The sequence below is a fragment of the Dipodomys merriami genome, unplaced genomic scaffold, assembly GCF_024711535.1.
Source record: "Dipodomys merriami isolate MVZ:Mamm:240054 unplaced genomic scaffold, mDipMer1.0.p SCAF_118, whole genome shotgun sequence".
NCBI lineage: Eukaryota > Metazoa > Chordata > Mammalia > Rodentia > Heteromyidae > Dipodomys > Dipodomys merriami.
The window spans coordinates 3,310,159-3,376,402 of record NW_027202471.1 but is presented as its reverse complement, the minus strand read 5'-3'; positions in this window follow the sequence as shown (position 1 = coordinate 3,376,402).

Sequence of the window (66,244 nt, the reverse complement as noted above, 5' to 3'; positions counted from 1 at the left end):
GTGTTAGGGTTAGGGTGAGGGTTAGAGTTAGGGTAAAGGTGAGGGTTAGTCTGAGAGGTAGGGTTAGGGTTAGGGTGAGAGTTAGGCTCAGTGTGAGGGTTAGGGTTAGGGTGAGGGTAAGGGTTAGGTTTAGGGTTAGGGTGAGGGTGAGTGTGAGGGTGAGGGTTAGGGTTATGGTGAGGGTTAGTGTTAGGGGGTGGGCTAGGTTGAGGGTTAGGTTGAGGGTGAGAGTGAGTGTGAGTTTTTCGGTTAGATAAGGTTTAGTGTTAGGGTTAGGGTGAGGATTAGGGTGAGGTTGTGGGTTAGGGTTAGGGTGAGGGTGAGGATGAGGGTGAGGGTTAATGTTAGGATGAGGGTTAGGGATAGGGTTAGTTTGAGGGTGTGGGTGAGGGTGAGGGTTAGGCTTAGGGTTAGTGTGAGGTTTAGGTTTACGGTGAGGGTAATGGTTAGGGTGAGGGTTAGGGTTAAGGTCAGGTTGAGGGTTAGTGTTAGGTTGATGTTTATTGTGAGAGTGAGTGTTAGGGTGTGGGTGAGTGTTCGGGTAGAGTTAGGATTCGGGTTAGGGTTAGGGATAGGGTTAGGGTTTGGGTAAAGTTCAGGGTGAGGGTGATGATTAGGGTTACTGTGAGGGTTAGGGTTAGGTTTAGGGTTAAGATGAGGTTTAGGCTGAGGGTTAGGTTTAGGTTTAGGGTAAGTGTGAAGTTTCAGGTTAGGGTGAGGGTTGGATTTAGGTTTAGGGTTAGTATAAGGGATAGGGTGAGGGTTAGGGTTACGGTTAATATGAGTGTTAGGTAAGGGTTAGGGTGAGGCTCAGGGATAGGTTTAGGGTGAGGGTTAGGTTGAGTGTTAGGATTATGGTTATGGATAGGGTAAGGCTGAGGGGGAAGGAGAGGTTGAGGGTGAGCGTTAGGATTAAGGTTACTGATAGGGTGAGCATTTGGGTTAAGGTTAGATTTAGGGTGAGGGTTAGGCTCAGGGGTAGGGTTAGGGTTAGGTTGAGGGTTAGGTTTAGTGTGAGGTTTAGGGTTAGGGTTAGAGTGAGGGTTAGGTTTAGTGTGTTGGTGAGGGTTAGGCTTAGGTTGAGGGTAAGGGTTAGGCTGAGGGTTAGGGTGAGGGTGATGTTTAGGGTTAGCATTAGGTTTAAGGTTAGGGTTAGGATGAGGTTAGGGTGAGGGAGAGAGTGAGGGTGAGGGTAAGGGTTATGATGAGGGTCAGGTTTAGTGTGAGGGTGAGGGTTAGGTTTAGTGTGAGGTTGAGGGTTAGGTTTAGGGTGAGTATTAGGTTTAGGGTAAGGGTGAGGGTTAGGGTTAGGGTTAGGGTGAGGGTGAGGGTCAGGGTGAGGGATAGGTTTATGTTGAGGATTAGATTTAGGGTGAGGTTTAGAGTTTGGGTTAGGGTGAGATTTAGTGTTAGGGTGATGTTTATTGTGAGGGTGAGTGTTAGGGTGAGTGTGAGTGTTCGGGTGAGGGTGACTGTTCGGGTGAGGGTGACGATTAGGGTGTGGTTGAGGGTTAGGGTTAGTATGAGAGTCAGGGTGAAGTGTAGGGATAGGGTTAGGGTGAGGGTTAGGGTTAGTGTGAAGGTTAGAGTTAGGGTTACGGTTAGGGTTAGCGTTAGTGTGAGGATAAGAGTTAGGGTGTGGGATAGTGTGAGGGTGAGGGTTACGGTTAGCGTTAGGGTTAGGGTGTGGGTTACTGTGAGGGTGAGGGTTATGGTGAGGTTTAGGCTTAGGATGAGGGTTAGTATTAGGGTTAGTGTGAGGGTTAGTGTTAGGGTGATGTTTAGGGTGAGGTTGAGGGTTAGTGTGAGGGTGAGAGTGAGGGTGAGGGTTAGGGTTAGGTTTAGGGTGAGGGTGTGGGTTAGGGTTAGGATTAGTGTTAGGTTTAGGCTGAGGGTGAGGATGAAAGTGAGTGTGAGGTTTAGGGATTGGGTTAGTATTAGGTTAAAGTTACTTTTAGGGTGAGGGTTAGGGTTAGATATATTGTTAGGGTTAGGGTTTGGGTTAGTTAGGGTGAGGGTGAGGGTTAGCGTTAGGGTTAGGGTTAGGGTTAGGGTGAGGGTGGGGTTCAGGGTTAGGGTTAGGATTATGTTTAGGGTAAGCCTGAGGGGGAAGTGGAGGTTGAGTGTGAGGTTTTGGTTTATGGTTACGGTTAGCGTGAGCGTTACAGTTAGGTTTAGGGTTAGTATAAGGGCTAGGCTGAGGGTAAGGGTTAGGGTTAGTGTGAGTGTTAGGTTTAGGGATAGGGTTTGGGTTAGGTTGAAGGTAAAGTTTAGAGTGAGAGTTATGGAGAGGATGAGGGTTAGGGTTACCGTGAAGGTTCGGGTGAGGGTTAGGGTTAGGGTTATGGTTAGGGGTAGCGTGAGGGTTAGGGTGAAGGTTAGGTTTAGGGTTAGGGTTCGGGTGTGTGTTAGGTTGTGGGTAAGTGTTAGGGTGAGGATTAGGTGAGGGTGAGGGTTAATAGGAGGGTGAGGGTTAATGTTAGCATTAGGGTTAGGGTGAGGGTGAGGGTTAGGGTTAGGTTGAGGGTTAAGTTGAGGGTTAGGGTTAAGGTTAGGGATAGGGTGAGGATTAGGGTTAGAGTTAGGAATAGGGTGAGGGTTAGGCTGAGGGGTAGTGTTAGGTTTAAGGTGAGTGTTAGGTTTAGTGTGAGGATTAGATTTAGGTTTAGGGTGAGGTTTAGGTTTATTGCAAGGGTTAGGGTTAGTGTTAGGGTGAAGGTAAGGGTTAGGTTGAGGTTTACGGTGAGGGTGAGGTTTAGGGTTAGCATTAGGTTTAGGTTTAAGGTTAGGATGAGGGTTAGGGTTAGGGTGAGGGTGAGGGTGAGGGTGAGGCTTATGTTTAGGATGAGGGTTAGGGTTAAGGTGAGGGTTCGGGTTAGGTTTAGGGTGAGGGTTAGGGTCAGGGTAAGGGTTAGGGTGAGGGTTAGGGTTATGGTTAGGTTTAGTGTGAGGGTCAGGGTGAGGGTTAGGGTTAGGTTGAGGGTTAGGGTTAGGGTTAGTGTTAGGGTGAGGGTGAGGGTTATGGTCAGGGTTAGGTGGAGGATAATGGTGAGGGTTAGGGTTAGGATAAGTGTTAGGGTTAAGGTTAGGCTGAGGGTGAGGGTGAAAGTGAGGGTGAGGGTTAGGTTTAGGGTGATGTTTAGGGTGAGGGTGAGGGTTAGGGTGAGGGTGAGGGTGAGGGTGAAGGTTAGGGTTAGGGTTATGTTTAGGGTGAGGCAGAGTGTTAGTGTTAGGAATAGGATTAGGGTTAGGGTTAAGCTGAGCCTGAGGGTAAGGGTGAGGGTGAAGGTTAGGGTCAGGGTTAGGATTAGGGTTAGAGTGAGGGTTATGGTTAGTGTGAGGGTTATGTTGAGGGTTAGGGTGAGGGTAAGGGTTAGGGTGAGAGTAAAGTTTAGGGTGAGGGTTAGGGTGAGTGTGAGGGTTTGGATTAGGGTTTGTGTTAGGGTTAGGGTGAGGGTTAGGTTTTGGTTGATGTTTAGAGTGAGAGTGAGGGTTAGGTTGTAGGTGAGGATTAGGTTTAAGATGCGGGTTAGCGTTAGGGGTAGGTTTAGGGTTAGGTTGAGGGTTAGGGTTAGGGTTAGGGTGAGGACTAGGGACAGGGGTAGGGTAAGGTTTAGGGTGAGATTTAGGGTGAGTGTGAGGGTTAGGTTGAGGGTGAGGGTGAGGGTTAGGGTTAGGGTTTGCGTTAGACTTAGGGTGAGTTTGAGGGTGAGGGTTACATTTAGGATTAGGGTGAGGGTTAGGGTTAGGTTGAGGCTTAGGGATGGTGTTAGGGTTAGGGTAAGGGTGAGGTTGAGTGTTAGATTTAGATTTAGGGTTAGAGTTAGGGTGAGGGTGAGAGTGAGGGTTAGGATTATGTTATTATTAGGGTTAGGCTAAGGGTGATGGAGAGAGTGAGGGTGAGGGTTAGGGTTAGGGTGAGTTTGAGGGTGAGGGTTAGGTTTAGGATTAGGATTAGGTTTAGGGTTAGGGGGAGTGTTATAGTGTGGGTGAGGGTTCAGGTTCGGGTGAGGGTTAGTGTGTGGGTGAGGGTTAGGGTTAGGGTGAGGATTAGGTTTAGGCTTAGGGTTAAGGCTATGGTGAGGGTATAGGTTAGGGTTAGGTTTAGTGTGAGGATGAGGGTTAGGTTTAGTTTTAGGGTTAGGGTGAGGGTTAGGGTTAGGGTTACGGTTAGGGTTAGGGTGAGGGTGAGGTATAGGTAGAGGGTTAGGGTTAGGGTGAAGGTTAGGGCTAGTGTTAGGTCAGTGTGAGGGTGATTGTGAGTGTTAGGTTTAGGTTTAGAGTTAGGGTGAAGGTGAGGGTGAGGGTTAGGATTAGGGTTAAGGTTATGGTTAGGATGAGGGTTAGGCTGAGGGTTAGGGTTAGGGTTAGTGTCACCGTTAGGGTTAGGGTTAGGTTTAGGGTTAGTGTGAGGTTTAGTGTTAGATTTAGGGTTCGCATAAGGTTTAGACTGAGGGTAAGGGTTAGGGTTAGTGTGAGGGTTAGGTTTAGGGTTAGGGTAAGGGTTAGTGTGAGGGTAAAGGTTAGGATGAGTGTTACGTTGAGGTTGAGGGTTAGGGTTAGTGTGAGCGTTATGGTGAAAGTTAGGTTTAGGTTTAGGGTGAGGGTGAGGGTGTGGGTAAGTGTTAGGGTGAGGGTTAGGTTTAGGGTGAGGTTGAGTTTTAGGGTGAGTGTCAGGGTTAGGGTGAGTGTACTGGTGAGGGTGAGGGTTAGGGTTAGCGTTAGGGTTAGGGTTAGGGTGAGGTTTTGCCTTAAGCTTAAGGATAGGGTGAGAATTAGGGTTAAGGTTAGGTTTACGGTGAGGTTTAGGCTGAGGGGAACAATTAGGGTTAGGGTGAGGGTGAGGTTTAGTGTTAGGTTTAGGGTTAGGTTTAGTGTGACGGTAAGGGTTAGGGTGAAGGTTAGGGTGATTGTGTGGTTTATGGTTAGCATTAGGTTTAGAGTTAGGGTTAGGATGAATGTTAGGTTTATGTTTAGGGTTAGGGTTAAGGTGAGGGTGAGGGTTAGGGTTAGGTTTAGAGTTATGGTTAGTTTTAGGGTGAGGGCAAGGGTGAGGGTGAGGTTTAGGGTGAGGGTGAGGGGGAAGGGGAGGTTTTCATTTAAGTAAGTTTTAGGGTTAGGGTTAGGGTGAAGTGTAGGGTGAGGATGTGGGTTGGGGTTAGGGTTAGGGTTAGGGTTAGGGTGAGGCTGAGGGTGAAGGTTAGTGTTAGGATGAGGATTAGGGTTAGGGTTAGGGTGAGGGTGAGGGTAAGGGTTAGGGTTAGGGTTAGTGTGAGAGTTAGGGTTACGGTGAGGGTTAGGGTTAGGGTGAGGAGTAGGGTTAGGGTTACTGGGAGGGTTATGGTTGGGTGATGTTTAGAGGAAGGGTGACGGTTAGGGTGAGGGTGAGTGTTCTTTTGAGAATTAGGGTTAGGGTTAGGGATTGGCTTAGTGTGAGGGTAAGTGTTAGGGTGAGGGTTAGGGTGAGGGTGAGGTTTATTGTTAGGGTGAGTGTTAGGTTTAGGGTTATGATGAGGGTGAGGGTTAGGGTGAGCCGTAGGTTTAGGGTTAGGGTTAGTTTGCGGGTTAGGGTGAGTGTTAGGGTGAGGTTAAGGTTGAGGGTGAGTTTTAGGGTTAGGGTGAGGGTAAGGTTTAGGGTGAGGGTTAGGGTGAGGGTTAGGGTTAGGGTTAGTGATAGGGTAAGGATTAGTGTTAGTGTAAGAGTTAGGGTGAGGGTAAGGTTTAGGGTTAGTGTGAGGATAAGGGTTATGGTGAGGATAAGGGTGAGGGTGAGGGTTAGGGTTAGGGTTATGGTTAAGGTGAGGGTTAGGGTGAGATGTAGGTTTACGGTTAGGGTTATTTTGCGGGTTAGGGTGAGGGTAAGGATTAGCGTGAATTTTAAGTTTAGGGTGAGGGTAATGGTTAGGGTGAGGGTAAGGGTTAGGTTGAGGGTTAGGGTGAGGTTTCGGGTTAGGGTTAGGGATATGATGAGGATTAGGGTTAGTGTGAGGGTTAGGATTAAGTTTATTGTGAGGATAAGGGTTAGGGTGAGGGTTAGAGTGAGGGTGTGGTGTTGGGTTAGTGTTAGGGATAGGGTGAGCGTAAGGGTGAGGGTTAGGTTTAAGGTGAGGTTTATGGTGAGGTTTAGGGTGAGGGTGAGGGTCGGTTGAGGGTTAGGGTTAGGATTAGTGTTAGGGTTAGGGTGAGGGCTAGGGTGAGTGTGAGGTTTGGGTGAGGGTGAGGGTGAGTGTTTCAGTTATGTAACTGTTAGGGTTAGTGTGAGGATTAGGGTGAGGGTGAGGGTTAACATGAGGTTAGGTTTAGCCTGATTGTTAGGGTTAGGGTTAGGGTGAGGGTTAGGGTTAGGGTGATGGTTAGGGTGAGGGTGAGGCTGAGAGTTAGGATTAGGAATAGGGTTAGTGTTAGGGTCAGGCTGAGGTGAGGGTCAGGGTGAAGGTGAAGGTTCGGTTTAGGGTTATAGTTAGGGTGAGGGTTAAGCTAAGTGTGTGGGTTAGGGTTAGGTTTATGTTTAGTGTGAGCGTTAGGATTATATTTAGGGTTAGCATAAGGGTTAGGCTGAGGGTTAAGGTTAGGGTTAGTCTGAGGGTTAGGTGTAGGGTTAGGGTAAGTGTAAAGTTTAGGGTGAGGGTTAGGGTGAATGTGAGGGTTAGGATTAGGGTGAGGGTTAGGGTGAAGGTTAGGTTTACGGTTAGGGTAGGGTGAAGGTTAGGGTGTGGGTTAGTGTAAGGGTGAGGGTTAGGGTGAGGGTTAGGGTGAGGGTTAGAATTAGGGTTAGCATTAAGTTTAGGGTGAGGGTGAGGGTTAGGGTGAGGGTTTGGGTTAAGGTTAAAGATAGGGTGAGGATTAGGTTTAGGGTTAGGTTTAGGGTGAGGGTTAGGAGGAGGGGTAGGCTTAGGGTTAGGGTGAAGGTTAGGTTTAGTGTGAGAGTTAGTGTTAGGGTTAGGGTGATGGTAAGGGTTAGTGTGAGGGTTAGGGTGAGTGTGAGGTTAAGGGTTAGCATTAGGTTTAGCCTTAGGTTTAGGATGAGTGTTAGGGTTAGGTTTAGGGTTAGGGTGAGGGTGAGGGCGAAGGTTAGAGTTAGGATGAGGGTAGGGGTTAGGGGTAGAGTGAGGGTTAGGGTTAGGGTTACTGTGAGGGTTAGGATTATGGTGAGGTTTAGGGTGAGGGTGAGGGTTAGGTTTAGCATTAGGGTGAGGGTTATCTTTAGGGTCATGATTAGTGTCCGGGTGAGGGTTAGGATGAGGGTGAGTGTTCTGCTGAGAGTTAGGATTAGGGTTAGGATCAGGGATAAGTTTAGTGTGAGGGTAAGGGTTAGGGTGAGTGTTAGGGTGAGGGTCAAGTTTAGGGTTAGGGTGAGCGTTAGGGTTAGGGTTAGGGTTATATTTAGGGTGAGGGTTAGGGTGAGTGGTAGGTTTAGGGTTAGGGTTAGTTTGTGGGTTATGGTGAGGGTAAGGGTTAGGGTGAGGTTTAGGTTTAGGATGAGGGTTAGGGTTAGGGTAAGGGTAAGGGTTAGGTTGAGAGTGAGTGTGAATGTGAGGGTTAGGGTTAGCATTAGAGTTAGGTGAGGGTGAGGGATAAGGTGAGGTTTAGTTTGAAGATGAGGATTAGGGTTAGTGTGAGGTTTAGGGTGAGGGTTAGTGTTAGGGTTTGGGTTAGGGTGAGGGTGAGGTATAGGGTGAGGGTTAGTGTTAGGGTGAGGGTTAGGGATAGGGTTAGAGTTAGGGTGAGGATGAGGGTGAGTGTTAGGTTTAGGTTTAGGGTGAGTGTGAGGGTGAGAGTTAGGATTAGGAATAGGGTTAGGGTTAGGGTTAGGGTTAGGCTGAGAGTGAGGGTCAGGGTTACGGTGAGGGTTAGGGTTTGGGTGATGTTTAGGGTGAGGATGAGGGTTAGGGTGAGGATGCGGGTTTGGGTGAGGGTGAGGTATCAGGTTAGGGTGTGGGTGGGATTAGGGTTATGGTGAGGGTTAGCATTAGGTTTAGGGTTAGTGTGACAGTGAGGGTGAGGGGTAGGGTTAGGGTTAGGTTGAGTGTTAGGGTTAGGATAAGGGTGATGGTTAGGGAGAGGGGTAATGTTAGGGTTAGGGTGAGGTTTAGGATGAGTTTGAGGGTTAGGGTTAGGTTGAGAGTTAGGTTTAGGGTTAGGGTTAGGGTGAGGGTTAGGTTTAGAGTTAGGGGTAAGGTGAGTTTGAGGGTGAGGGTTAGGTTTAGGTTTAGACTTAGAGTTAAGGTTATGGTGAGGGTAAGTGTTAGCGTGAGGTTTAGTGTGTGGATGAGGATTAGGGTTATTATTACGGCTAGGGTGAGGGTTAGGGTTAGGGTTAGCATTAGGGTGAGGGTGAGGTATAGGGTGAGGTTTTCGGTTAGGGTGAGGGTTAAGGATAATGTTAGGTTAGGGTGAGGGTGAGGGTGAGTGTTAGGTTTAGGTTTAGGTTTAGAGTTAGGGTGAGGATGAGAGTGAGGGTTAGGATTAGTGTTAGGGTTAGGGTTAGGATGAGGGTTAGGCCGAGGGTTAGGGTTAGGGTTAGGGGTAGCATAATGTTTAGGTTGAGGGTTAGGGTTAAGCTTAGGGATAGGGTTAGGGTGAGGGTTAGGCTGACGGTAAGTGTTAGGGTGAGGTTTAGGGTGAGGTTGAGTATTAGGCTTAGCATCATTCTTAGGGTGAGGTTTAGGCTTAAGTATAGCATTAGGGTTAGGGTTAGGGTTATGGTGAGGGTTAAGATTAAGGCTAAGGTTAGGGTGAGGTTTAGTTTTAGCATTAGGTTTAGCGTTAGGGTGAGGGTTTGGGTTACGGTGAGGGTTACCTTTCATGTGAGGGTTAGGGTAAGGGTTAGGTTTAGGATGAGGGTTAGGGTTGGTGAGAGGTTTAGGGTGTTAGGGTTAGCGTCAGCGTTAGGGTGAGGGTGAGGTTTTGAGTTAGGTTAGACTGACGGTGAGGGTGAGGGTTAGGTTTGGTGTTAGTGTTAGTGTTAGGGTTAGGTTTAGGGTTAGGTTTAGGGTTAGGGTGAGGGTTAGGTTGTTGGTAAGTGTTAGAGTGAGGGTTAAAATGAGGGTGAGGGTTAGGGTAAGGATGAGGGTAAGGGTTAGTTAGAGGGTTAAGGTGAGGGTGAGGGATAGGGTTAGCATTAGGGTTAGGGTTAGGGTTAGGGTGAGCGATCGGGATAGGGTTAGGGTTAGGGTTAGGGTGAGGGTGAGGGTTATGTTGAGGCTGAGGGTGACGTTGAGGGTTAGGGATAGGGTTAGGGTGAGGGTGAGGGTGTGGGTGAGGGTTAGGGTTAGGATTAGTGTTAGGGTTAGGGTTTCGCTGAGGGAGAGCTTGAGGGTGAGTGATAGGGTTAGGTTTGGGTTTAGGGTGAGGGTTAGGTTTAGTGTGAGTGTTAGGATTAGGGTGAGGGTTAGGTTTACGGTTAGGGTGCGTGTTAGTGTGAGGTTTAGGGTTAGGGTTAGGTTTAGGTGAGGGTTAGGGTGAGGGTTAGGGTTAATGTTAGGGTTAGGTTGAGGGTGAGGGTAAGGGTGACGTTGAGAGTTAGGGTTAGGATTTAGGGTTAGGTTTAGTTATAGGGTGAGGCTTAGGGTGAGGGGTAAGGCTAGGGTTAGGAAGAGGGTTAGGGTTAGTGTGAGGGTTAGAGTTATGGTTAGGGTTAGGGTGAGGCTATGGATTAGGGTGAGGTTTAGTGTGAGGGTGAGGGTTAGTGTGAGCGTTTTTGTTAGGTTTAGCGTAAGGTTTATGGTGAGGTCTAATGTGAGGTTGCGGGTTAGGGAGAGGGAGAGGGTGAGGGAGAGCGTGTCAGTTAGGTAAGGGTTAGGATTCAGGTCAGGGTGAGGATTAAGGTGAGGGTTAGTGATAGGATGAAGTTTAGGGTTAGGCTGATGGTTAGGGTTATTGTGTGGTTTAGGGTTAGGGTTAGGGTTAGAGTGAGGTTTAGGGTTCGGGTTTGCATTGGGGTTAGGATGAGGGTTAGGGTGATTTTAAGGGTTAGGGATAGGGTTAGGGTTAGTGTTAGGGTGAGGGTTAGGGTTAGGATTAGGTTTAGTATGATGGTTAGGGTAAGGGGTAGGGTTAGGGTTAGGGTGAATGTTAGGATTAGGGAGAGGGTTAGGGTTAGGGTTAGGGTGAGGTTAAGGATTAGGGTGAGGTTGAGGGTTAGTGTTAGGTTTAGGGTGATGGTGAGGGTGTGGGTTAGGGTTAGGTTTAGGCTTAGTTTGAGGGATAGGATGAGGGTTTTTTTTAGTGTTAGTGTTAGGGTTAGGGTGAGGTTTAATATTAGTGTGAGGGTTAGGGTGAGGTTGAGGGTGAGAGTAAGGGTTTGGGTGAGGGTTAGAGTGAGTTTTTGAAGTTCTGGTTAGGGCTAGGGTGAGGCTTATGGTGAGGGTCAGGGTTAATGTTATGTTTAAGTTGAGGTTTAGGGTTAGGGTTAGGGTTTGGGTGAGGATTAGGGTGAGGGTGGGATTAGGATGAAGGTTAGGGTTAGAGTGAGTATTAGGGTTAGGGTTAGGGTTAGATTAAGGTTTAGGGTGAGGGTTAAGATAAGGATTAGGGTTAGGGTAAGGGTGGGTGTGAGGGTTAAAGTTAGGGTTAGGGTGAGGGTTAGGGTTTGGGTGAGTGTTAGGGTTAGGGTTAGGCTGAGCGTGAGGGAAAGGGTTTGGATGAGTGTGAGTGTTAGGGTGTTGGTGACGGTTAGGGTTAGAATGAGGGTTAAGTTGACGTTGAGGTTTAGGGTGAGGGTTAGGGTTAGGGTTAGGGTGAGCGATAGCATGAGGGTTAGGGTTAGGGTGAGTGTGAGGATTAGGATTAGGGTTACCCTTAGGGTTATGGTGAGAGTATGGGTTAGGGTGAGATTTAGGGTGAGGGTGAGGGTTAGGGATAGCATTAGGGTTAAGGTGAGGGTTAGGGTTATGGTTAGGGTGACGGTGAGGGTTAGGGTGATGTTTAGGGTGAGGGTAAGGGTGAGGGTGTGGGTGAGGGTTAGGGTATAGTTGAGGGTTAGTTTTAGATTGAGGGTTAGGGTGACGGTGAGGGTTAGGGTGAGAGTGTGGAAAAGGGGTAGGTTAGGTTCAGGGTGTGGGTTAGGGTTAGGTTTAGGGTGAGGGTTTGAGTTAGTGTACGGGTTAGTGTTTAGGTTAGTGTGAGGAAAAGGGTTAGGGTGAGGATTAGGATGAGAGTAAGATTTAGGGTTAGGTTTAGCTTTAGGGTTAGGGTTCGGTTTAGGGTTAGGGTTCGGGTTAGGGTTAAGTTGAGGGTGAGGGTTAGAGTTAGGGTTCGGGTGAGGGTTAGGTTTGGGGTGAGTGTTAGGGTTACGTTTAGGGTGAGGGTGAGGTTGAGGGTTGGGTTTCAGGTGAGGGTTAGGGTGTGGGTGACGGTTAGTGTTAGGGTGAGGTTCAAGGTGACAGTGAGGGTTAGGATGAGGGTGATGGTTAGAGTTAGTGTGAGTATTAGGTTTAGGGTTAGGGTTAAGGTTATGGAGAGGGTAAGGCTCAGGGTGAGGTTTAGAGTGAGGCTGAGAGTTAGGGTTAGCGTTAGGGTTACGGTGAGGGATAGGGTTAGCGTTAGTGTTAGGGTGAAGTTGAGGGTTAGGATTAGGGTTAGGATGAGGTTTAAGGTTAGGGTGAGGGTTAGGGATAGGGTTTGGGTTATGGTGAGGGTTAGGGTTAGGGTTACGTTTTGAGTTGGGTGAGTATTAGGGTGAGCTTTAGGGTTAGGATTAGGGTTATGGTTAGTGTTAGGCAGAGGGTGAGGGTGAGGATGAGGGTTAGGGTTAGTGTCAGGTTTAGGGTTAGGGTTAGTGTGAGGGGTAGGGTTAGGGTTAGGGAGAGGGATAGGGTTAGGGTGAGGGATAGGGTGAAGGTTAGGGTCACTGGTAGGTTTAGGGTTAGGTTGAGATTTAGTGTTAGTGTGAGGGTTAGGGTTAGTGTTAGGGTGATGGTAAGGGTTACTGTGAGATTTAGGGTGAGGGTGAGAGTTAGGGTTAGCTTAGGTTTAGGGTGAGGTGAGGTTTCGGGTTTGCACTAGGGTTAGGGTGAGGGTTATGGTGAGGGATAAGGTTAGGGCTAGGGTGAGGGTGAGGGTTAGGTTTAGGGTTATGTTGAGTGTTAGGTTTAGGGTGAGGGTTAGGGTTAGGGTGAGGTTTAGGGTGAGGGTGAGGGTCAGGGTTAGGGTTAGGTTTAGGGTGAGGGTGAGGGTGAGGGTGAGGTTTAGGTTTAGGGTTAGAGTTAGGGTTAGATTTAGGGTGAGGCTGAGGGTTAGGGTTAGTGTGAGGGTGAGAGTGAGGGTTAGGGTTAGGGTTAGGGTGAGTGTGAGTATTAGGGTTAGGGTTACCATTAGGGTTATGGTAAGGATATGGATTAGGGTGAGGGTGAGGGTTAGGGTTAGCGTTAGGGTTAAGGTGAGGTTTAGGGTTAGGGTTAGGCTGAGTGTTACGGTTAGGTTGATGTTTAGGGTGAGGTTAAGGGTGAGGCTGAGGGTGAGGGTTAGGTTATAGGTGAGGGTTAGGTTTAGGGTGAGGGTTAGGGTGATGGTGAGGGTTAGGGTGAGGGTGTGGAAAAGGGTTAGGTTTCGTTTCAGGGTGAGGGTTAGGGTTAAGTTTAGGGTGAGGGTTAGGTTGAGGGTTTGAGTTAGTGTAAGGGTTAAGGTGTAGGGTTAGTGTGACGAAACGGGTTAGGGTGAGGATTAGGATGAGAGTAAGATTTAGGGTTAGGTTTAGCTTTAGGGTTAGGGTGAGGTTTAGGGTTAGGGTTCATGTTAGGGTTAAATTGAGGGTGAGGGTTAGAGTTAGGGTTCGGGTTCGGGTTAGGTTTGGGGTGAGTGTTAGGGTTACGGTTAGGGTGAGGGTGAGGGTGAGGGTTGGGTTTCGGGTGAGGGTTAGGGTGTGGGTGACGGTGAGTGTTAGGGTGAGTTTTAAGGTGACATTGAGGGGTAGGGTGAGGGTGATGGTTATAGTTAGTGTGAGTATTAGGTTCAGGGTTAGGGTTAAGGTTATGGAGAGTGTAAGGGTCAGGGTGGGGTTTAAGGTGAGGGTGAGGGTTAGGGTTAGGTTTAGGGTTAGGGTGTAGTTGAGGGTTAGGATTAGGGTTAGGATGAGGTTTAGGGTTAGGGTGAGGGTTAGGGATAGTGTTAGGGTTATGGTGAGGGTTAGGGTTAGGGTTACGTTTTGAGTTAGGGTGAGTATGAGGGTGAACTTTAGGGTTAGGATTAGGGTTAGGGTTAGTTTTAGGCAGAGGGTGAGTGTGAGAGTGAGGGTTAGGGTTAGGGTGAGTTTTAGGGGTAGGGTTAGGGTGAGGGGTAGGGTTAGGGTTATGGAGAGGGATTGGCTTAGGGTAGGGATAGGGTGAGGCTTAGGGTCACAGTTAGGTTTAGGGTTAGGTTGAGGATTAGGGTTAGTGTGAGGGTTAGAGTTAGTGTTAGGGTGAAGATAAGGCTTATTGTGAGGTTTAGGGTGAGGGTGACAGTTAGGGTTAGCTTTAGGTTTAGGGTGAGGTGTGGTTTCGGGTTTGCATTAGGGTTAGAGTGAGGGTTATGGTGAGGGTTAGGGTTAGGGTTAGGGTGAGGGTGACGGTGAGGGTTAGGGTTAGGGTGAGGGTTAGGGTGAGGGTGAGGTTTAGCGTGAGGGTGAGGGTGAGGTTTAGGTTTAGGTTTTGGGTTAGGGTTAGGGGTAAATTTAGGGTGAGGGTGAGGGTGAGAGTTAGGATTAGGGTGAGGGTGAGTGTGAGGTTTAGGGTTAGGGTTAGTATCAGTTTGAGGGTTAGGGTTAATGTGAGGTTTAGGGTGAGGGAGAGGGTAAGGGTTAGTGTGAGGGTTAGGGTGAGGGTTAAAGTTAGAGTGAGGGGTAGAGGTAGGGTTAGGGTTAGGTTTAGCGTTAGGATTAGGCTAAGGGTGAGGGTGAGGGTGAGGGTGAAGGTGAGGTTTAGAGTTAGGGTTAGGGTGAGGGTGAGGGTGAGGATTAGGTTTAGGGTTATGGTGAGTGTTAGGTTTAGGTTGAGTGTTAGGGTTAGGGTTAGGTTTAGGGTGAGGGTGAGGGTCAGGGTTAAGGTGAGGGTAAGGGTGAGGGTGAGGGTTAGGTTTAGGGTGAGGGTGAGGGTGAGGGTGAAGGTAAGGGTTAGGGTGAGGGTGAGGGTTAGGGTTAGGGTTAGTGTTAGTTTGAGGGTTAGGGTTAATGTGAGGTTTAGGGTGAGGGTGTGGGTAAGGGTTAGTGTGAGGGTTAGGGTGAGGGTGAGGGTTAGGGTTAGGGTCATGGTTAGCGTTAGGGTTAGTTTGAGGATTAGGGTGAGGTTTTGGGTTAGGGTGGCTGTTAGGTATAGGCTGAGTGTTAGGTTTAGGGTTAGGGTGAGGGTTAGGATTAGTGTGGTATTTAGGCTGAGGGTGAGGCTGAGTGTGAGAGTTCGGGTTCTCATGAGGGTTAGCTTTTGGATGATGGTTAGGATTAGGATTAGGGTTAGGGTGAGGTTGAAGTCTAGGGTGAGTGTGAGGGGTAGGGTTAGGTTTAGTGTGATTTTTAGGTTTAGGGTTAGTGTTAGGTTAGGCTTATGGGGAGGGTTAGGGTGAGGGTTAGGTTTAGGATTAGGGTTAAATTTAGGGTGAGGGTTACGGTGAGGTTTAGGGTTAGGGTTATGATGAGGGTTAGGTTTAGAATGAGGGTTAGATTGAGCTTGAGGGTTAGGTTAGGGTTTGGGTAAGGGAAAGGGTGAGAGTTAGGGTTAGGTTGATGGTGAGGGTTAGGGTGAGAATTTTGGTTAGTGTTAGGTTTAGTGTTATTGTTAGTGTTAGTGTGAGGGTGATGGTTATGGTTAGGGTTAGTATTAGGGTGAGGTCTAGGGTGAGGGTGAGGGTTAGTGTTAGTGTTAGGGTTAGGTATAGGGTGAGTGTTAGTGTTATGATTTGGGTGAGGGTTAGGTTGAGCAGTAGGGTTAGGTTTAGGTTTAGTGTGAGAATTCGGATTAGGGTTAGGATTAGGGTTAAGGTGAGGGTCAGGGTTAGGTTGAGGGTTAGGGTTCGGGTGAAGTTTAGGGTTAGCATTAGGGATAGGGTGAGTGTTAGGGTGTGGGTAAGGGTCTGGGTAAGGGTTAGGGTGAGGGTGAGTGGTAGGGTTAGGTTTAGGGAGAAGGTTAGTGTTAGGGTGAGGATTTGGGTTAGTTTGAGGGGTAGGGTGAAGTTGATTTTGAGGTTGAGAGTTAGGGTGAGGGTGATGGTGACGGTAAGTTTTAGGGATAGTATACGGGTTAGGGTTAGGGTGAGGGTTAGGGTTAGGTTGAGGGTTAGGGTGAGGGTGAGGGTGAGGGTGAGGGTTAGGGTTAGGGTCAGGTTTAGGATTAAGGTGAGATTTAGGGTAAGGGATAGCGTTAGGGTGAGGGTTAGGTTTAGGGTTACGGTGAAGGTTAGGGTTAGATTTAGGTTTAGGGTGAGGGTTAGTGTTAGGATTAGGGTGAGGATGAGGGTTAGGTTGAGGGACAGGGTTAGGGATAGGATAAGGGTTAGGGTTAGGGTGAGGGTTAGGGTAAAGGTTAGGCTTAGAGTGAGGGTGAGGGTGAGGGTTAGGGAGAGGGGTAATGTTAGGGTTTGGGTGAGGTTTAGGTTGAGTGTGAGGGTTAGGGTTAGGTTGAGGGTTAGGGTTAGGGTGAGGGTTAGGGTTAGAGTTAGGGGTGGGTTGAGTTTGACGGTGAGGGTTAGGTTTAGGATTAGGATTAGGGTTAGGGTTAGGGTGAGCTTTAGTGTGTGGGTGAGGGTTAGGTTTAGGGTCAGGATTAGGTTTAGGCTTAGGGTTAAGTTTATGTTGAGGGTAAGTGTTAGGGTGAGGTTTAGTGTGTGGATGAGTGTTAGGGTTATTATTAGGGTTAGAGTGAGGGTTAGGGTGAGGGATAGAGTTAGGGTTAGCGTTAGGGTGAGTGTGAGGTATAGGGTGAGTTTTAAGGTTAGGGTGAGGGTTATGGATAGTTTTAGGTTAGGGTGAGGGTGAAGGTGAGGGTTAGGGTTAGAATTAGGGTTAGGGTTAGGGTTAGGATGAGGGTTAGGATTAGGGTTAGGATGAGGTTTAGGGTTAGGGTGAGGTTTAGCGATAGGGTTAGAGTTATTGTGAGGGTTAGGGATAGGGTTACGATTTGAGTTAGCGTGAGTATGAGGGTGAGCTTTAGGGTTAGGATTAGGGTTAGGGTTAGTGATAGGCAGAGAGTGAGCATGAGGGTTAGGGTTAGGGTGAGGTTTAGGGTTAGGGTTGGGGTGAGGGTTAGGGTTAGGGTTAGGGAGAGGGTGAGGATTAGGGTGAGGGTTAGAGTTTAGGTTAGCATTAGCGTGAGTGTGAGGTATACGGTGAGCTTTAAGGTTAGGGTGAGGGTTAGGATAAGTTTTAGGTTAGGGTGAGGGTGAGGGTGAGTGTTAGATTTAGGTTTAGGTTTAGAGTTAGGGTGAGGGTGAGGGTGAGGGTTAGGGTTAGGATTAGTGTTAGGGTTAGGGTTAGGATGAGGGATATGATTAGGGTTGGATGAGGTTTAGGGTTAGGGTGAGGGTTAGGGATAGGGTTAGGGTTATTGTGAGGGTTAGGATTACGGTTACGGTTTGAGTTAGGGTGAGTATGAGGGTGAGATTTAGGGTTAGGATTAGGGTTATGGTTAGTGTTAGGCAGATGGTGAGTGTGAGGGTTAGGGTTAGGGTGAGGTTTAGGGTTAGGGTTAGGGTGAGGGTAAGGGTTAGGGTTAGGGAGAGGGATAGGGTTAGGGTGAGGGATAGGGTGAGGGTTATGGTCACAGGTAGGTTTAGGGTTAGGTTGAGGGTTAGCGTTAGTGTGAGGGTTAGGGTTAGAATTAGGGTGAGGTTAAGGTTTACTGTGAGGTTTAGGGTGAGGGAGACAGGGTTAGCTTTAGGTTTAGGGTGAGGTGAGATTTCGGGTTTGCATTAGGGTTAGGGTGAGGGTTATGGTGAGGGTTAGGGTTAGGGTTAGGGTGAGGGTGAAGGTGATTGTTAGGTTTAGGGTTCTGTTGAATGTTAGGTTTAGGGTGAGGGTTAGGGTTAGGTTTAGGGTGAGGGTGAGAGTGAGGTTTAGGTTTAGGTTTAGGTTTAGGGTTAGGGTTAGGGTAAGGGTTAGGTTTAGGGTGAGGGTGAGGGTGATGGTTAGGGTTAGGTTTAGGGTGAGGGTGAGGGTTAGGGTTAGCATTAGAGTTAGGGTTAGGGTAAGGTTGAGTGTTACGATTAGGGTTAGGGTTAGGTTTAGGGTGCAGGTTAGGTTTCGGGTTACACTGAGAGTGAGGTTCAGAGTTAGGGATAGGATTAGGTTTAGGGTTAGGGTGAGGCTGAGGGTGAGGGTGAGAGTGAGGATTAAGTTTAGGGTTAGGTTTATGGTGAGGGCTAGGATGAGGGTGAAATTTTTGGTTAGGAAAGTTTTAGGGTTAGGTTTAGGGTGAGGATTTGGGTGAGGGTGAGGTTTAAGGTGAAGTTTATGGTTAGGGTGAGGGTTACGGTGAGGGTTGGGTTGTGGGTAAGTGTTAGCGTAAGGGTTAGAATGAGGGTGAGGGTTAGGGTTAGGGTGAGGGTAAGGGTTATTGTGAGGGTTAGGGTGAGGGTGACGTTTATGGTTAGCATTTGGGTTAGGGTGAGGTTTAGGATGAGCGATAGGGATAGGGTTAGGGTTAGGGTTAGGGTTAGAGTGAGGGTTAGGGTGAGGATGAGGGTGAGATTGAGGGTTAGGGTTAGAGGGAGGGTGAGGGTGTGGATGAGGCTTAGGGTTAGGATTAATGTTAGGGTTAGCTTTTGGCTGAGGATGAGCTTGAGGGTGAGGGTGAGTTTTAGGTTTAGATTTAGGGTGAGGGTTACGGTTAGTGTGAAGGTTAGGGTTACCGTTAGGGTGAGTGTTAGTGTGAGGTTTAGGGTTAGGGTTAGGTTTAGGTGAGGGTTAGTGGTAATGTTAATGTTAGGTTGAGGGTGAGGTTTAAGGTGACAGTGAGAGTTAGTGTTCGGTTTAGGTTAGGGTTAGTTATTGGGTGAGGCTTAGGTTGAGGGGTAGGGTTAGTGTTAGGATGAGGGTTAGGGTTAGTATGAGGGTTAGAGTTAGGGTTAGGCTTAGAGTGAGGGTAAGGATTAGGGTGAGGTTTAGAGTGAGGGTGAGGGTTAAGGTTAGCTTTCGGGTTAAGTTGAGGGTGAGGTTTACGGTTTGCATTCGGGTTTGGTTGAGGGTTAGTGTGAGGTTTAGGTTTAGGTTTAGGGTGAGTGTGAGGGTGAGAATTCGGGTTAGGGTTATGGTGAGGGTTAAAATTAGGGTGAGGGTTAGGTTTAGGGTTAGGGGGAGAGTGAGGGTGAGGGTTAGGGTTCGGGTGATGGTGAGGGTTAGGGTGAGGCTTAGGGTTAGGTTTAGTGTGAGGGTTAGGTTTAGAGTGAGGGTTATTGTTAGGTTTAGCGTAAGGTTTATGGTGAGGTCTAATGTGAGATTGCTGGTTAGGGAGAGGGAATGGGTGTGGGAGAGCGTTTCAGTTAGGTAAGGGTTAGGATTAGGGTTAGGGTGAGGGTCAGGGATAGGATGAAGTTTATGGTTGGGGTGATGGTTAGGGTTAGTTTGAGGTTTAGGGTTAGGGTTAGGGTTTGGTTGAGGTTTAGGGTTCGGGTTTGCATTACGGTTAGGGTGAGGGTTAGGGTGTATTTGAGGGTTAGGGATAGGTTTAGGGTTAGTGTTAGGGTGAAGGTTAGTGTTAGGGTTAGGGTTAGGGTGAGGGTTAGGGTAAGGGGTAGGGGTAGGGGTAGGGTGAATATTAGGATTAGGGTGAGGTTTCGGGTAAGGGTAAGTTTTAGGGTTAGAGTGAGGTTAAGGATTAAGGTGAGGGTGAGGGTCAGTGTTACATTTGGGGTGATGGTGAGGGTGAGGGTTAGGGTAAGGTTTAGCCTTAGTTTGAGGGATAGGATGAGAGTTTTGTTTAGTGTTAGTGTTAGGGTTAGGGTTAGGTTTAGGTTTAGTCTGAGGTTTTGGGTGAGGGTGAGGGTGAGTGTATGGGTTTTGGTGAGGGTTAGGCTGAGGGTTAAATTTCGGGTTGGGGCTAGGGTGAGGGTTATGTTGAGGGTTAAAGTTAATGTTATGTTTAGGGAGAGGGTTAGGTTTAGGGTTATGGTGAGGGCGATGGTGAGGTTGAGGAATAGGGTGAGGATGAGTGTGAGGATGAGGGTTTCGGTTAGGTAAGTATTAGGGTTAGGGTTAGTGTGAGGATTAGGGTGAGGGCGAGGGTTAGGATGAAGTTTAGGGTTAGGGTGAGTATTAGGGTTAGGGTTAGGTATAGGGTGAGCCTTAGGGTGAGGGGTAGGTTTAGATTTAGGGTGAGGGTTATGGTTAGTATGAGGGTTAGGGTTAGAGTTAGGGTGAGTGTAAGGGTTAGGGTGAGCTTTAGGGTGAGGGTGTCTATTAGGGTTAGCTTTAGGTTTAGGGTGAGGGTGAGGATTTCGTTTTGCATTAGGGTTAGGGTGAGGGTTATGGAGAGGGTTAGGGTTTGGTTTAGCGTGAGGGTGAGGGTGAGGGTTAGGGTTAGTGTGAGTGTGAGTGTGAGGGTGAGGTTGAGGGTTAGGTTTAGGTGTAGGGTGAGGGTGAGGGTGAGGTTTAGGGTGAGGGTGAGGGTTGGACTTAATGTGAGGTTTAGGGTGAGGGTGAGGGTAAGGGTTAGGGTGAGGGTGAAGGTGAGGGTTAGGGTTAGGGGTAGGGGTAGATGTAGGTTTAGTGTTAGGTTTAGGGTTAGTATTAAGGTTAGGGTTAGGATTAGGCTGAGGGTGAGGGTGAGGGTGAGGGTGAAGGTGAGGTTTAGAGTTAGGGTTAGGGTTAGAGTTCGGGTTAGGTTGAGCGCTAGGATGAGGGTTAGGGTTAGGGTGAGGCTGAGTTTGAGGATATGATTGAGACTCACCCTAGCTTTCATGGCTATGGTTAGGGTGAGGTTTAGGGGGACGGGTAGATTTAGTGTTAGATTTAATGTGAGGGTTAGGTTTAGTGTGAGAGTTAGGGTTAGGGTTAGGGTTAGGGTGATGTTAAGTGTTAGAGTGAGGGTTAGGGTGAGAGTGAGGGTTAGGGTGATGTTTCAGGTGAAGGTGAAAGTTAGGGAGAGTGAGAGGTTTCGGGTGACGGTGAAGGTTAGGGTGTGTGTGAGGGTGAGAGTTAGGGTGAGGGTAAGGATTAGGGTGATGTTTAGGGTGAGGGTGAGGTTTAGGGTGAGAGTTAGGGTTCAGGGTAGAGGAATAGTTAGGGTGTAGGTGAGGGTTAGGGTAAGGGTGAGGCTTAGGGTGACCGTGAGTGTTAGGGTTCAGGTGAGGATTCGGGTTAGGGTTAGGGTTTGGGTTGGGGTTACGGTTAGGGTTAGGGTGAGTGTTAGGCTTAGGGTGAGGGTTTCGGCTTAGGGTTAGGGTTAGTGTGAGGATAAGGCTTAGGGTGAGGGTTAGGGTGAGACTGAGGGTTAGGGTTACCCTTAGGGTTAGGGTGAAGTTTAGGGTGGGGGTTAGCGTGAGGGTTAGGGTTAGGGTTAGGGTTGGGTGAGGGTTAGGGTGAGCGAAAGGTTTAGGGTGAGGGTTAGGTTGAGGTTAAAGGATAGGTTTATGTTGAGGGATAGGGTTAGGGAAACGGTTAGGGTGAGGTTGAGGATTAGGGTTAGCATTAGTGTTAGCGTGAGGGTGAGGGTTAGGGTGAGGGTGAGGGGTAGGCTGAGGGGTAGGGTTAGAGTTAGTGTCAGGGTTAGGGTGAGGGTGAGGGTTAGGGTTAGCATTAGGGTTAGGGTTAGGTTTAGGGTGAGTGTTAGGGTTAAGGTTAGGGTAAGTTTGAGGGTAAGGTTTAGCATAAGGGTTAGGGTTAGGTTGCAGGTTAGGGTTAGGTTTAGGGTGAGGGTGGGGTTGAAGGTTAGGGTTAGTCTTATGGTTATGGTTAGGGTAAGGCTGATGGGGAAGGGGAGGTTGAGGGTGAGTGTTAGGGTTAAGTTTAGGGTTAAGGTGAGGGATTGGGTGAGGGTGAGGGTTAGGCTGATGGTGAGGGTGAGGGTTTTGGTTAGGTAAAGGTTAGGGTTAGGGTGAGGATTAGGCTGAGGATGAGGATTAAGCTGAGGTTAGGTTCAGGGTGAGGGTTAGTGTTAGGGTTAGTTTGAGGGTTAGGGTTAGGGAGATGTTTAGGGTGAGGTTGAGGGTTAGGGTGAGGGTTAGGGTTAGGGTTAGGTTTAGGGTGAGGTTGAGGGTTAGGATTAGAGTGAGGGTGAGGGTGAGGGTTAGGGTTAGGATTAGTTTTAGGGTTAGGGTGAGGGCTAGGGTGAGGGTGAAGGTTAGGGTGAGGGTGCGGTTTTCTGTTAGGAAAGGGTTAGGGTTAGGTTTAGGGTGAGGATTAGGCTGAGGGTGAGGTTGAAGGTGAGGTTTAGGGTTAAGGTGAGGGTTAGGGTTAGCATTAGACTGAACGTTAGGGTTTGGGTGATGTTTAGGGTGATGTTTAGGGTGAGGGTGAAGGTGAAGGTGAGGGTTAGGGTGTAGGTGAGGGTTACGGTGAGGGGGAGGGTTAGGGTGATGGTGAGGGTTAGGTTTAGGGTTAGTGTGAGGAAAAGGCTTAGGGTGAGGATTAGGATGAGAGTTAGTGTTAGGGTTAGGTTTAGAGTTTGGGTTAGGGTGAGGTATAGGGTTAGAGTTCGGGTTAGGGTTCAGTTGAGTGTGAGGGTTAGAGTTAGGGTTAAGGTGAGGGTTATGGTTGGGGTGAGGTTTAGGGTTACGGTTAGGGTGAGGGTGAGGGTGAGGGTTCAGGTGAGGGTTAGGGTGTGGGTTAGGGTTAAGGTTATGGTGAGAGTAAGGGTTAGGGTGAGGTTTAGGGTGAGGGTTAGGGTTAGGGTTAGGGTTAGGGTTAGGATGAGCGTTAGGCTGAGGGTTCGGTTTAGGGTTAGTGTGAGGGTTAGGGTTAAGGTTAATGTTAGGTTTAGGATTTGGTTAGGGTGAAGGTTAGTTTTAGGTTTAGGATAAGGTTTAGGCTGATGGTAAGATTTAGGGTTAGTGTGAGGGTTATGTTTAGCGTTAGGGTTAGGGTGTGGGCTAGGGTAAGGGTGAGGGTTAGGTTGAGGGTTTAGTTTAGGTAAGGGTTAAGGTAAGGTTAGGGTGAGGATTAGGGTTTGATTGAGGGTTAAGTTGAGGGTTAGGGTTAGGGTGAGCCTTAGGGTTACGATTAGGGTGAGGGTTAATGTTAGGGTGATGTTTAGGGTGAGGGTGAGGGTGAAGGTTCGGTGAGGGGGAGGGGTAGGTTTAGGGTTAGCGTGAACGTTAGGGTTAGGTTTAGGGTTAGAGTTAGGGTGAGGGTGAGGGTTAGGGTGAGGGGTAGGGTTAGGGTTACGATGAGGGTGAGGGTTAGGTTTAGTGTGAGAGTTACGGTTAGGGTTAGGGTTACGGTGAGGATTAGGTTGAGGGTTAGGGTTAGGTTAAGGGTGAGGATGAGGATGAAGGTGATGGTTAGGGCTACGTTTAGGATGAGGGTGAGGCTTAGGTTTAGGATGAGGGTGAGGATGATGGTTACTCTTAGGATTAAGTTTAGGATGAGGGTGAGGGTTAGGTTTAGGATTAGGGTTAGGGTCAGGGTGAGGGTGAGGGTTAGGGATAGGGTGAGGGTTAGGATTATGGTTAGGGTTAGGGTGACGGTTAGGGTTAGGGTTAGGTTTAGGATGAACGTTAGGCTGAGGATTAGGGTTAGGGTTAGTATGAGGTTAGGTTTAGGGTTGGGTTAGGGTGAGGGTGAGGGTTTACTTTAGGTAAGGGTTTGGGTAAGTTTAGGGTGAGGATTAGGATGAGGTTGAGGGCTGAGGTGAGGGTTAGGGTTAGGATGAGTGTTAGGGTTAGGTGAGGGTTATTGTTAAGGTGATGTTTAAGGTGAGGGTGAGGGTGAAGTTTCAGGTGAGGGGAGGGGTTAGGTTTAGGGTTATCGTGAGGTTTATGGTTAGGGTTAGGGTTTGGGTGATGGTGAGGGTTAAGGTGAGTGTGAGGTTGATGGTGAGTGTGAGATTTAAGGTTAGGGTGAGGGTTAGGGACAGTGTTAGGGTTAGGGTGAGGTTGAGTATTAGGGTGAGAGTGAGCATTCAGGTGAGGGGGAAGGGGAGAGGGAGGGTTATGGTTAGTGTTCGGGTTAGAGTTAAGGTGAGTGTGTGTGTGAGGGTTAGGTTTAGGATTAGGGTTAGGGTTAGGTTTAGGCTGAGGGTGAGTGTGAGGGTGAGGGTGAGGGTTAGGGTTAGGGTGAGGGTTAGGCTTAATGTTAGGGTTAGGGTTAGGGTGAGGGATAGGGTTAGGATTAGTTTTAGGATGAGGGTTAGGCTGTGGGTTAGGGTTAGTGTTAGGGTGAGGGTTAGGGTTAGTGTGAGATTTAGGGTTAAGATTAGGGTCAGGGTTAGTATTAGGGTGAGGGTAAGGGTTAGTGTGAGGGTTAGGATGAGGGTGAGGTTTAGGGTTAGGGATAGGGTTAGGCTGAGGTTAGGGTGAGGGCTAGGGTTAGTTTGACGGTTAAAATTAGGGTTAGGAATAGGGTGAGGGTTATGTTTAGGTTTAGGGTGAGTCTTAGGCTGAGGTGTAGGGTTAGTGTTATGGTTAGGGAGAGGGTTCGGGTTAGTGTGAGGGTTAGGTTTAGGTTTAGGTGAAGTTGAGGGTAAGGGGTAGGGTGAGGCTTAGGGTGAGGATGAGGGTTAGGATTAGAGTTACGGTTAGGATTAGGGTTAGGGTGAGGTTGAGGTTTAGTATTAGGGTGAGGGTTAGGGTTATTGTTAGGTTAGGGTGCAGGTAAGGTTGAGGGTTAGGGTTAGGGTAAGGTTAGGTTTAGGCTGAGGGTGAGGGTGAGGGTGAGGTTGATGGTTAGTGTTAGGGTGAGGGTGAGGGTGAGGGCTAGGGTGAGGGTGCAGGTTAGAGTGAGGGTGAGGGTTAGGGTTTCTTTTACATCAGGGTTAGGGTTAGGGTGAGGATTAGGGTGAGAGTGAGGGTGAGGATTTCGTTTACATCTGGGTTAGTGTTAAGCTGAAGTTAGGGTTAGGGTGAGGGTTAGGGTTAGAGTTAGGGTGTGGGTTAAGCTTAGGTTGATGTTTAGGGTGAGGCTGAGGGTTAGGGTGAGAGTTAGGGTGAAGCTTATGGTTAGTGTTAAGATTAGTGTTAGGGTGAGGGTGAGGTTTAGGGTTAGACTTAGGGTTATGGGGAGGGTTAAATTGAGGGTCAGGGTTAGGGTTAGTGCTAGGGTTACGGTTAGGATGCGAGTTAGGTTGAGGTTTAGGGGTAGGGTTAGAGTGAAGTTTAGAGTGAGGGTGAGAGGAAGTGGGAGAGTTGGGTTTAGGGTTAGAGATAGGTTGAGGGTGAGGGTTAGGATTAGGGTTAGCACTAAGTTTGTGCTGAGGGTGAGTGTGAGGTTGAGGGTGAGGGTTAGGTTTAGGGTGAGGGTTAGGGTTAGTTTTAGGGTGAAGGTTAGGGTTAGGGTTAGGGTTAGGATGAGCATTAGGCTGAGGGTTACAGTTAGGGTTAATATGAGGGTTAGGGTTAGGGTTTGATTAGGTTGAAGGTTAGTTTTAGCTTTAGGGTTAGGATAAAGTTCAGACAGAGGGTTAGGGTTAGGGTTACTGTGAGGGTTAGGTTTAGTGTTAGGGTTAGGGGGTGGTCTAGGGTGAAGGTGAGTTTTAGGGTGAGGGTGAGGGTTTAGTTTAGGTAAGGGTTAAGGTTAGGTTAGGGTGAGGATTAGGGTGAAGTTGAGGGTTAAGGTGAGGATTAGGGTTAGGGTGAGGGGTAGGATTACTGTGAGGGTTAGGGTTAGGGTGAGGGTGAGGGTAAGTGTGAGGGTGAGGTTTAGGGTGAGGGTGAAGGTTAGGATTAGAGTTATGGTTAGGATTAGAGTGATGGTAAGGATGAATGGTTAGTGTTAGGGTGAGGATTAGGGTTGGGTTGAGGGTGAGGGTGAGGCTTAGGGTTAGGGTTATGGTTATGTTTAGGCTGAGGGTGAGGGTGAGGGTGTGGTTGATGTTTAGGATTATGGTTAGGGTGAAGGTGATGTTTAGGGTGAGGTTAGGGTTAGTATGAGGTTTAGGGTGAGGGTTTCGTTTACCTCAGGGTTAGGTTTAACCTGAGGTTAAGTTTAGAGTTAGGGTTAGGGTTAGTGTTAGGGTTAGGGTTAGGGTGAGGTTTAGGGTTAGGATGATGTTTAGGGTGAGGGTGAGGGTGAGGGTGAGGGTTAGGTTAAGGGTGAGGGTAAGGTTTAGGTTTGGGAACATGGTTAGGGTTAGGGTTAGGCTGAAGGTGAGGGTGAGAGTGAGGGTGAGGGTGAGGGTGAGAGTTTGGGTTAGGGTTAGGGTTAAGGTTAAGGTAAGAGTTACGGGTACTGTGAGGGTAATGGTTAGGTTTAGGGTTAGGGTGAGGGGAAGGGTTAGAGTGAGGTTTAGTGTGAGTGTGAGGTTTAGGGTTAGGGTTAAGATTAGGGTGAGGGCTAGGGTGAGGGTGAGGTTTAGTATGAGGGTTAGGGTGAGGGTTTCTTTTAGCCAAGGTTTAGTGTTATGGTGAGGATTAACGTGAGGGTGAGGGTTAGGTTGAGGTTTAGGGTTAGGGTGAGGTTTAGAGCAAGGGTTAGGGTGAGGGTTAGGGTTTGGGTGATGTTTAGCGTGAGGGTAAGGGTTAGAGCGAGGATGAGGGTTCGGGTGAGGGTAAGGGTTCGAGTGAGGGTGAGAGTTAGGGTGTGGGTGAGCATTAGTGTTAGGTTGAGTGTTAGCATTAGGTTTAGGGCTAGTGTGAGGGTGAGGGTAAGGTCTAGGGTTAGGATTAGGTTGACGGTTAAGATTAGGGATAGGGTTAGTATGAGGATTAGGGTGAAGGGTAGAGTTAGGGTTAGGGTGAGGGTTAGGGTGAGGGTGAGAGTGAGGGTTTAGTTTAGATAAGGGTTAAGGAAAGGTTAGGTTGAGGATTAGGGTGAGGTTGAGGGTTAAGGTGAGGTTAGGATTAGGTTGAGTGTTAGGCTTACTGTGAGGTTTAGGGTTAGCACTTAGGGTGAGGTTGAGGGTAAGGTTTAGGGTGAGGGTTATGTTGAGGGTGAGGGTTAGGATTAGAGTTATGGTTAGGATTAGGGTGAGGGTGAGGATGAGGGTTAGTGTTAGGGTGAGGGTTAGGTATGGGGTGAGGGTGAGGGTTAGGGTTAGGTTTGGGGTGAGGGTGAGAGTGAGGGTTAGGGTTAGGCTTAGGGTTAGGTTTAGGCTGAGGTTTAGGCTGAGGGTGAGGTTGAGGGTTATAGTTAGGGTTAGGGTGAGGGTGAGGGCTAGGGTGAGGGTGAGGGTTAGTGTGAGGGTGAGGGTGAGCGTTTCGTTTATGTCAGGGTTAGGGTTAAGATGAGGTTAAGGATAGGGTAAGGTTTAGCGTTAGGGTTAGGGTGAGGTTTATTGTTAGGGTGACGTTTAGGGTGAGGGTGAAAGTTAGGGTGAGGGTGAGGGTTAGGGTAAGTTTGAGGGAGAGTGTTAGATTTGAGAATAGGTTTAGGGTTAGGGTTAGGCTAAAGGTTAGAGTGAGTGTGAGGCTGAGGCTGAGGTTTAGGTTTAGGGTTAGTGTTAGGCTTAGGGTTAGGGTGAGGGTAAGGGTTAGAGTGAGGTTTAGGGTGAAGGTGAGGGTTAGGGTTAGGGTTAGGATTAGGGTGAGGGTTAGAGTGAGGGTGAGGGTTAGTGTGAGTTTCAGATTGAGAGTTTCTTTTAGCCAAGGGTTAGGGTTATGTTGAGGAATAGGGTGAGGTTGAGGATTAGGTTTTGGATTAGGGTTAGGGTGAGGGTTAGGGCTAGGGATAGGATGAGTGTTAGGGTTTGGGTGATGTTTAGAGTGAAGGTGAGGTTTAAGGTGAGGGTGAGGTTTAGGGTGTGGGTGAGGATTAGGTTTAGATTGAGTGTTAGTGTTAGGTTTACGTTTAGTGTGAGGTTGAGGGTTAGGGGTAGCTTTAGGGTTAGGTTGAGGTTTTGGATTAGGGTTAGGGTTAGTGTGAGGTTTAGGGTGAAGGGTAGGGTTATGGTTATGGTGAGGGTTAGGGTGAGGGTGAGGGTTAGGGTGAGGGTGTGGGTGAAGGTTAGGCGTAGGTGTAGGGTTAGGATGAGTTTAAGGGTTAGGTTTAGGTTGAGGAATAGTGTTAGGGTTAGGGTTAGGGTGAGTGTTAGAGTGTGGGTTAGGGTTCCGGTGGGGGTGAGGTTTAGGGTGTTGGTGAGGGTTAGGTTTAGGGTGAGGATTAGGGTTATAGTGAGGTTTATGGTGAGGGTAAGGGTTAGGGTGAGGTTTAGTGTGAGGGTTAGGGTGAGGGTGAGGTATAGGTTTTGGGTTAGGGTTAGTGTGAGGGTTAGGGATAGGTTTAGGGATAGGGTGAGAGTGAGGGTTAGGGTTAGGTTTAGGTTTAGAGTTAGGTTGAGGGTGAGGGTTAGGGTTAGTATTAGAGTTAGCCTGAGGGTGAGGGTGAGGGTTAGGGTTAGGGTGAGTTTTATGGGTAGGGTTTGGGTTAGGGTGAGGGTTAGGGTTAGGGTTAGGGTTAGGATGAGATTAGTCTGAGGGTTAGGGTTAGGGTTAGGTTGAGGGTTAGGGTTAACCTGATATTTATTGTGAGAGTATCGTTTAGGGTGAGGGTGAGGATTCGGGTGAGCGTGATGGTTAGGATGAGGGTGAGGGTTAGGGTTACAGTTAAGGTTAGGGAGAGGGGTAGCGTGAGCATTAGGGTTAGGATTAGGGTTAGGATTAGGGTTAGAGTGAGGATGAGGGTGAGGGTTAGGGTGTGGGTAAGTGTTATGGTTATGGTTAGGGTTAGGGCTAGGGTGAGGGTTAGTGTGAGGGTGAGGGTTTCGTTTACCTTAGGGTTAGGGTTATTGTGAGGATTAGGTTAAGGTTGAGGCTTAATCTGAGGTTATGGTTAGGGTGTGGGTTATGGTTAGGGTGATGTTTATGGTGAGGGTGAGTGTTCAGTGAGGGTGAGGGTGAGTGTGAGGGTTAGTGTTAGAGTTAGGTTTAGGTTGAGGGTGATTTTGAGGGTTAGGAATAGGAATAGGGTTAGGGTTATGGTTAGGGTGAGGGTTACGGTTAGTGTGAGAGATATGATTAGGTTTAGGGTTAGGGTTACTGTGAGGGTAAGGGTTAGGGTGAGGGTTAAGGTGAAGCTGAGGGTTAGGGTTCGGGTTTGGGTTAGGGTGAGGGCTAGGGTGAGGGTGAGGGTTAGTGTGAGGGTTAGGGTGAGGGTTTCTTTTAGGTCACGGTTAGGTTTATGGTGAGGATTAGCGTGAGAGTGAGGGTTAGGGTTAGGGTTAGCATGAGGGTGAGGGTTTAGGTGATGTTTAGGGTGAGGGTGAGGATTAAGGTGAGGGTGAAGGTTAGGGTGCGGTTGAGGATTAGGGTTAGGGTTTGGGTTAGGGTAATGGTGATGGTAAGGTATAGGGTGAGGTTTATTGTGAGGATGAGGTTTAGGTTTAGTGTTAGGGTTAGGGTGAGGTTTAGGGTGAGCGTTAGGGTTTGGTTTAGGGGTAGGGTGAGGGTGTGGTATAGGGTGAGTGTTAGTGTTAGGGTGAGGGATAGGGAAATGGTTAGGGTGAGTTTGAGGGTTAGGGTTAGGGTTAGGGTGAGGTTGAGCGTTAGGATTAGGGTAAGGATTAGGTTTTGGCTGAGTTTGTGGGTGACTGTAAAAGTGAGGGTTAGGTTTAGGGTGAGGGTTAGGGCTAGGGTTAGGGTTAAGTTAAGGGTGAGGGTTAGGGTTAGGGTGAGGGTGTGGGTAAATGTTAGAGTGAGGGTTAGGTTGAGAGTGAGGGTTAGGGTAAGTTTCAGGGTAAGGGTTAGGATGAGGGTAAGGGTTAGGTTGAAGGTTAAGGTGAGTGTGAGGGTTAGCATTAGTGTTAGGGTGAGGGTGAGGGTGAGGGTTAGGGTGAGGGTTAGGGTTAAGTTTAGGGATGGGGTGAGGATTAGGGTTAGGGTTAGGTTTAGGGTGAGGTTTAGGATGAGGGGTAGGGTTAGTGAAAGAGTGATAGTTAGGGTTAATTTGAAGATTAGGGATATAGTGAGGTTAATTTTACTGTGAGGTTTAGGTTTAGGTTAGGGTTTAGATGAGTGTTAGGGTTATGTTGAGAGTGAGGGTGAGGGTGAGGGCTAGGTTTAGTGTTAGTGTGAGTGTTATTGTTAGGGTCGGGGTTAGGTTTAGGGTGAGGGTTAGGGTTAAAGTAAGGGTTAGAGTGAGGGTTAGGGTTAGGGTGAGGGTCAGGGTGAGGGTTTGGATTAGGTTGAGGGTTATGTTTAGGGTGAGGGTTAGGGTTAGGGTAAGCGTTAGGGTGATGGTGAGGGTTAGGGTGAGGGTGAGGGTTAGGTTTAGAGTTAGGGTTAGACTGAGTGTTAGGATTAGGGATAGGGTTAGGGTGAGAGTTAGGGTGAGGTGTCGGGATACGGTTAGGCTGAGGGTTAGGGTTAGTGTGAAGGTTAGGGGTAGGGTTAGGGTTAGTGTTAGGATAATGTTTAGGGTGAGGGTTAGTTTAAAGGTGAGGGTTAGAGTGAGCGTTAGGGTTAGGTTCACTGTGAGGTTTAGGGTTAAGGTGATGTTTAGGGTGATGTTCAGGGTTAGTGTGACGGTGAGGGTGAGGGTGAGGCTGAGGGTGAGGGTTAGGGTGAGGGTGAGTTTAGTTTAGGATTAGGGTTAGAGTTAGGGTTAGGCTAAGGGTGAGGGGGAAAGTGAGGGTGAGGGTTAGGTTTAGGGCTAGGGTGAGGTTTAGGGTTAGTGTGAGGGTTAGTGTGATGGTGAGGGTCAGCGTGAAGGTGAGGGTTAGAATGACGGTGAGGGTGAGGGTGAGGGTTAGGGTTAGGATTAGGGTTAGGGTGAGTTTTAGGGTTATGGCTTGGGTTAGAGTTATTATTAGGGTTAAGTTTAGGATGAGGGTGAGGGTTATTGTTAGGGTTAGGGTTAGGTTTAGGTTGAGGGTGGGTTTGAGGGTTAGCGTTAGTCTTAGGGTTATGGTTAGGGTAAGGCTGATGGGGAAGGGGAGGTTGAGGATGAGTGTTGGGGTTAAGTTTAGGGTTAAGGTGAGGGCTTGGGTGAGGGTGAGGGTTAGGCTGAAGGTGAGGGTGAGGGTTTTGGTTAGGTAAAGTTTAGGGTTAGGGTGAGGATTAGGCTGAGGATGAGGATTAAGCTTAGGTTAGGTTCAGGATGAGGGTTAGTGTTAGGGTTAGGTTGAGGGTTAGGGTTAGGGAGATGTTTAGGGTGAGGTTGAGGGTTAGGGTTAGGGTGAAGGTGAGGGTTAGGGTTAGGGTTAGGTTTAGGGTGAGGGTGAGGGTTAGGATTAGAGTGAGGGTGAGAGTGAGGGTTAGGGTTAGGATTAGGTTTAGGGTTAGGGTGAGGGCTAGGGTTAGGGTGAGGGTTAGGGTGAGTGTGCGGTTTTCTGTTAGGAAACGGTTAGGGTTAGGTTTAGGGTGAGGATTAGGCTGAGGGTGAGGTTGAAGGTGAGGTTTAGGGTTAAGGTGAGGGTTCGGGTTAGCGTTAGGCTGAGCGTTAGGTTTTGGGTGATGTTTAAGGTGAGGGTGAGGGTGAAGGTGAGGGTTAGGGTGTAGGTGAGGGTTAGGGTGAGGGTGAGGGTTATGGTGATGGTGAGGTTAGGTTTAGGGTTAGTGTGAGGAAAAGGCTTAGGGTGAGGATTAGGATGAAATAAGTGTTAGGGTTCTGATTAGAGTTTGGGTTAGGGTGAGATATAGGGTTAGAGTTCGGGTTAGGTTTCAGTTGAGGGTGAGGGTTAGAGTTAGGGTTAGGGTGAGGGTTAGGCTTGGGGTGAAGGTTAGGCTTACGGTTAGGGTGAGGGTGAGGGTGAGGTTCAGGTGAGGGTTAGGGTGTGGGTTAGGGTTAAGGTTATCGTGAGAGTAAGGGTTAGGGTGTGGTTTAGCGTGAGGGGTAGGGTTAGGGTTAGGGTTAGGATTAGGTTTAGGGTGAGAGTTAGGGTGAGGTGTCGTGATACGGTTAGGCTGAGGGTTAGGGTTAGTGTGAAGGTTAGGGGTAGGGGTAGGGTTAGTGTTAGGATAATGTTTAGGGTGAGGGTTAGTTTGAGGGTAAGGGTTAGAGTGAGCGTTAGGATTAGGTTCAGTGTGAGGTTTAGGGTTAAGGTGATGTTTAGGGTGATGTTGAGGGTTAGTGTGAGGGTGAGGGTGAGGGTGAGGCTGAGGGTGAGGGTTAGTGTGAAGGTGAGTTTAGTTTAGGTTTAGGGTTAGAGTTAGGGTTAGGCTGAGGGTGAGGGTGAGGGTTAGGGTTAGGGCTAGGGTGAGGGTTAGGGTTAGTGTGAAGGTTAGTGTGATGGTGAGGGTCAGCGTGAAGGTGAGGGTTAAAATGACGGTGAGGGTGAGGTTGAGGTTTAGGGTTAGGATTAGGGTTAGGGTGAGTATTAGGGTTAGGGCTAGGGTTAGAGTTATCGTTAGGGTTAAGGTTAGGATGAGGGTGAGGGTTATTGTTAGGGTTAGGGTTAGGGTTAGGTGAGGGTGGGGTTGAGGGTAAGGGTTAGTCTTAGGGTTATGGTTAGGGTAAGGCTGATGGGGAAGGGGAGGTTGAGGTTGAGTGTTACGGTTAAGTTTAGGGTTAAGGTGAGGGCTTGGGTGAGGGTGAGGTTTAGGCTGAGGGTGAGGGTGAGGGTTTTGGTTAGGTAAAGGTTAGGGTTAAGGTGAGGATTAGGGTGAGGATGAGGATTAAGCTGAGGTTAGGTTCAGGGTGAGGGTTAGTTTTAGGGTTAGGGTGAGGGTTAGGGTTAGGGAGATGTTTAGGTTGAGGTTGAGGGTTAGGGTGAGGGTGAGGGTGAGTGTGAGGTTTAGGATTAAGGTTAGGTTTAGGGTTAGGGAGATGTTTAGGGTGAGGTTGAGGGTTAGGGTGAGGGTGAGGGTGAGGGTGAGGGTTAGGGTTAGGGTTAGGTTTAGGGTGAGGGTGAGGGTTAGGATTAGGAATAGGATTAGGGTTAGTGTTAAACTGAGTGTGAGGGTCAGGGTGAGGGTCAAGGTTATGGTCAAGTTTAGGGTTAGGTTTAGAGTGCAGGTTAAGGTTAGTGTGAGGTTTATGGTTAGAGTTAGGGTGAGGGTAAGGGTTAGGATGAGGGTAAGCCTTAGGTTGAGTGTGAGGTTTTGGAATTCGGCTTTGTGTTAGGGTTAGTGTGAGGGGTAGGGTTCGGGTGAGGGTGAGGGTTCGGTTGAGAGTGAGTGTTAGTGTGAGGGTGAGTGTTCGGGTGAGGGTGAGGTTTAGGGTGTGGTTGAGGGTTTGGGTTAGGATGACGGTCAGGGTATGGTGTCGGGATAGGGTTAGGGTGAGTGTTAGGATTAGTGTGAATGTTAGTGTTAGGGTTAGGGTTAGGATAAGGGTTAGTGTGAGGGTTACGGTTAGTGTGATGTTTAGGGTGAGGTTGAGGGTTAGTGTGAGGGTGACCGTGAGGGTTAAGGTGAGGGTGAGGCTGAGTGGGAGAGTGACAGTGAGGGTTAGGTTTAGGGTTAGGTTTAGGGTGAGGGTAAGTGTTTGGGTTGCTATTAGGGTTATGGTAAAGCTTAGGTTGATTGTGAGGGTGAGGGTGAGGGTGAGGATCTCGGTTACGTAAGTGTTAGGGTTACGTTTAGGTTAATACTGAGGGTTAGGGTTAGCGTTAGGGTTAGGGTGAAGGTTAGGATGGGGGTTAGGGTGAGAGTCAGGGTTCGGGTTAGGGTTGGGTGAGGGTAAGGGTGAGCGTAAGGGTTAGGGTGAGGGTTAGGTTGTGGGTGAGGGATAGGTTTATCGTGAAGGTAATGGTTAGGGTTAGGTTGAGAGTGAGGGTGAGGGTAAGGGTTAGGGTTAGGGTCAGAATTAGGGTGAGGGTGAGGGTTAGGGTTAGCATTAGGGTTAGGTTTAGGATTAGGTTGAGTGTTAGGGTTAGGGTTAGGGTTAGGGTTAGGGCTAGGGTGCAGGTTAGGGTTACGGTTAGAGTGAGGGTGAGGGTCAGGGTTAGGGTTAGGATTAGGTTTAGGGTTAGGGTGAGGCTGAGGCTGAGGCTGAGGGTGAAGGTGAGGGTGAGGGTGAGGATTAAGGTTAGGGTTAGGTTTAGGGTGAGGACTAATGTGAGGGTGATGTTTTTGTTTAGGAAAAGTTTAGGGTTAGTTTTAGGGTGAGGATTAGGGTGAGGGTGAGGTTTAAGGTGAGGGTTAGGGTTAGGGTCAGTGTTAGGGTTAGGGTTAGGGTGAGGGTTAGGGTTAGGTTGATGTTTAGGGTGACGGTGAAGGTGAGACTGAGGGTTCGGGTGAGGGTTAGGGTTAGGGTGAGGGTTAGGGTTAGGGTTAGGTTTAGGTTTAGGGTGAGGGTAAGGGTCATGATGACAGGGTGAGGGTGTAGGTTAGGGTTAGTTTTAGGGTTAGGGTGAGGGTTGGGGTGAGGGTTAGGGTTAGGGTTAGGGTGAGGGTTAGGGTGAAGCTTAGGGTGAAGTTTACGGTTAGGGTTAGGGTTTGGAGTAGGGTAAGGTTTAGGGGGAGGGGAAGAGGTATGGTGAGGGTTAAGGAGAGGGTGAGGGATAGGGTTATGGTTAGGGTAAGGGTTAATCTAAAGGTTATGTTGAGAGTGAGCATTTGTGTTAGCATCAGGGTTGGGTGAAGGTAAGGGGTAGGATTAGGCTGAGGGGTAGTTTTAGGGTTATTATGAGATTTAGGTTTAGGGTTAGGGTGAGGGTAAGGGTTAGGATGACAGCTAGGGTGAGGGTCAGGGTTAGGGTTAGGTTTAGGGTTAGGGTGAGGGTTAGAGTGAGGGTTAGGTTTAGAGTTAGTGTGAGGGTTAGGGTGAAGGTTAGGGTTAGGTTTAGGGTTTGGGGTAGGGTGAGGTTTAGGGAGAGGGGAAGGGGTAGGGTGAGGGTTAAGGAGAGGGTGAGGGATAGGGTTATGTTGAGGGTAAGGGTTAATCTAAGGGTTAGGTTGGGAGTGAGCATTTGTGTTAGCATCATGGTTGGGTTGAGGGTTAGGGATAGGGTTAGTTTGCGGAGTAGTTTAGGGTTAGGGTGAGGGTTAGGGTTAGGGTTAAGGTGAGGTTAAGGGTTTGGTTGAGGGTGAGGGTGAGGGTTAGGCTTAGCCTTAGAGTGAAGGTGAATGTTAGGGTTAGGGATAGGGTGAGTGTGAGTGTGAGGATTAGGTGTAGGATTAGGGTTAGGTTTAGGGTTATGCTGAGGTTTAGCCTGATGGGTAGGGTTACAGTTAGGGTGAGGGTTAGGTTTAGTGGGAGTGTTAGGGTTAGGTTTAGGGTTAGGGTTAGGGTGAGGGTTCAGGTGAGGTTTCGGGTTAAGTAGTGGGTGAGGGTTAGGGTTAGTGTGAGGACTAGCTTTAGGGTTAGTGTTACTGTTAGGGTTAGGATTAGGGTGAGGGTAAGGGTTAGGGTTAGTTTTATGGTTAGGGTTCGGGTTCGGGTTAGTGTGAGGGTTAGGTTTAGGGTTAGGTGAAGGATCGGGTAAGGGTGAGGGTGAGGGTTAGGGTCAGGGTGAGTATTATGATTAGGTTAAGGACTAGGGTTAGGCTGAGGGTGATGGTGAAGTTGAGGTTTATGATTAGGGTTACGGTGAGGGTTAGGTTTAGGGTGATGTTTAGGGTGAGGGTGAGGGTTAGGGTGAGGGTGAGGGTTTGGGTGAGGGTGAGGATTAGGGTGTGGATGAGGGTTAACCTGAGGGTGAGGGTTACAGTTAGGTTTAGGGTGTGGGTTAGGGTTAGGGTTTGGATTAGGTTGAGGTTTATGGTGAGGGGTAGGGTCAGGGTTGGGGTGAGGTTTAGGGTTAATGTGAGGTTTAGGGTTAGGTTTAGGGTAAGTGTGAGGGTAAGGGTTAGTGTGAGGGGTAGGGTTATTGTTAGGTTTAGGGTGAGGGTGAGGGTGAGTGTTATGGTTAGGGTTAGGGTGAGGGTTAGGGTTAGGCTAAGGCTTAGGGTTGGGGATAGGGTAAGGTTGAGTGTGAGGGTGATGTTTAGAGGTAGTTTTAGGCTGAAGGTGAGGTTTCGGTTTAGGATTAGGGTTAGGGTTAGGGTTAGGGTGAGGGTTAGGTTTAGGATTAGGGTTAGGGTTAGCCTTAAGGTGGGGATGAGGTTGAGGGTTAGGGAGAGGATTAGGGTTAGGTTTACAGTTAGGGTGAGAGTGAGGATTAGGTTGAGGTGAGGGTTCGTGTTTGGGTGAGGGTTAGGGTGATGCTGAGGGTTAGGGTGAGGGTGAGGTTTAGGTTTAGTGTTAGCTTTAGGGTGAGGGTTAGGATCAGGGTTAGGATTAGGGTGAGGGTTAAGGTGAGGGTTAGGGTTAGGGTTAGCGTGAGGGTGAGGGTGAGAGGTACAGTTAGGTTTCGAGTTAGGGTGATGGTGAGGGAGAGGGTGAGGGTGAGGTTGTGGGTTAGGTTTTGGGTGAGGGTTAGGGTTAATATTAGAGTTAGGGTTAGGGTGAGGGATAGGGTTAGGGTTAGGGTTAGGATGAGGGTTAGGGTGTTGGGTAGGGTTAGGGTCAGGGTGACGGTTAGGGTTAGTGTGAGTTTTAGGTTTAAGATTAGGGTCAGGGTTAGGATTAGGGTAGGGGTGAGGGCTAGGGTGAGGGTGAGGGGTAGGGTGAGGGGTAGGGTTAAGGTTAGGGTGAGGGTGAGGGTTAGGTTTAGTGTGAGGGTTAGGGTTAGTATGAGTTTGAGAGTGAGGTTGAGCGTTAGGGTTAGGGTTAGGGTTAGGGTGAGGGTGAGCGTTACGGTTAGGTTGAGGGTTAGGGTGAGGGTAGGGTTAGGGTAAGGGTGAGGGTGAGGCTTAGGTTTAGTGTGAGGGTTAGGGTTAGTGTAAGGTTAAGGGTTAGGGTGAGGTTTAGGGTAACAGTGAGGCTTAGGGTTAGCTTGAGTTTGAGGGTGAGGGTGAGGTTTAGGGTTAGATTGAGGGTTAGGGTTAGGGTGAAGGTGAGGGTGAGCTGTAGCGTGAGAGTGAGGGTTCGGGTGAGGTTTGGGTGAAGGGGGAGGTTTATGGTTAGGGTTCGGGTTAGAGTTAGGGTGAGGCTGTGGGTGAGGGTTAGGTTTAGGATTAGGGTTAGTGTTAGGGTTAGGCTGAGGGTGAGTGTGAGGGTGAGGGTGAGGGTTAGGTTTTGGGTGAGGGTGAGGGTTAAGGTTAGGTTTAGGGTTAGGTTGAGGTATAGGATTAGGGTTAGGGTTAGGATGAGGATTAGGCTGTGGGGTATGGTTAGGGTTAGGGTGAGGGTTAGGGTTAGTGTGAGTTTTAGGGTTAAGGTTAGGGTCAGGGATAGGATTAGGTTAGGGGTAAGGGATAGGGTGAGAGTTAGGATGAGGGTCAGGTTTAAGTTTAGGGATAGGGTTAGGATGAGGTTAGGGTAAGGGCTAGGGTGAGTGTGTGGGTTAGGGTTAGTGTTAGGGATAGGGTGAGGATTAGGTTTAGGGTAAGGGTTAGGGTGAGTCTTAGGCTGAGGGGAAGGGTTAGGGATAGGGTGAGAATTAGGTTTAGTGTGAGGGTTAGGTTTTGGGGTAGGGTTAGGGTGAGGTCTAGGGTGAGTGTGAGGGTGAGGGTTTTATTTAGGGATAGGGTAAGGATTAGGGTTAGGGTTAGGTTTAGGGTGAGATTTAGGCTGATGTGTAGGGTTACAGTTAGGGTGAGGTTTAGGTTTAGTGGGAGTGTTATGGTTAGGTTTAGGGTTAGGGTTAGGGTGAGGGTTTGGGAGAGCGTTCGGGTTAATGTGTGGCTGAGGGTTAGGGTTAGTGTGAGGACTAGGTTTAGGTTTAAGGTTACTGTTAGGGTTAGGGTTAGGGTGAGGGTAAGGGTAAGGGTTAGTGGTATGGTTCGGGTGAGGGTTCGGGTTAGTGTGAGGGTTAGGGTTAGGGTTAGGTGAAGGTGGGAGTAAGGGTTAGAGTGAGGGTTAGGTTGAGGGTGAGGGTTAGGATTAGAGTTAGGGTTAGGATTAGGTTTAGGATGAGGGTGAGGTTGAGGTTCAGTGTTAGGGTGAGGGTTAGTGTTATTGTTGTGGTTAGGTTGCAGGTGAGGGTGAGGGTGAGGGTGTGGGTTAGGGTTAGTATTAGGGTAGGGTTAGGTTTGGCTGAGGGTGAGGGTGAGAGTGAGGGTGAGGGTTAAGTTTAGGGTTAGGTTTAGGGTGAGGGCTAGGGTGAGGGTGATATTTTTTGTTAGGAAATGTTTATTGTTAGGTTTAGGGTGAGGATTTGTGTGAGGGTGAGCTTTAAGGTGAGGGTTAGGGTTAGGGTGATGTTTAGGGTGAGGGTGAAGGTGAGAGTGAGGGTTCAGGTGAGGGTTAGGGTTAGGGTGAAGTTTAGGGTTAGGGTTAGTGTTAGGGTCAGGATAAGGGTTAGGATGACAGTTAGGTTGAGGGTGAGGGTTAGGGTTAGGTTTGGGTTAGGGTGATGTTTATGGTGAGGGTGAGGGTGAGAGTGAGGATTCGGTTGAGGGTGTGGCTTAGGGTGTTGGTGAGGGTTAGGGTGAGAGTGAGGGTGAGGGTGAGGGTGAGAGTTAGTGTGTTGGTGAGAGTTAGGGTGAGGGTGACTGTTAGGGTTAAGGTTAGGATTAGGATGAGGGTTAGGGTTAGGGTTAGGGTGAGGGTTATGGTTAGGGATAGGGTGAGGATAGGTTTAGTGTGAGGGTTGGGGTTAGGGTTGGTGGAAGGTTAAGGGTTAGGTTGAGGATTAGGGTGAGAGTGAGTGTTAGGGTTAGATTAAGGCTTAGGGTGAGGGTTAGGGTAAGGGTTAGGGTTAGGGTTAGGGTGAGTTTGAGGGATAAATTTAGGGTTAGGGTGAGGGTTATGGTTGGGGTGAGGGTTAGGGTTAGGGTTAGGGTGAGGGTTCAGTTGAGTGTGAGTGTTAGGGTGTGGGTGACGGTTAGGGTTAGGTTGAGGGATAAGGTGACGGTGAAGGTTAGGGTGAGGGTGAGGGTTAGGGTTAGGGTGAGTGATAGGGTGAGGGTGAGGGTTAAGGTGAGTGTGAGGATTAGGGTTAGGGTTACCCTTAGGGTTATGGTGAGGGTATGGGTTAGGGTGAGGTTTAGGTTGAGGGTGAGGGTTAGGCTTAGCGTTAGGGTTAAGGCGAGAGATAGGGTGAGGTTTAGGGTTAGGGTGAGTGTGAGGGTTCTGGTTAGGGTTAGGGTGATGTTTATGGTTAGAGTGTGGGTTAGGGATAGGTTTATGGTTAGGGGGAGGTTTAGGTTATGGTTAGGGTTCCAGTTATGGTGAGTGTGAAGGTGAGTGTTAGGGTTAGGATTAGGGTTAGGGTTAGTGTTAGGCTGAGGGTGAGGGTGAGGGTGAGGGTGAGGGTGAGTGTTAGGGTTAGGGTAATGTTTAGGGTTAGGTTTAGGTTGAGGGTTAGGGTTAGGGTTAGGATTAGGATTAGGGTTAGGATTATGGTTAGGGTTAGGCTGTGGGTTAGGGATAGGTTTATGGTTAGGGTTAGCCTTAGGTTTAACATTAGAGTTCGAGTGACGGTGAGGTTGAGGGTTAGGTTTAGGATTAGGTTTAGGGTTAGGGTGAGGCTGAGGTTGAGGATGAGTTTGAGGGAGAGGGTGAGGGTTAGGGTTAGGCTTAGGGTGAGGGCTAGGGTGAGGTTGAGGGTTAGTGTGAGGGTGCAGTTTTCAGTTAGGAAAGGGTTAGGGTTAGGGTTAGGTTTAGGGTGAGGATTAGGCTGAGGGTGAGGTTGAAGGTGAGGGTTAGGGTTAAGGTGAGGGTTAGGGTTAGGGTTAGGGTTAGGGTTAGGGTGATGTTTAGGGTGAGGGTGAGGGTGAGGGTGAGAGTTGGGGTTAGGGTAATGTTTAGGGTTAGGGTTAGGTTGGGGGTTAGGATGAGGGTTAGGGTGAGGATTATGGCTAGAGTTAGTGTGAGGGTTAGGTTTAGTGTGACGCTTAGGGTTAGGGTGAGGGTAAGCATTAGGGTGAGGTTTAGGATCAGTTTGCAGGATAGGGTTAGTGTTAGGGTTAGGGTGAGCATTTGGATGAGGGTTAGGTGTAGGGTAAGGATGTGGGTTAGTGTTAGGGTTGAGTTCAGTGTTAGCATTAGGGTGAGGTGTAGGGTTAGGGTTAGGGTTAATGTGAGGATAAGGGACATATGGAGGGTTAGGGTGAGGGATAGGGTTAATGTAAGGTTTAGGGTGAGTGTTTGTGTGAGGGTTAGGTTTAGTTTTAGGGTTACGTGAGGGTTAGGATGAGGGTAAGGTTTAAGGTGAGGTTTAGGGTGAGGTTGAGTATTAGGGTTAGCATTAGTGTTAGAGTGAGGGTTAGGGTTAGGGATAGCATTAGTCTTAGTATTAGGGTTAGGGTGAGGTTTAGGATTAGGGTTAAAGTGAGGGAGAGGTTTAGGGTTAGCATTAGGTTTACGGTTAGGTTTAGTTTGAGGGTGAGGGTTAGGAATAGGGTTAGGATTAGGTTTAGGTTTAGGGTGAGGCTGAGGTCGAGGGTGAGGGTGAGGGTTAGGGCTAGGCTTAGGGTGAGGGCTAGGTTGAGGGCGAGGGTTAGGGTGAGAGTTAGGGTTGGGGTGAATGTTAGGATTACGGTTAGGTTGAGGGTGAGGGTGATGGTGAAGTTGAGGGTTAAGGTGTGGGTTAGGGTTAAGGTTATGGTAAGGGTAAGGGTTAGGGTGAGGTTTAGTGTGAGGGTTAGGGTTAGGGTGAGGATTATGGTGATGTTGAGTGTTAAGGTGACAGTGAGGGTTAGGGTGAGGGTGAGGTTTAGGTTTAGAGTTAGCATTAGTGTGAGGGTTAGGGTCAGGGTTAGGATTAGGGAAAGGGTTAAAGTGAGGGTTAGGGTTGGGTTAGTTTTAGGGTTAGTATGAGGATTAGGGTTAGTGTTAGGTTTATAGTGAAGGTAAGGGTTAAGGTGAGGGTTAGGCTGAAAGGGTAGGTTTAGGGTAAGGGTGAGGGAGAGGGTGAGGGAGAGGGTGAGGGTAAGGGTTAGGGTGAGGGTGAGGCTTAGTGTTAGCATTAGTGTTAGGGTTAGGGTTAGAGTGAGTGTGAGGTTTAGGGTTAGGGTTAGGGTGAGGGTGAGGGTGAGGGTGAGGGTAAGGTTTAGGTTTAGGTTTAGGGTTATGGTTAGGATTAGTGTAAGTTTGAGGGCTAGTGTGAGGGTGAGGGTTAGGGTTTGGGTTAGGGTGAGGGTAAGGGTTAGGGTGAGGGGTAGGGTGAGGTGTAGGGTTATGGTTAGGGTGAGTGTTAGGGTTAGCGTGAAGTTTATGGTGAGGTTTAGGGTTAGGGTTAGGGTGTGGGTTAAGGTTAGGGTGATGTTTAGGCTGAGGGTGAGCGTTAGGGTGAGAGTTAGGGTGAGGTTTAGGGTTAGTGGTAGGATTAGGGTTAGGGTGAGGGTGAGGTTTAGGGTTAGAATTAGGGTTACGGGAGGGTTAAATTGAGGGTCAGTTTTAGGGTTAGTGTTAAGGTTAGGGTTAGAATGAGCGTTAGGTTGAGGTTTAGGGTTAGGATTAGGGTTAGGTTTAGGATGAGCGTTAGGCTGAGTGTTAGGGTTAGGGTTAGTGTGAGGGTTAGGGATAGGTTAGGGTTAGGGTTTGGGTTTGGTTATGGTGATGGTTAATTTTAGGTTTAGGGTTGGGTTCAGGTTTAGGCTGTGGGTTAGGGTTAGGGTTAGTGTGAGGGTTAGGTTTAGGGTTAGGTTTAGGGTGTGGACTGTGGTGAGGGTGAGGGTTATGGTGATCGTTAGGATTAGGGTTAGGGTTAGGTTCAGGTATAGGTTGAGGGTTAGGATTAGAGTAAGGACTTGGGTTGGGCTGAGGTGAGGGTGAGGGTTAGGGTTAGAGTGAAGGTTAGAGTGAGTGTGAGTGGGCGGGGGAGAGTTTGGTTTTGGGTTAGAGTTAGGTTGAGGGTGAGGGTTAGGGTTAGGGTTAGCAATAGGTTTAGGCTGAGGGTGAGGGTGAGTTTGAGCGTGAGGTTTAGGGTTAGGGTGAGGGTTAGGGTTAGGGTTAGGTTTAGGTTGAGGGTTAGGGTTAGGGTTAGGATGAGCGTTAGGCTCAGGGTTAAGGTTAAGGTTAGTGTGAGGGTTAGGGTTAGGGTTAGGGTTAGGTTTTGGTTAGGGTGAAGTTTAGGGTGAGGGTGAGGGTTAGGATAAGGTTTAGGCTGAGTGTTAGGTTTAGGGTTAGGGTGAGAGTCAGGGTAAGGGTTAGGGTGAAGTTTAGGGTGAGGGTGAGGGTTAGGATTACCTTTAGGGTTAGGATTAGGGTGAGGGTGAGGATGAGGGTTAGTGTTAGGGTGAGGGTTAGGGTTGGGGTTGGGTTGAGGGTTAGGGTTAGGGATAGGGTTAGGGTGAAGGTGAGGGTGAGGGTTAGGGTTAGAGTTAAGTTTAGGCTGAGGGTGAGGGTGAGGGTGAGGGTGACGTTGATGGTTAGGGTTATGGTTAGGGGGATGGTGAGGGTTAGGGTGAGGGTGAGGGTTAGAGTGAGTGTGAGGGTGAGGGTTTGCTTTATGTCAGGGATAGTGTCACGCTGAGGTTAGGGTTAGGGTTAGGGTTAGTGTTAGGGCAAGGGTTAGGTTGCGGGTTAGGTTTTGGGTGATGTTTAGTGTGAGGGAGAGGTTGAGGGTTCAAGTGTGGGTGAGATTTAGGGTGTGGGTGAAGTTTAGTGTTAGGTTGAGTTTTAGCGTTAGGTTTAGGTTTAGTGTGAGGGTGAGGGTTAGGGCTTGGGTTAGGGTTAGGTTGAAGGTTAGTATTAGGGTTAGGGTTACTATGAGTGTTATGGTGAAGGGTAGGGTTAGGGTTAGGGTTAGGGTGAAGATTAGGGTGAGGTTGTAGGTGAGGGTTAGCGTTAGGTGCAGGGTTAGGGTGACTTTGAGGGTGAGGCTTAGGTTTAGGATTAGGGTTAGGGTTAGGAAGAGTGTTAGGGTGTCGGTGAGGAATCGGGTCAGGGTCCGGGTTAGAGTGTAGTTGAGGGTTATGTTTAGGGTGATTATTAGGGTTAGATTTAGATTTATGGTGAGAGTAAGGGTTAGGGTGAGGTTTAGTGTGAGGGTTAGGCTTAGGGTTAGGTTTAGGGTGAGGGTTAGGGATAGGTTTAGGGATAGGGTCAGGGTAAGTGTGAGGGTTAGGTTTGGTTTATGGTTAGAGTTAGGGTGAGGGAGAGGGTTAGTTTTTGGGTTAGTATTAAAATTAGCCTGATGGTGAGGGTGAGGGTTAGGTTCAGGGTGAGTGTTCGGGTTAGGGGTAGGGTTAGGGTGAGTGTTAGGGTTAGGGTTAGGTTTAGGATGAGCGTTAGGCTTAGGGTTAGGGTTTGGGTTAGTGTGAAGGTTAGGGTTAGTGTTAGTGTTAGTGTGAGGGTTAGGGTTAGTTTTAGGTTTAGGATAACGGTTAGGTTGAGGGTTAGGTTTAGGGTTAGTGCGAGGGTTAGGTTTAGGGTTGGGGTTAGAGTCAGGGTAAAGTTTAGGGTGAGAGTTAGGGTGAGGGTGAGGGTAAAGGTTAGGGTGAGGGTTAGGGTTAGGGTGAGGGTTAGGATTAGGGTTAGCACTAGGTTTAGGCTGAGGGTGAGGGTGAGGATGAGGGTGAGGTTTACAGTTAGGTTGAGGGTTAGGGTTAGGATTAGGTTTAGGGTGAGGGTTAGGGTTAGGGTTAGGCCTAGGCTGAGGGTTAGTGTTAGGGTTAGTGTTAGGTTTAGTGTGCGGTTAGGGTTAGGGTTAGGGTTAGGTTAGGGTGAAGTTTTGTTTTAGGTTTAGGGTTAGGATAAGGTTTATCCTGAGGGTTATGGTTAGGGTTAGTGTGAAGATTAGGTTTAGGGTTAGGGTTAGGGTGCGTGCTAGTGTGAGGGTGAGTGTTAGGGTGAGAGTGAGTGTAAGGGATTAGTTTAGGTAAGGGTTAAGGTAAGGTTAGTTTGAGGATTAGGGTGAGGTTGAGGTTTAAAGTGAGGGTTAGGGTTAGGTTTAGGGTTAGAGATAGGGTGAGGGTGAGGGTTAGGTTTAGTATTAGAGTTAGCCTGAGGGTGAGGGTGAGGGTTAGGGTTCGCGTGAGTTTTATGGGTAGGGTTACGGTTAGGGTGAGGGTTAGGATTAGGGTTAGGGTTAGGATGAGTGTTAGGCTGAGGGTTAAGGTTAGGGTTAGTGTGAGGATTAGGGTTAGGGTTAGGGTTAGGGTTAGGTTTAGATTTAGGATAAGGGTTAGGATGAGGGTTAGGTTTAGGGTTAGGGTTAGGGTTAGGGTCAGGGTAAAGGTTAGGGTGAGGGTTAGGGTGAGGGTGAGGTAAAGGTTAGGGTGAGCATTAGGGTGAGTGTGAGGGTTAGGGTTAGTGTGAGGGTTGGGTGAGGGTTAGGGTGAGGGTTAGGGTGAATGTTCACGATTGTTGTGAGAGTATGTTTTAGTGTGAGTGTGAGTGTTCAGTTGAGCTTGTGGGTTAGGATGAGGGTGAGGGTTAGGGTTACATTTAGTGTTAGTGAGAGGGGTAGGGTGATCATTATGGTTAGTATTAGGGTTAGAGTGAGGATGAGGGTGAGGATTAGGGTGTGGGTAAGTTATGGTTAGGGTTAGGGTTAGGGCTCGGGTGAAGGTGAGGGTTAGTGTGAGGGTGAGGGTTTCATTTACCTTATGGTTAGGGTTATGGTGAGAATTAGGTTGAGGGTGAGGGTTAAGCTGAGGTTAGGGTTAGGGTGAGGGTTAGAGTTAGGGTGATGATTGTTGTGAGAGTATGGTTTAGGGTGAGGGTGAGTGTTCAGGTGAGCTTGAGGGTTAGGATGAGGATGAGGGTTAGGGTTATATTTAGGGTTAGGGAGAGGTGTAGGGTGAGCATTATGGTTAGAATTAGTGTTAGAGTGAGGATGAGGGTGAGGGTTAGTGTTAGGGTTAGGGTTTGGTTAGAGTGAAGTTATGTTTTAGGTTTAGGGATAGGAAAAGGTTTATCCTAAGTGTTATGGTTAGGTTAGTGTGAAGGTTAGGTTTAGGGTTTGGGTTAGGTTGTGGGCTAGGGTGAGGGTGAGGGTTAGGGTGAGGCTGTGGGTAAGGGTTTAGTTAAGGTAAGGGTTAAGGTAAGGTTAGGTTGAGGATTTGGGTGAGGTTGAGGGTTAAGGTAAGGGTTAGGGTTAGGTTTATGGTTAGAGTTAGGGTGAGGGTGAGGGTTAGGTTTAGTATTAGAGTTAGCCTGAGGGTGAGGGTGAGGGTTAGGGTTAGGGTTAGTGTGATGGTTAGGGTTAAGGTTAGGGTGAGTGTTAAGGTCAGGTTTAGGGATAGGATAAGGGGTAGGTTTAGGGTTAGGGTGAGGGTTAGGTTTAGGGTTAGGGTCAGGGTGAGGGTTAGGGTTAGGGTTAGGGTTAGGGTTAGGGTTAGGGTTAGGGTTAGGGTTAGGGTGAGGGTTAGGGTTAGTGTGAGGGTTAGTGTGAGGGTTAGGGTGAGGGTAAGGGTTAGGGTGATGGTAAGGTTGAGGGTGAGTGTTAGTATTATGTTATGGGTAAGGGTTAGGCTGAGCGTTAGGGTACGGATTAGGGTTAGGGTGGGGGTTAGGGTAGGGTTAAGTTGAGGGTTAGCGTTAGGGTGATGACTGTTGTGAAAGTATGGTTTAGGGTGAGGGTGAGTGTTCCGTTGAGCTTGAGGGTTAGGATGAGGTTGAGGGTTAGGGTTACATTTAGGGTTAGGGAGAGGGTTAGGGTGAGCATTAGGGTTAGGATTAGGGTTAGAGTGAGGATGAGGGTGAGGGTTAGGGTGTGGGTAAGTGTTATGGTTATGGTTAGGGTTAGGGCTAGGGTGAGGGTGAGGGTTAGTGTGAGGGTGAGGTTTCGTTTACCTTAGGATTAGGGTTAGGGTGATGTTTAGGGTGAGGGTGACAGTTCGGTGAGTGTGAGGGTGAGGGTTCAGGTTAGGGTTAGGTTTAGGTTGAGGGTGATTGTGAGGGTTAGGATTAGGAATAGGGTTAGGGTTAGGGTGAGGGTGAGGGTTAGTGTGCGGGTTATAGGGTTAGGGTTAGGGTTAGGGTTAGGGTGAGGGTAAGGGATAGTGTGAGGGTTATGATTAGGGTTAGGGTTAGGGTGAGGGTAAGGGTTACGGTGAGGGTTAGGGTGAAGTTGAGGGTAAGGGATCGGGTTAGGGTTAGGGTGAGGGCTAGGGTGAGGGTGAGGTTTAGTGTGAGGGTTAGGGTGAGATTTTCTTTTAGGTCAGGTTTAGGTTTATGATGAGGATTAGCTTGAGAGTGAGGGTTAGAGTTAGGGTGAAGGTTAGGGTTAGGGTCAGGTTGAGGGTTAGGGTTTGTGTGATGTTTAGGGTGATGGAGAGGGTTAGGGTGAGGATGAGGATGAGGGTGAGGGTGACGGTTGGGGTGAGGGTGAAGCTTAAGGTGTGGTTGAGGATTAGGGTTAGGGTTAGGGTTATGGTTATGGTGAGGGTAAGTTATAGGGTGAGGTTTATTGTGAGGATGAATGTTAGGGTTAGTGTTAGGGTTACGGTGAGGTTTAGGGTGAGGGTTACGTTTTGGTTTAGGGTTAGTTTGAGGGTGAGGTATAGGATGAGTGTTAGGGTGAGGGTTAGGGATATGGTTTGGCTGAGGGTGAGGGTGACTGTAAGAGTGAGGGTTAGGGTGAGGGTTAGGGTTAGGGTGAGCGTGAGGGTGAGGGTTAGGGTGAGGCTATGGGTTAGGTTGAGGATTAGAGTGAGGGTGACGGTTAGGGTTAGCATTAGGGTTAGGGTGAGGGTTAGGGTTAAGGTTAGGGATAGGATGAGGATTAGGGTTAGTGTTAGGTTTAGGGTGAGGGTTAGGCTGCAGGATAGGGTTAGTGATAGAATGACTGTTATGTTTACTGTGAGGATAAGGGTTAGAGTGAGGTTTAGGTTTAGTGTGAGGTTTAGGTTTAAGGTTAGGGTTAGGATGAGTGTTAGGGTTAGGTTGAGGGGGAGGGGGAGGGTGAGGGCTAGGGTTAGGGTTAGTGTGAGGGTTAGTGTTAGGATGAGGGTTAGGTTTAGGGTACAGGTTAGGGTTAAAGTAAGGGTTAGGGTGAGGGCTAGCGTTAGGGTTAGGGTGAGGGTCAGGGTGAGGGTTAGGTTAAGGTTGAGGGTTAGGTTTAGGGTTAGGGTTAGGTTTAGGGTGAGTGTTAGGGTGATGGTGAGGATCAGGGTGAGGGTGACGGTTAGGTTTAGAGTTAGGTTTAGGGTGAGTGTTAGGATTAGGGTTAGCTTTAGGGTGAGAGTTAGGGTGAGGTGTCGTGATACGGTTAGAGTGAGGTTTAGGGTTAGTGTGAAGGTTAGGGTTAAGGTTAGGGTTAGTGTGAGGATAATGTTTAGGGTGAGGGTTAGTTTGAGGATGAGGTTTAGGGTGAGCGTTATGGTTAGGTTCAGTGTAAGGGTTAGGGTTAAGGTGATGTTTAGGGTGAGGTTGAGGTTTAGTGTGAGGGTGAGGGTGAGGTTGAGGGTGAGGGGTAGGATGAGGGTGAGAGTGAGGTTAGTTTAGGATTAAGGTTAGAGTTAGGGTTAGGCTGAGGGTGAGTGGGAAAGTGAGGGTGAGGGCTAGGGTTAGGGCTAGGGTGAGGGTTAGGGATTTTGTGAGAGTTAGTGTGATGGTGAGGGTCAGCGTGAAGGTGAGGGTTAGAATGAAGGTGAGGGTAAGGTTGAGGGTAAGTGTTAGGATTAGGGTTAGGGTGAGTTTTAGGATTAGGGTTAGAGTTATTGTTAGGATTAGGATTAGGGTTAGGATGAGGGTGAGGGTTATTGTTAGAGTTAGGGTTAGGGTTAGGGTGAGGGTGGGGTTGACGGTCAGGGTTAGTGTTAGGGTTATGTTTAGGTTAAGGCTGAGGAAGGGGAGGTTGAGGCTGATGTTTAAGGTTAAAGTTAGGGTTAGGTTGAGGGCTTGTGTGAGGGTGAGGGTTAGGCTGAGGGTGAGGGTGAGGGTTTCGGTTAAGTAAAGGTTAGGGTTAGGGTGAGGATTAGGGTGAGGATGAGGATTAAGCTGAGGTTAGGTTCAGGGTCAGGGTTAGGGTTAGAGTGAGACTTAGGGTTAGGATGATGTTTAGGGTGAGGGGGAGGGGGAGGGTTAGGGTTAGGGTGAGTGTGAGGTTTAGGATTAGGAATAGGATTAGGGTTAGGGTTAAGCTGAGGGTGAGAGTCAGGGTGAGAGTGAAGGTTAGGATCAGGGTAAGGGTTAGGATTAGAGTTAGGGTTATGGTTAGTGTGAGGGTTTTGGTTAGGGTTAGGTTGAGGGTTAGTGTTAGGGTGAGAATAAACGTTAGGGTGTGGGTTAGGGTGAGTGTGAGTGTATGGATTATGGTTTGTGTTAGGGTTAGGGTTTGGGTGATGTTTAGAGTGAGGGTGAGGGTTAGGCTGAGGATGAGGGTTCAGTTGAGGGTGAGGGTTCGGTTGAGGGTGAGGGTTAGGGTGTGGGTGAGGATTAGGTTTAGGGTGAGTTTTAGCATTAGGGGTAGGGTTAGGGTTAGGTTGAGAGTTAGGTTTAGCGTTAGGGTTAGGATGAGGGGTAGGGAGAGGGTAGGGTTAGATTTAGGGTAGGTTTAGGGTGAGTGTGAGGGTTAGGTTGAGGCTGAGGGTGAGCGTTAGGGTTAGAGTTAGGATGAGGGTTAGGCTGACGGTGAGTTTTAGGCTTAGGGTTAGGGTAAGGGTTAGGGTGACGGTGAGGGTTAGCTTTAGGATGAGGATTAGGGTTAGTGTGATCGTTAGGGTTAAGGTTAGGGTGAGGGTTAAGGTGAGGATTAGGGTCAGTGTTGGGGTGACGGTTAGGGTGAGGGTTAGGTTTAGAGTTAGAGTTAGTGTGAGGATAAGGTTTAGGCAGAGGGTAAGGGTGAGGGGGAGGATGAGGGGGAGGGTTAGGGTGAGGGTGATGGTTATGGTTAGGTTTAGATTTAGGGTGAGAATGAGGTTAAGGGTTAGGTTTTGGATTAGGGTTAGGCTTAGGCTGAGGGTGAGGTTGAGGGTCAGGGTGAGGGTTAAGGTTAGTGTGAGTGTTAGGGTTAGGGTTAGGGTTAAGGTTAGGTTGAGGGTTAGGGTTAGGGTTAGGATTAGGATAAGGGTTAGGCTGAGGGTTAGGTTTAGGTTTAGGGTGAGGGTAAGGTTTAGGGTGAGGTTTATGGTGAGGGTGAGGGTTAGGATAAGTCTTAGGGTTAGGGTGAGGGTTAGGGTTAGGGATAGGTTTAGGGCTGGGTGAGGGTTAGGGTGAGGGAAAGGGTTAGGGTGAGATTTAGGGTAAGGGGGATGGATAGGGTTATGGTGAGGGTAAGGGTTAGGGCAAGTTTTAGGGTGAGGTTGAGGGTTAATGTTAGCATTAGGGTTATGGTGAGCATGAGGGTTATGTTTATGTTGAGGGCTAGTGTGAGGTGAGGGTTAGGGTGAGGGTGAGTGTTCTGTTGAGAATTAGAGTTAGGGTGAGCGTTAGGGATAGGGTTAGTGTGAGCGTAAGGATTAGGGGCATGGTTAGGGTGAGGGTGAAAGTTAGGGTTAGTGTGAGGGTTAAGGTTAGGGTTATGGTTAGGGGGAGGGCTAGGGTGAGCCGTAGTTTTAGGGTTAGGGTAAGTTTGCAGGTTAGGGTGAGGGTAAGGTTTAGGGTGAGGTTTAGGGTGAGGGTGAGGTTTAGGGTTAGGTTGAGGTTAGGGTGAGGGTTAGGGTTAGGGTTAGGGATAGGGTGATGATAACGGTTAGTGTGAGGGTTAGGGTGAGGTTGAGGATTAGGGTTAATGTGAGGATAAGGGTTAGGTTGAGGGTTATGGTGAGAGTGAGGGTTAGGTTTAGGATGAGGTTATGGGTTAGGGTTATGGTTAGGGTGAGGATTACGGTGTGCCGTACGTTTAGGGTTAGGGTTAGTTGGCGGGTTAGGGTGAGGGTAATGTTTAGGGTGAGGTTTAGCGTGAGGGTAAGAGTTAAGGTTAGAGTGAGGTTAAGGATTAGGTTGAGGGTTAGGGTTAGGGTTAGTGATATGGTGAGGATTAGGGTTAGTGTGAGGGTTAGGGTGAGGTTTAGGATTAGGTTCATTGTGAGGAGAAGCGTTAGGGTGAGGGTTAGGTTGAGGGTGAGGTGTTGGGTTAGCATTAGGGATAGGGTGAGCGTTAGGGTGAAGGTTAGGTTTAGGGTGAGCGTAGGGTTAGGTTTAGGCTGAGGGTTAGGGTTAGGTTGATATTTATGGTGAAGGTGAGTGTTACGGTGAGGTTGAGGGTGAAGGTTAGGTTAAGGGTTAGGGTTAGGGTTAGTGTGAGGGTGAGAATGAGGGTTAGGTTTAGGATTAGGGTTAGGGTTTTGCTTAGTGTGCATGTTAGGGTGAGGATGTGGGTTTGGGTGATGGTGAGGGTTACGGTGTGTGTGAGGTTTAGAGTTAGGCTGAGGATTAGGGTTAGGGTTAGGATTATGGTGAGGTTAAGGGTTAGGGTGAGGTTTACTGTGAAGGTGAGGGTTAGGGTTAGCATTAGAGTTAGGATGATGGTTAGGGTGAGCGTTAGGTTTAGGGTTAGGTTTAGGGTGAGTTTGAAGGTGAGGGTGAGATTTAGTGTTATGATTAGTGTTAGGGTTATGTTTAGAGTGAGGTTAAGAGTTTTGGTTAGGGTGAGGGTTAGGGTTAGGGTGAGGGTTATGGTTAGGGTGAGGGTTAGGGTTAGGTTGAGGGTTAGGGTTAGGATAAAGTTTAGCGTTTTATGAGGGTGAGTGTTAGGGTGAGGGTGAGTTTCAGGGTGAGGGTCAGGGTTTGGTTGATCGTGAGGGTTAAGGTGTGGTTGAGAGTTAGGTTTAGGGTGAGGGTAGGGTGACGGTGAGTGTTAGGGTGCGGGTTAGATTTAGTGTTAGGATTAGTGTGATGGTGAGGGTGAGCGTGCGGGTGACAGTTAGGGTGAGTGTGATTGTGAGGGTTAGGGTTAGGATTAGGTTTAGGGTGAGTTTTAGGGTTAGGGTTAGGGTGTGGGTGAGGGTTACGCTTAGGGTTAGGGTAATTTTTAGGGTTAGAGTTAGGGTGAGGGTGAGGGTGAGGTTCAGCATTAGCGTTGGTGTTAGGGTTACGGTGAGGATGGGGGTGAGGGTTAGGGTTAGGATTAGGGTTGGGTTTAGGGTTAGGCTGAGTGGGAGGGGGGATTTAGGGTGAGGGTTAGGGTTAGGGTTAGGTTAAGGACTAGGGTGAGGGTGAGGGTTAGGGTGAGGGTGAGGGTAAGGGTTTCGGTTAGGTAAGGTTCAGGGTTAATTTTAGGGTGAGGATTAGGTTGAGTTTGAGGGTTAGTGTGAGTTTTAGTGTTAAGTTGAGGGTTAGGGTTAGGATTTGGGGGAGAGTTGGTGTTAGGGTTATGTTTAGAGTGAGGTTTAGAGTTAGGGTGGGGTTAGGGGTCGGGTGATGGTGAGGGTTAGGGTGTGGGTGAGGGTTAGGGTTAAGTTGAGTGTTAGGGTGATGGTGAGGGTTAGGTTGAATGTGAGGGTTAGGGTTAGGTTGAGGGTGATGTTTATGGTTAGGGTGAGGGTTAGGGTGAGGGTTAGTGTGAGGGGGTAGGGTTAGGGTTAGGGTGAGGTTTAGGGTTAGTGTGATGGTTAGGGTTACAGTGAGGGTAAGTGTTAGGTTGAGGGGTACGGTTAGGGATAGGGTGAGGGCTAGGGTGAGGGTGAGGTTTAGGTTTAGTGTGAGGGTGAGAGTTTCGGTAGGCAAGGGATAGGGTTAAGGTTAGGGTGAGGATTAGGGGAGGGGGAGGTTTAGGTAGATGGTTAGTGTCAGGGTGAGTGTCAGGGTTAGGTTTAGGGTGAGGGGTAGGGTTAGGGTTAGTGTGAGGATAAGGTTTAGTTTGAGGGTTAGGTTGTGGGTGAGGGTTAGGGTTATCGTTTGTTTTAGGTTGGGTTAGAGTGAGGTTTAGGGTCAGGGGTAGGGTAATGGTTAGGGTGAGCGCTAGGGTTAGTGTGAGGGTTAGTTTTAGGGTTAGGGTTTGTGTGAGGATAAGGGTTAGTGTGAGGGTTAGTGTGAGAATGAGGGGTAGGGCTAGCGTTAGGTCTACATTAAGGGTTAGGGTAAGGGTTAGGGTTAGTGTTAGGGTTAGGGTGAGGGTGTGGGTTAGAGTTAGGGTTAGGGTTGGGTGAGGGTTCTGGTTAGGCTTAGGGTGAGAGTGAGGGTTCAGGTGAGGGTTCAGGTGAGGGTGAGGGTGAGGGTGTGGGTGACGGTTAGGTTTAGGGTTAAAGTGATGGTACTTTTTAGGATGAGGGTGAGGATTAGTGTTAGGGTGATGGTGAGGGTGCCGGTTAGTGTTAGGGTTAGTGTTAGAATTAAGGTTAGGGTTAGGGTTATTGTTATGGTGAGAGTAAGTGCTAGGGTAAGGTTTATTGTGAGTGTGAGTGTTAGGGTTAGAATTAAGGTTAGGGTTAGGGTTAGGGTGAGGGGTAGTGTTAGGGTGAGGGTGAGGTTAAGGGTTAAGGTTAGGGTTAGTGTGAGTGTTAGGATTAGGGTGAGGGTTAGGGATAGGGTTAGGGTTAAGGTGAGATTTAGGGCTGGAGTTAGGTTTAGAGTCAGGGTATGGATAAGGCTTAGGGTGAGGGTTAGGTTCAGGTTGAGGCTTAAGGTAGGTTGAGGGTGAGGGTAAGTTTTAGGGTGAGGGCTAGGGTTAGGTTTAGAGTTACAGAGAGAGTTAGGGTTATGGTGAGGGTGAGGGTGATGGTTAGGTTTAGGATTAGGGTTAGGGTTAGGGTGAGGTTTAGGTATAGGCTTAGGGTTAGGGTTAGGGTTATAATTAGGGTGAGGTTCAGTGTGAGGGTTAGTGTTTGGATTACAGTTAGAGATAGGGTTAGGGTGAGGGTTAGACTGAGGGGTAGGATTAGTGTTAGAGTGAGGGTAATGGGGATGGTAAATGTTACGGTGAGGGTTAGGGTGAGGGTGAGGTTTAGGGATAGCATTAGGTTTAGTGTTAGGGTTAGGGTGAGGGTTAGTGTTAGAGTTAGGTTGAGGGTGATATTTAGGGTTAGCTTTAGGGTTACGGTTAGGTTTATTTAGAGGGTTAGGATTAGGGTAGAGTTAGGATTATGGTGAAGGTTAGGGTTAGGCTGATTATGGGGGTGAGGGTGAGGGTTAGGGTTAGGGTTAGGTTTATGGTGTGGGCTAGGGTGAGGGTTAGGGTAAGGGTGAGGTTTTAGGTTAGGAAAGGCTTAGGGTTAGGTTTACAGTGAGGATTAGTGTGAGGGTGAGGTTTAAGGTGAGGATTAGGGTAAGTGTGAAGATTAGGGTTAGGTTTAGGGTGAGGTTCAGGTTTAGGGTGATGTTTAGGGTGAGGGTGAGTGTTAGGGTGAGGGTGAGGGTGAGGGTGTTGGTGAGGGTTAGGGTTAGGGTTAGGGGGACAGTGAGGTTTAAGGTGAAGGTGAGGATTATGGTTAGTTTTAGGGTGAGGGTTAGGGAAAGAATTAGGGTGAGAGGGAGAGTTAGGGTTAGGGTGAGGGTTAGGTTTAATGTGACGTTAGGGTTCGGTTAGGGTTAGTGTGAGGATAAGGGTTAGGGTGAGGGTTAGGGTGAGACTGAAGATTAGGGTTAGCGTTACGGTTAAGGTGAGATTTAGGGTGAGGGTTAGGGTGAGGGTTAGGTTTAGGGTGAGGGTGAGGGTTCGGGTGAGGGTGTGTGTTACAGTGTGGGTCAAGTTTAGGGTTAGGGTTATGGTTAAGGTGATGTTGAGTGTTAGGGTGAGAGTGAGTGTTAGGGTTACGGTGAGCATTAGGGTTAGGGTTAGGGTTAGGCAAAATGTGAGGATTAGGGTTAGAGTTAGGGTTAGGATTAGGTGTACGGTTAGGCTGAGGGTGAGGGATAGGTTTAACGTGAGGGTTAGCGTTAGGATTATGGTTAGGCTGAGGTTTAGGTTGGGGGTTAGGGTGAGGGTGAGGGTGCATGTTAGGGTTAGGGTTAGGGTGAGGTTTAGGGTTAGGGTGAGGGCTAGGGATAGGGTTAGGGTTTGGGTGAGGGTCAGAGTTAGGGGTAGGTTTAGAGTTAGAGAGAGGGTGAGGGTTAGAGTTAGGGTTTGGATTAGGTGTACGGTTAGGCTGAGGGTGAGGGTTAGGTTTAGCTTGAGGGTTAGGGTTAGGGTTAGGGTTAGGGTTAGGGTTAGGTTGAGGGTTAGGGTTAGGTTTAGGATGAGGGTTTGGCTGAGGGTTAGGGTTAGGGTGAGGGTGAGGGTTAGTGTTAGTGTGAGGGTTAGGGTTAGGGTTTTGTTTACAGTGAGAGTGAGGGTTAGGGTTAGGTTTAGGGTGAGGTGAGCGATAGGTTGAGGGTTTGGGTTATGTTTAGTATTAGGGTGATGCTTAAGGTGAGGGTTAGTGTTGGGGTTAGGGTTAGGGTGAGGGTTAGGGTTATGGTTAGAGTTAGGATGAGGCTGAGGTTGAGGGTTAGCGTTTGAATTAGGGTTAGGTTTAGGGTTATGCTGAGGGTGAGGTTGAGGGTGAGGGTGAGTTTTAGGGTAGGGTGAGGGTTAGGGTTATGGTTAGGGTTAAGGTGAGGGTGAGGGTTAGGGTTAGAGTTAGGGTTAGGATGAGGGGTAGGCTGAGCGTTAGGTTTAGGCTTAGGGTGAGATTAAGGATTAGGGTGATGGTGAGGGATAGGTTTAGGATTCAGGTTAGGGTTAAGGTGATGGTTAGGCTTAGGGTTAGGCTTAGGGTGAAGGATAAAGTGAGGGGTAGGGTTAGGGTTAGTGTTAGGGTGAGGATTAGGGTTAGGGTGAGGGTAAGGGTGAGGGGTAGGTTTAGGTTTAGGTTTAGTGGGAGGGTAAGGGTTAGGGAGAAGTTTAAGGTGAGGGTGAGGATGAGGGTGTGGGTTAGTGTGAGGGTGATGGTTACCGTTAGGTTTAGAGTTAAGATGAGAGTGAGTGTGAGGATTAGGTTTTGGATTAGGGTTAGGTTTAGATTTACTCTGAGGGTGAGGTTAAGGGTGAGGGTGAGTTTGAGGGTTAGGTTGAGAGTTAGGGTTAGGGTTAGGGTTAATGTTAGGGTGAGGGATAGGGTTAGGGTTAGGGTTTGGATCAGGATTAGGCTGAGGGTTAGGATTAGTGTCAGGGTGAGGATAAGGGTTAGGGTGAGGGTTATGGTGAGGGTGAGGGTAGGGTTAGCTTAGGGTTAGGGTGAGGGTTAGGGTGAGGTTTAGGTTGAGGGTTAGGTTGAGGGTTAGTGTTAGGGTTAGGGATAGGGTTGGGTGAGGGAAAGTGTTAGGGTAAGGGTTAGTGTGGGGATGAAGGATATGGTTATGGTGAGGGTAAGGGTTAGGGCTAGGTTTAGGGTGAGGTTGAGGGTTAATGTTAGCATTAGGGTTATGGTGAGCGTGAGGTTTAGCGAGAGGGTTATGGTTAGAGTTAGGGTTAGGGTGAGGGTTAGGCTGAGGGATAGGGTTCGGATTAGGTTTAGGGTAAGGTTTAGGGTTAAGTTTAGGGTAAGGGTGAGGGTGAGGGTGATGTTTAGGGTTAGGGTTAGGATTAATTGCTAGGGTTAGGGTTAGCCTGAGTGTGGGGTTGAGGGTTAGGGTTAGGGTTAGGTTTAGGGTTAGGGTTATGGTGAGGGTGAGGGTTAGAGTTAGGGTGTTGGTTAGGGTGAGTGTTAGGGTGACTGTGAGGGTTAGGGTTAGTGTGAGGGTTAGGTTTAGAGTGAGTTATAGGGTTATGGTTAGGGTTTGGGTGAAGGTTAAGTTTAGGGTTTGGGTTTAGGTTAGGTTGAGAGTTAGGCTGAGGGTTAGGTTTAGGGTTAGGGTGAGGATAAAGGTTAGGGTGACGGTGAGGCTTAGGATTAGGGTTAGGGTTAGTTTTAGTGTGAGGGTAAGGGATAGGGCTAGGGTTAGGGTGAGGGTTTTGGTTAGGGTTACGTTTAGAGTTAGGGTGAGGGTGAGGGTAAGGGTGAGGTTTTGTATTAGGGTTAGGTTTAGGGTTAGGCTGAGGGTGAGGTTGAGGGTGAGGGTGACGGTTAGGGTGAGGGTTAAGTTTAGCGTTAGGATGAGGGTTAGGCTGAGGTTTAAGGTTAGGGTTCTGTAAGGGTAAGGGTTAGGGTGAGAGTGAGGGTTAGGCTTAGGCTTAGAGTTAGGGTGCCGGTTAGGGTGACTTTTAGTGTTAGTGTTAGGTTTAGGGTTAGAATGAGGGTTAGGCTGAGGGTAAAGGTTCGGGTTAGGGTTAGGTTGATGTTGATGGTTGATGTTAAAATGAGGGTAAGTGTTAGGGCGAGGTTTAGAGTGAGGCTGAGGGTTAATGTTAGGATTAGGGGTATGGTGAGGTTGAGGGTTAGGGTGAGGGTTAGAGTTAGGTTAGGGATAGGGTGCGAATTAAGGTTAGGGTTAGGTTTAGGGTGAGGGTTAGGCTGAGGGGTAGGGTTAGGGTTAGTGTTAGGGTGAGGGTTAGGGAGTGGGTTAATGTTAGGTTTAGGGTTAGGGTGAGGTTGAGGTTGAGGGTTAGGGTTAAGGTGAGGGTTATGGAGAGGTTGAGGTTTAGGGTTAGCATTAGGGTTAGGCTTAGGATCAGGGTTAGGGTGAGGGTGAGGGCTAGTGTTAGTATTAGGGTTAGGATTAGGGTTAATGTGAGGATGAGGTTTAGAGTGAGGGTAAGGGTTAGGGCGAGGTTTAGGGTGAGGTTGAGGATTAATGTTAGCATTAGGGTTACTGGGAGGGTGAGGGTTAGGGTGAGTGTTATGGTTATGCTAAGGGATACATTGAGGATTAGGGTTAGGGTTAGGTTTAGGGTGAGGGTAAGGCTGAGGGCTAGGGTTAGGTTTAGCGTTACGTTGAGGGTTAGGGTTAGGGTGAGTGTTAGGATTAGGGTTAGGTTCAGGTTGAGGTTGATAGTGAGGGTAACGTTTAGGTTGAGGGTCAGAGTGAGGTTGAAGTTTAGGGTTAGCATTAGGGTTAGGGTTAGGTTAGCGTGAAGGTTAAGATTAGGCTTACGGTTAGGGTAAGGGTTAGGGTTAGGGTGAGGGTTAGGGTTAGGGTGATTTTTAGGGTGACGGTGAAGGTTAGGGTTAGGGTGAGTTTGAGGGTCAGGCTGAGGTTGAGAGTGACATTGAGGGTGAGGGTTAGGGTTACGGTTATGTTTAGGGTGAGGTGAGGGTGAGGGTTAGGGTTAGGGTGAGGGTTAGGTTGAGGTTTAGTGTTAATGTTTCATGTAGGGTAAGGGTGAGGGTAAGGGTTACAGTGAGAGTTATTTTGAATGTGAGTGTTAGGGTTAGGGTGAGGGTAAGGGTTAGGATGAGGGTTATTGTGAGGGTTTGGGTTAGGGTTAGCATTAGGGTTAGGTTGAGGGTGAGGGTTTGTGTGAGGGTTAGGGTTACGGTTAGGGATAGGATGAGGATTAGGGTTAGTGTGAGGGTGAGGGTCTGGGTAAGGGTTAGGGTTAGATTTAAGGTGAGGGTGAGGGTGAGCATTAGAATTAAGATTAGGGTTAGGGTTAGAGTTAGGTGAGATTGAGGGTGAGTGTTAGGGTTTAGGATAGAATTAGGGTGAGGGTGAGCGTGACGTTTAGGTTTAAGATTAGGGTTAGGGTTATGGTGAGGGTTAGGGTGAGGGTGAGAGTGAGGCTTAGGCTTAGGGTTAGGGTGAAGTTTAGGTTTACGGTGAGGGCTACGGTCCGGGTGAGTTTTAGGGTGAGTGTGTGGATGAGGTTGAGGGTTTCGGTTAGGTAAGGGTTATGTTTAAGGTTATGGTGAGGTTTAGGGTGAGGTTGAGGGTTAGGGTGAGGCTCAGGGATAAGGTGAGAGTTAGGGTTATGGTGAGGGTTACGGTTAGGGTTAGGTTGAGGCTGAGGGTTAGGTATAGGGTAAGGGTTAGGGTTAGTTTGAGGCTGAGGGTTAGGTATAGGGTAAGGGTTAGGGTTATGGTGAGGGTTACGGTTAGGGGAAGAGTTAGGGTGAGGGTGAGGTTTAGGGTTAGGGTTAGGGTGAGGTTTAGGGTTAGGGTTAGTGTTAGTGTAAGGGTTAGAGTTAGGGTGAAGGTTAGGGTTAGATTTAGGATTAGGGTTAGGGTAAGGGTTAGGGTGAGGGTGAGGGTTAGGGTTAGGGTTAGGGTGAGGTGTACGGTTAAGATTAGGGAGAGGGTTAGGGTTAGGGTATGGGTTTGGGTTAGTTTGAGGGTTAGGGTGAAGTTGAGTTTGAGGTTGAGGGTTAGGGTGAGGGTGATGGTGACGGTGAGTGTTAGTGTTAGGATTCGGGTTAGGGTTAGGGTGATAGTTAAGGTTAGGGTTAGGGTTAGGGTGAGGTTGAGGGTGAGGATGAGGGTTAGGTTTAGGGTTAGGTTTAGGATTAGGGTGAGATTTAGGGGAAGGGTTAGGGTTAAGGTGAGGGTTAGGTTTAGGGTTAGGGTGAGGGTTAGGGTTAGGGTTAGGTTTAGGGTGAAGTTAAGTGTTAGGGTGAGGGTGAGGGTGAGGTTGAGGGTTAGGGTTAGGGTGAGTGTGAGTGTGAGTGTGAGGGTTAGGTTTAGAATTAGGGTTATGTTTAGGGTTAGGCTCAGGTTGAAGGTATGAGTGAGGCTCACCCTAGCACTCACGGCTAGATTTAGGCTGAGGGTTAGGATGCTGGGTAGATTTAGGGTTATAATTAGTGTGAGGGTTAGTTTTAGTGTGAGGGTTACGGTTAGGGTTAGGGTTATGGTGATGGTAAGTGTTAGAGTGTGTGTTAGGGTGAGAGTGAGGGTTAGGGTGATGTTTAAGGTGAAGGTCGAAGTTAGAGAGAGTGAGAGGTTTTGGGTGAGGGTGAGGGTTAGGGTGTGAGTGAGGGTGAGGTTTAGGGTGAGGGTATGGGTTAGGGTCATGTTTAGGATGAGTGTGAGGTTTAGGGTGAGAGTTAGGTTTCAGGGAAGGGGAATTGTTAGGGTGTAGGTGAGGGTTAGGGTAAGGGTGTGGCTTAGGGTGACCGTGAGTGTTAGGGTTCAGGGGAGGATTAGGGTTAGGGTTAGTCTTTGGGTTTGTGTTCGGGTTAGGGTTAGGGTGAATGTTAGGGTGAGAGGTAGGATTAGTGTTAGGATGAGATTTAGACTTAGGGTGAGGGTTAAGGTTAGGGTTAGGGTTAGGGTTAGGGTGAGTATAAGGGTTAGGGTGAGGGTTAGTGTGAGACTGAGGGTTAGGGCTAGGCTTAGGGTTAGGGTGAGGGTTAGGGTTAGGGTTAGGGTTCGGTGAGGGTTAGGGTGAGTGAAAGGTTTAGGGTGAGGGTTAGGTTGAGGTTGAGGTATAGGGTTATGGTGAGGGTAAGGGTTAGGGCGACGGTTAGGGAGAGGTGGAGGGTTAGGGTTAGCATCAGTGTTAGGGTGAGGGTGAGCGTTAGGGTGAGGGTTAGGGGAAGGCTGAGGGGTAGGGTTAGGGTTAGGGTTAGGGTTAGGATTAGGGTGATGTTTACATTTAGGGTTAGGGTGAGGGTGAGTGTTATGTAATGGTTAGGGTCAGGGTTGGGTGAGGGTGAAGGTTAGGGTTAGCATTAGGGTTTGGGTCAGATTGAGTGTTAGAGTAAGGGTTAGGGTGAGGTTGAGGGTTAGGGTTAGCATTAGGGTTACGGTTAGGGTTAGGGTGTAGGTTAGGTTTAGGTTTAGAGTGAGGGTGAGGGTCAGGGTTAGGGTTAGGATTAGGTTTAAGGTTAGGGTGAAACTGAGGGTGAAGGTGAGGGTGAGGGTAAGCGTGAAGGTGAGGGTTAAGTTTAGCATTAAGTTTAGGGTGAGGTCTAGGGTGAGGGTGAGGGCTACGGTGAGGGTTAGTGTGAGGGTTATGGTTGGTTCTAGGTGAGGGTTAGGGTTAGGGTTAGTGTAAGGATAAGGGTTAGGTTGAGGATTAGGGTGAGCGTGAATGTTAGGGTTAAATTAAGGGTTAGGGTGAGGGTTAGGGTTGGGCTGAGGGTTAGGGTTAGTGTTAGGGTGAGGATGAGGATTCGGGTTAGGGTGAGTGTGAATGTTAGGGTGTTGGTGAGGTTTAGGGTTAGGGTGAGGGTGATGCTGACGTTTAGGCTTAGGGTTAGTGTGAGGATAAGGGTTAGGGTGAGGATTAGGGTGAGTGTGAGTGTTAGGGTTAGCATAAGGTTTAGGGTGAGGGTTAGGCTTAGGGTTAGGGTAAGGATTAGGGTTAGGTAAGGGTTAGGGTTAGGCTTAGGGTTAGGGTTAGGGTTAGGGTTAGGGTGAGTGTTAGGCTTAGGGTTAGGGTTGGGGTGAGGGTTAGGGTTAAGTTTAGGGTTAGGGTAAGGTTAGGGTTAGCATGAGGTTTAGGGTTAGGGTGATGTTTAGGGTGATGGTGAGGGTTAGGGTGAGGGTGAGGTTGAGCGTGAGGGTTAGGGTGAGGGTGAGGGTGAGTGGGAGGGTGACGGTGAGGGTTAGGTTTATGGTGAGGGTAAGAGTTAGGGTTAGGGTAAGGGTTAGGCTGAGTGTGAGGGTGAGGGTGAGGTTAGGTAAGTGTTAGGGTTAGGTTTAGGGTGAGGATTACGGTGAGGGTGAGGGTTAGTGTTAGGTTGAGAGTTAGGGTTAGGGTTAGGGAGAGGGTTAGGGTGAGAGGTAGGGTTAAGGTTAGGATGAGGGTTAGGGTTAGTGTGAGTGTTCCGGTTAGGTTTAGGGTTAGTGTGAGGATAAGCGTTAGGGTGAGTGTTAGGTTGAGACTGACTTTTAGGGTTAGCGTTAGGGTTAGTGTGAAGGTTAGATTGGGGGTTATGGTGAGGGTTAGGGTTCGGGTTAGTGTTGGGTGATGGTTAGGGTGAGGGTAAGTGTTAGGTTTAGGTTGAGAGTGAGGTTGAGGGTAAGGGTTAGGGTTAGGGTCAGGGTTAGGGTGAGGGTGTGGTTTAGGGTTTGCCTTAGGGTTAGGGTTATGGTTAGGTTGAGTCTTAAGTTTAGGGTTAAGGTGCAAGTTAGGGTTAGGGTTAGAGTGAGGGTGAGGGTCAGGGTTAGGGTTAGGATTAGTTTTAGTGTTAGGGTGAGGCTGAAGGTGAGGCTGAGGCTGAGGGTGAGGGTGAGGGTGAGGGTTAAGTTTAGGGTTAGATTTAGGGTGAGGGCTAGGGTGAGGGTGATGTTTTTGTTTAGGATAGGTCTAGGGTTATGTTTAGGGTGAGGATTAGTGTGGGGTTGAGGTTTAAGGTGAGGGTTAGGGTTAGGGTTAGGTTGAGGGTTAGGGTTAGGGTGAGTGTTAGGGTTAGGGTGATGTTTAGGTTGAGGGTGAAGGTGAGAGTGAGGATTCGGGTGAGGGTTAGGGTTAGGGTGATGGTTAGGGTTAGGGTAACGTTTAGGGTTAGGAGGAGCGTAAGGGTTAGGATGACAGTTAGGGTGAGGGTGAGGGTTAATGTTAGGTTTAGGATTAGGATGAATGTTAGGGTGAGGGTTAGTGTTAGGGTTAGGGTGAGGGTTAGGGTGAAGGTTAGGGTGAAGTTTTGGTTTAGGGTTTGGGTTAGGGTGAGGGTTAGGTGAGAAGGAGTAGGGTGATGGTTAGGGGGAGGGTGAGGGATAGGTTTATGGTGAGGGTAAGGTTTAGGCTGAGGCTTAGGTTGAGAATGAGCATTTGTGTTAGCATCAGGGTTGGGTTGAGGGTGAGGGTTAGTGTTAGGCTGAGGGGTAGTTTTTGGGTTAGGTTGTGGGTGAGGGTGAGGGTTAAGGCTAGACTTAGGGTGAGCATGAGGGTTAGGTTTAGGGTTAGGGTGAGTGTGAGTGTGAGGGTTAGGTTTAGGATTAGGGTTAGGGTTAGGGTTAGGCTGAGGTTGAGGTTATGAGTGAGGGTGAGGTCTAGGGTTAGGGGTAGAGGTAGAGTTAGGGTTAGATTTAGGGTTAGTATTAGAGTTAGGGTTAGGATTATGCTGAGGTTGAGGGTGAGGGTGAGGGTGAAGGTGAGGTATAGGGTTTGTGTTAGTTTTAGGGTGAGGTTTAGGTTGAGAGTTGAGTGTTAGGGTTAGGGTTAGGATGAGGGTGAGGGTCTGTGTTAGGTTTAGGGTTAGGCTTAGATTTAGGATGAGGGTGATGGTGAGGGTTAGAATTAGGATTAGGGTTAGGGTTAGAGTTAGGTGAGAGTGAGGATGAGTGATAGGGTTTGGGTGAGAATTAGGGTGAGGGTGATCATGAGGGTTAGGGTTAGGATTAGGGTTAGAATTATGGTTAGGGTCAGGGTGAGAGTGAGGGTGAGGCTGAGGGTTAGGATTAGGTTTTAGGGTTAGTGTGAGGATCAGGGTTAGGGTGAGAATTAGGGTGAGGGTAAGAAGGAGGGTGAGGGTTAGGGTGAGCTTTAACGTTAGGGTTAGGGTGAGGGTTAGGGTGAGTTTTAGGGTTACGGTGAGGGTTAGGGTTAGGTTTAGGTTGAGGCTAAGGTTTAGGCTGAGGGTTAGGGTAGGTTTAGGGTGAGGTTTAGGTTTAGGGTGAGTGGTAGGGTGAGTGTGAGGGTGAGGTTGAGGGTTTTGGTTAGGTAAGGGTTAGGGTTAGGGTTAGGGTGAGGATTAGGGTGAGGATGAGGTTTAGGTTGAGTGTTAGGTTGAGGGTGAGGGTTAGGGTTAGGGTGAGGGTGAGGGAGATCATGAGGGTTCAGGTGAGCGTGAGAGTTCGGGTGAGGTTGAGGGTTCGGGTGTGGGTCAGGGTTAGGTTTTGGGTGAGGTTTAGGGTGACGGTGAGGGTTCGGTTGAGGGTGAGGTTTAGGATTGGGGTTAGGGTGAGGGTTAGGTTTAGGGTCATTGTTAGGGTGAGGGGTAGGTTTAGGGTTAGGCAGAGGGTTAGGGTTAGGGTGAAGGTTAGGGTTAGTTTGAGAGTTAGGGTGAAGGTGAGTTTGAGGTTGAGTGTTAGGGTGAGGGTGATGGTGACGGTGAGGGTTAGGGTTAGGATTCGGGTTAGGGTTAGGTTGAGAGTTAGGGTTAGGCTTAGGTTTAGGATGAGGTTGAGGGTGAGGGTGAGGGATAGGGTTAGGGTTAGGTTTAGGATTAGGTTGAGGTTTAGGGTAAGGGTTACGGTTAGGGTTAGGGTGAGGGTTAGGTTTAGAGTTAGGGTGAGTGTTAGGGTTAGGGTTATGTTTAGAGTGAGGGTTAGGGTTAGGATTAGGGCGACGGTGAGAGTTAGGTTGAGGGGTAGGGTTAGGTATAGGGTAAGGGTTAGGGTTAGGGTGAGGGTTAGGTTTAGGATTAGGGTGAGGGTGAGGGTTAGGGTTAGGGTAAGGGTTAGGTTTAGGGTGAGGATTAGTTTTAGGTTTTGGTTTAGTGTGAGGGTGACGCTGAAGGTTAGGGTTAGGGTTAGTGTGAGGATCAGGGTTAGGGTGAGGATTAGGGTGAAGGTGAGGGTTAGGGTTAGCATAAGGTTTAGGGTGAGGGTTAGGGTTAGTGTTAGGGTTAGGGTAAGTGTTAGGGTTAGGGTAAGGGTTAGTGTTAGGCTTAGGGTTAGGGTTATGTTTATGGTTAGGGTCAGGGTTAGGCTTAGGGTTAGGTTTAGTGTGAGGGTTAGGGTTAAGTTTAGGGTTAGGGTAAGGTTAGGGTTAGCGTTAGGTTTAGGGTTAGGGTGATGTTTATGATGATGTTGAGGGTTAGGTTGAGGGTGAGTTTGAGAGTGAGAGTTAGGGTGAGGGTGAGTGGGAGGGTGACGGTGAGGGTTAGGGTGAGGTTGAGGTTTAAGGTTAGCATTAAGGTTAGGGTTAGTGTTAGGCTGAGGTTTAGGGGTAGGGTTAGGGTTAGGGTGAGGTTCAGGGTGAGGGTGATTTTGAGGGTGAGTGTATGGTTTAGGCTGAGGTTTAGGGTGAGGGTTAGGGATAGGGTGCGGATTAGGGTTAGGGTGAGGGTTTGGGTTAGGGTTTAGGTGAGGTTGAGGTTTAGGGTAAGGATTAAGGTTAGGGTTAGGGTTAGGCTGAGGATTAGGTGTAGGATTAGGTTTAGGGTGATATAGAGGGTGAGGGTGAGATTGAAGGTGAGTGTGAGGTTTAGGCTGACGTTTAGGGTTAGGTTTAGGGATAGGGTGAAGATTACGGTTAGGGTTAGGTTTAGGGTGAGTGTTAGGCTGAAGGGTAGGTTTACGGTTAGTGTGAGGGTTAGGGTGAGGGTTAGGGTTAGGGTTAGCATTAGGGTGAGGTTGAGGGTGAGCGTAAGGTTTAGGGTGATTGTTAGGTTGATTTTGAGGTTTAGGGTTAGCATTAGATTTAGGGTTAGCCTTAGGCTGAAGTTTAGGGTTAGGATTAGGGTTGGGGTGAGGGTGAGGGCTAGTTTTAGCATTATGGTTAGGTTTAGGTTTAGGATTAGGGTTAGTGTGAGGGTTAGGGATAGGGTAACGGTAAGGATGAGGGTAAGGGTTAGGGTTACGGTAAGGGTGAGGGTGAAGGTTAGGTTTAGAGTTAGGATTAGGGTTAGGGATAGGGTTAGGCTGAGGGTGGGGCTGAGTTTGAGGGTGAGGGTTAGGGTTAGGGTTAGTTTTAGGGTGAGGGCTAGGGTGAGGGAGAGGTTTAGTGTGAGGGTTAGGTTGAGGGTATGGGTTTAGGTTAGGAAAGGCTTAGGTTTAGGTTTAGCGTGAGTATTGGGGTGAGGCTGAGGTTTAAGGTGAGGATTAGGGTTAGGGTGAGGATTAGGGTTAGGGTTAGGGTGAGGGTGAAGATTAGGATGATGTTTAGGGTGAGGGTGAGGATTAGGGTGAGGGTGAGGTCTAGGGTGTAGGTGAGGGTTAGGGTTAGGTTGAGGTCTAGGGTTAGGGTTAGGGTTAGGGTGAGGTTTAGTTTTAGTGTGAGGGTGAGTGAGAGGGTTAGGTTTAGGATTAGACTTATGTGTATGGTTAGGCTTAGGGTGAGGGTGAGGGTCAGGTTAGGATTAGGATGAGGTTTAGTGTTATGGTTAGGGTTAGGGTGAGGGTGAGGGTTAGGGTAAGAGTGATGTTGAGGGTGAGGGTTAGGTTTAGGGTGAGGGATAGGGTTATGGTTAGGGTTAGGCTGAGGGTGAGGGTGTGGGTTACGGTGAGGGTGATGGTGAGGTTGAGAGTGAGGGTGAGGATTAGCGTTTGGGTGAAGGTTAAGTTTAGGGTTTGGGTTAAGGTTAGGTTGAGGGTTAGGGTTAGAGTTAGGATGAGGGTTAGGCTGAGGGTTAGGTTTAGGGTTAGGGTGAGGGTGAGGGTTAGGGTGAGGGTGAGCCTTAGGATTAGGATTAGGGTTAGTTTTAGGGTGAGGGTAAGGGATAGGGTTAGGCTTAGGGTGAGGGTTTTGTTTAGGGTTAGGTTTAGAGTTAGGTTAAGGGTGAGGGTTAGGGTTAGGTCTTGTATTAGGTTTAGGGTTAGTGTTAGGCCGAGGGTGAGTTTGAGGTTGAGGGTGACAGGGTGAGGGTTAGGGTTATGGTTATGGTTAGGATGAGAGTTAGGCTGAGGATTATTGTTAGGGTTCGTTAAGGGTAAGGGTTAGGGTGAGAGTGAGGGTTAGTCGTAGGCTTAGGGGTAGGGTGACGGTTTGTGTGATTTTTAGTGTTAGTGTTAGGGTTAGGGTTAGAGTGAGGTTTAGCGTGAGGGTAAGGGTTAGGGTGAGGTTTAGGCTGATGGTGAGGGATAGGGTTAAGGTGAGGGTAAGGGTTAGGGCGAGGTTTAGGGTGAGGCTGAGGGGTAATATTAGCATTAGGGGTAAGGCGAGTGTGTGAGTTAGGGTGAGGGTTAGTGTTAGTGTTAGAGACAGGGTGAGTATTAGGTTTAGGGTTAGTTTTAGGTTGACGGTTAGGCTGAGGGGTAGGGTTACGGTTAGTGTTAGGGTGAGGGTTAGGGTGTTGGTTTATGTTAGGGTTAAGTTTAGGGTGAGGGTGAGGGTGAGGGTAAGGGTTAGTGTGACGGTTATGATGAGGTTGAGATTTAGGGTTAGGATTAGGGTCAGGTTTAGGGATAGGGTTAGGGTTAGGATTAGGGTTAAGGTGAGGGTGAGGGCTAGTGTTAGTATTAGGGTTCGTTTTCAGGTTAGGCTGAGGGTGAGGTTTAGGGTGAGGGAGATGGTTAGGTTGAGGGTTAGGGTGAGGGTGAGGGATTTGGTTAGGAAAGGCTTAGGGTTAAGGTTAGGGTGAGTATTAGGGTTTGGGGTGAAATTTAACTTGAGGATTAGGGTTAGGGTGAGTATTAGGGTTAAGGTTAGGGTTAGGGTGATGTTTAGGGTGAAGGTGATGTTTAGGGTGAGGGTTAGGATGAGGGTGAGTGTGAGGGTGTAGGTGAGGGTTAGGGTCACGGTGAGGGTCAGTGTGAAGGTGAGGGTTCGGGTTCGGTTTAGTGTTAGGGTGAGTGTTAGGGTTAAGGGTTAGGGTGAGGGGTAGGGTGAGGTGTAAGGTGAGGGTTAGGGTTAATGTGAGGGTTAGGGTTAGGGTTAGTGTGTATAAGCGTTAGGGTGAGAGTGAGGGTTAGGTTTAGCGTTAGGGTTAGGGTGAGGTTTATGGGGAGGGTTAAGTTGAGGGTTAGGGTTAGTATGAGTTTGAGGGTTAGAGTTAGGTTTAGGTTGAGGATTAGGGTTAGGGTGAGTTTTAAGGTAGGGTTAGGGTTAGGGTGAGGGTTAGGATGAGGATGAGTTTCAGGTTGTGGGTGACGGTTAGTGTGAGGGTGAGGGTTATGGTTATGGTGAGGTTTATGTTAGGGTTAGGGTTATGGTGAGGGTAATGGTTAGGATGAGGTTTGAAGTGAGGGTGACAGTGAGGGATAGCGTTAGATTTAGGGTGAGGGTTAGGGTGAGGGTTAGGTTTCAGGTTAGGTTGGGTGAGGGTGAGGGTTAGAGTTAGGTTTAGGCTGAGGGTAAGGATTAGCGTGAGGGTTAGCGTGAGGGTGAGGGTAAGGGTTAGGTTGAGGGTTAGGGTGAGCGTTAGGGTGAGGGTTAGATTTGGATTAGGGTTAGGGTGAGGGTTAGGGTGAGGTTTAGTTTTAGTGTTAGGGTTAGGGTAAGGGTTAGGGTGAGGGTAAGGGTTAAAGTGAGGTTCAGGGAGAGGGTGAGTGTTAGGGATAGCATTAGGGTTAAGTTTAGATTTAAGGTGAGGGTTAGTATGAGGGTTAGGCTTACTGTAAGGGTGAGGGTTAGGGTTAGCATTAGTGTTAGGGTTAGGTTTAGGCTGAGGGTTAGGGTTAGGGTTAGGGTGAGGGTGAGTGTTAGGGTTAGGGTTAGGGTGAGGGTGAGGGTTAGGTTTAGGATTAGGCTTAGGTGTAGGGTCAGGCTTAGGGTGATGGTGAGGGTGAGGGTCAGAAGTTTAGTGTTATGGTTATGGTTATGGTTTGGGATAGGGTGAGGGTTACCGTGAGGGTGATGGTGAGGGTGAGGGTGAGGGTTAGGTTTAGGGTGAGGATTAGGGTTATGGTTCGGGTTAGAGTGAGGATGAGTGTGAGGGTTAGTGTGAGTTTGAGGGTGAGGTTGAGGTTGAGGGTGAGGGTTAGGGTTTAGGTGAGGGTCAGGTTTACGGTTAGGGTAAGGTTAGGTTGAGGGATAGGGTTAGGTTTAGGGTCAGGGTTAGAGTTTGCGTTAAGGTTATCGTGAGGGTTAGGGTTAGGGTTAGGTTTAGGGTTAGGGTGAGGCATAGAGTGAGGGGTAGGGTTAGGTTTAGGTTAAGGGTTAGGGTTAATGTGAGGATTAGGGTTAGGGTTAGTGTCAGTGTGAGG